Source organism: Epinephelus fuscoguttatus, linkage group LG4 (assembly GCF_011397635.1).
Source record: "Epinephelus fuscoguttatus linkage group LG4, E.fuscoguttatus.final_Chr_v1".
Classification (NCBI taxonomy): domain Eukaryota; kingdom Metazoa; phylum Chordata; class Actinopteri; order Perciformes; family Serranidae; genus Epinephelus; species Epinephelus fuscoguttatus.
Genome location: NC_064755.1, coordinates 36,349,124 through 36,421,212, shown reverse-complemented (window position 1 = coordinate 36,421,212; position 72,089 = coordinate 36,349,124). Strand labels below are relative to the sequence as shown.

General features: G+C 40.4%; 4 protein-coding genes and 1 long non-coding RNA gene across 5 annotated transcripts; all 5 read right to left on the bottom strand.

The window, feature by feature from the left end:
• Window positions 1-7,410: 7,410 nt before the first annotated feature.
• On the bottom strand, window positions 7,411-11,717 carry LOC125887285 (interferon-induced transmembrane protein 5-like). The gene is made up of 2 exons (XM_049573983.1): window positions 11,413-11,717; window positions 7,411-9,261 (listed from the first exon to the last, which is right to left on the bottom strand). Exons 1-2 carry the CDS (start codon window positions 11,617-11,619, stop codon window positions 9,040-9,042), a joined length of 429 nt encoding a protein of 142 aa, XP_049429940.1. The 5' UTR covers window positions 11,620-11,717; the 3' UTR covers window positions 7,411-9,039.
• A 6,926-nt stretch (window positions 11,718-18,643) lies between these two features.
• LOC125887844 (pulmonary surfactant-associated protein D-like) lies at window positions 18,644-25,794 on the bottom strand. The gene is made up of 4 exons (XM_049574931.1): window positions 25,620-25,794; window positions 20,949-20,999; window positions 19,898-19,963; window positions 18,644-19,026 (listed from the first exon to the last, which is right to left on the bottom strand). Exons 1-4 carry the CDS (start codon window positions 25,792-25,794, stop codon window positions 18,644-18,646), a joined length of 675 nt encoding a protein of 224 aa, XP_049430888.1.
• A 2,453-nt stretch (window positions 25,795-28,247) lies between these two features.
• Window positions 28,248-35,969, bottom strand: LOC125887277 (pulmonary surfactant-associated protein D-like). Its single transcript, XM_049573973.1, is given in 6 exon segments — window positions 28,248-28,482; window positions 28,484-28,653; window positions 31,868-31,933; window positions 32,033-32,143; window positions 35,526-35,697; window positions 35,931-35,969. Coding segments are annotated over 5 exon segments (717 nt in total). The 5' UTR covers window positions 35,683-35,697; window positions 35,931-35,969; the 3' UTR covers window positions 28,248-28,269.
• Window positions 35,970-37,982: 2,013 nt separating this feature from the next.
• On the bottom strand, window positions 37,983-69,908 carry LOC125887280 (pulmonary surfactant-associated protein D-like). Its single transcript, XM_049573979.1, has 6 exons — window positions 69,857-69,908; window positions 46,035-46,050; window positions 44,850-44,916; window positions 42,014-42,190; window positions 39,110-39,175; window positions 37,983-38,551 (listed from the first exon to the last, which is right to left on the bottom strand). Exons 3-6 carry the CDS (start codon window positions 44,914-44,916, stop codon window positions 38,235-38,237), a joined length of 627 nt encoding a protein of 208 aa, XP_049429936.1. The 5' UTR covers window positions 46,035-46,050; window positions 69,857-69,908; the 3' UTR covers window positions 37,983-38,234.
• On the bottom strand, window positions 54,378-59,407 carry LOC125887284 (uncharacterized). The gene is made up of 4 exons (XR_007449158.1): window positions 59,302-59,407; window positions 58,380-58,395; window positions 57,688-57,754; window positions 54,378-54,395 (listed from the first exon to the last, which is right to left on the bottom strand). It is a non-coding gene; the product is annotated as an uncharacterized LOC125887284 (long non-coding RNA).
• Window positions 69,909-72,089: the final 2,181 nt, after the last annotated feature.

Genomic DNA, 72,089 nt, shown 5'->3' with positions numbered 1-72,089 from the left:
GAGAGCACGTTGTACTGACGGCTATTGACCCCTGACAAAAATACCACCGTCATATTCAGGCAAGGACACGTCTACTGCACATCATCAATAAGTTACTGCTTGTTTAATTATCCCAGCAAAACCTACAGGAATCCCCCTTTTTTTATTTATCTTTGGAAAGTAGTGCATTTGACCTGTCTAAAATACTCTGAGCTCTACTTTATGCCAAATATTAAAAAAAAAAAACAATATAGATTAGCCAAAATAATAATGGCTTTCTGTGACTGCCAAAAGAGCCAACTCCCTCTCACACATTACAAACACAATACCTGCATCATGGGACTCCTCCCAATGGAATACACTCCTCAGTGTCTCTCCATACTCCTAAGGGACTTTTTTCTAAACAAGTACATGAAACCGCCTAACAAGAGATGCTGGATGCAGAATATGTGAGAAAAAAAACACAGTAAAACTTTGTCTCAGTGGATGAAGCTCTGTTTGTTGAGATGACTCCTTCAAGTAAGTGTTACAGTACTGAGGCTTGTCACGAATGGGAGGCTATGGCTTCAGGCTAAGGTGGGGTCAGTTATGCAAGAGGCAGAGACAGGAGATGAGTGAGAGAAAAAATACACGTTGATCCCTCTAGTGGTTCAAATCTGTTTTTGACTAAATGCTGTGTAGTAGTGTGAGTACTGGTGAGAGTTGCCTTGTAAAAATGGCAGCAGAAGGTGCAGAGGAATCATAAAACAGAGGGTTGAATCAAGCCAGAAGCTGAATGCAAACACAGCAACATAGTCACAAAAAACATTTAGGTTGATTACGCCTCGCTTCCTTTACCTCACCTCCTTTCCTCCCCTTTCTTTAGCACTGATTGGTTCCTTTCACTCTTTGTTAACCCCTAATTGACCTGACTGAGTTCACCTGCAATTTAAACCCTGAACACCATTTCACTCATCCCTTAGTCATCGTCACACAGGGCGGCAGTGGTGGTGAACTGTGAAACATATGTACTTTTGATTTTGGGGTGAACTGTCCCTTTAAGTACAGTCTTGAATAAATGTACTTTGACATGTTCTACCTCTGCAGACTGCACAATTCATGTCTGTCCTCGAATCAATTTCCTGTTCATGCACAGGACTGTATAGGCTACAGTAACACTATGGGATGGTTATGTAACCTAACATATGCTCAACAAAGACGCCACTCTGGCACTAGATTGTGCTTTTAATATCTGATAAGAACATTTTTGCTATTTTCACTGTTTTTGAGAGGCTGCCATTGTGACACATAACTGATATTTAAATCTATGTTTTCATGTGTATGTAAACATGGCCCTTACAGGCATGACATTCTTTAAATTATTATGCTGATACAAAATGATTTCTGCAAGCACATCAGTCAACACGTATCTTCCGGCTATAAATATGCTCACACAGTGTGTTTGATCCACTTCCTCTTTCTGCCAGCTTTACAGCTGAAGGTCAAATTTGGCCCACCTTTCTTTAAAATCTTGTAAGCCACAAGGGTGTCAGGCACTCACAGGACCTGGAAGTGTGGTACTCCAACTAAAAAACAGTTAGATGCACGCAGCGTATAACCTATGTCTGCTATGCATACATTCTGCCCACATGACAGGAACGCGATAAGACAAGCATGATGAACCTGAGACTCTTGGAGTCATGCGCAGGCTCACATTTGGACAAAAGGCTGCTGTGATTTGGTAGTGAATGAACTGACTTTATGTTTGGCCTCCACGTGTTTGTCACCCTGCAATTTCTGAGAGAGAGAAGGGAGATAATAAGACACTTATGCCTCATTTTCTCTGCAGTTTACACAATAGTTGGACTGGTTATAGGACAGTTTGTACTTTAACCAGCTTCACCCAAAAAAAACAAAGCTCTGAAGATACTCTGAGGGGATAGCAGCAGCTGTGGAGCATACTGTGTGCTATGAGCTAGGCCTGTTTATGACAATGTGTTAACTTGGACTTAAGTTACCTTTGGAACAGTGTCAGGCCGTGGAAACCAGTTTAACAACTATACCACTGACCTATTTACAGAATAAATCAAATTCCACAAGAGCTTCTGCTTCCCTATTCTACAGAGCCTTGTGTATGTAATTATCTATCAATCAATCAATCAATCAATCAATCAATCAATTTTATTTATAAAGCCCAATATCACAAATCACAATTTGCCTCGCAGGGCTTTACAGCATACGACATCCTTCTGTCCTTATGACCCTCATAATGATATATTTTAATCTCTACACTGATGATGTTAAAATATAAATTCAGTGCCTGATTGTAAATGCATCACCACCAACGGTTTGAATTATTGTGTGTTAGTCACCTCCTGTGTGTTACGACTGATTAAATCTTGCACAACATGCATCTGATGAAATGACAGATGCTCTAGAAAATGAGCTCTTTTGTATAACAGCCGAGTGATTTAACCTGTTTCCAATTTAACATGCAGAGCTTGGGAAAATACCAGTTGCCCAGAGGCAACTTGTGCTGGGAAATAATAGTCCCTAAGACCCGTTACCGGACTAGTTCAGACATGAAAATGCGTCTTCAAGTTAATATTATCTGCTGAGAGGGGTTCTGTATAACCTGGCTATTGAGCCAGAAGACTATTAGTCTCCACCTATGAGGCACTGAACCAACCAGCACCTATAAATTATATAAATATACCCACTAGATTTCATGAATAATCTAATGTTGTAATTATCAGCATGTGGAGACAGCGCCTGTTCAAACAAAGGCTTAGAACAAAGTGTGCTACAGTTATGAGGAAGGATTAAACTCTCTGTGTTCCTTTGTGTGTGTATCCCTCTGTGTGCACTAGCATGTATAAGTGTGTGTGTGCACAGTACATTTAAGTGTGTGTGAGTGCATGCTTGCCTATGCATGTCACATACCATATTACGTCCACATTACGACAGTTACTTCATAGGAAATGTCAAAATCTAACATCCCAGTGATGGCAGTATCTGCAGCCAGAATCAGGCCTGGTTATTTGGCCTGATTCTGGGGTGTTGTTCATCCTGAGTCTCAGCTGACTCAGGCAACTAGACTTGTCCCGACTTATTTCCTCCAGTGAGCCAAGTGTGGGCTGATGCCAGGTCATTTTTGGTAACAGCCTTGTGATGACAGTTTCAGCAGTCAGAGTTGGGTGATTTTAGTTGGCCTGATTCTGGAGTGTCATTCATCCCAAATCTAAGCTCAGTGGGGCAACTGGATGCAGCCCGACTCATTTTCTCCTGGTGTGCTGAGTTTGGGCCGGTGCTGGGCCAGGTCATTTTTGATAATGGCCCAATGATAACAGTGTTGGCAGCCAAAATCTGGCCACTTTATTTGCCCCAATTCTGAGGCATCATTCATCCCAAGTCTCAGCCGAGTCTGCCCAACTTATTTCTTCCATTGTGCCGTGTTTGGGCCAACGCTGGGCCAGGTAATCTTTGGTAACAGCCACGTGAAGAGAGTTTCAGCAGCCAGAACTGGGTGAGTTTATTTGGCCTGATTCTGGGGCATCATTCATCCTGAGTCTAAGTCGAGTTGGCAAACAACATATGCAGCCAAACTTATTTCTTGCATTGTGCCGAGTTTGGGTCAGTGCTGGACCAGATCATTTTTGATAACAGCCTTGTGATGACAGTGTTGGCAGACAGAATTGGGTGAGTTTATTTGTCATGATTCTGGGGCGTCATTCATCCAAAGTCTAAGCCAAGTCGGGCAACTGGATGCAGCCCGACTCATTTCCTCCGGTGTGCTGCATTTGGGCCAGCGCTGGGCCAGGTCGTTTTTGAAAATGGCCCAGTGAAGTCAGTGTTGGCAGCAAGAATCGGGCCAATTTATCTGCATTTAAACATTTATTTGCCTAATTTATTTGGCCTGATTCTGGGGCGCCATTCATCCCGAGTCTCATCCGAGTCGGGCAACTGACTTATGCAGCCCAATTTATTTCTTCTAGTGTGCCAAGTTTGAGCCGGTGCTGGGTCAGGTTATTTTGGCTACCTGGGATGTAGATGGCCATGAAATTTACTAGCCACTTTACAGTTGTGTTCTCAGTGCTTAGACACTAAAAGTGATTCACAGAGCACTATCTCTAAAACTCATCTACACTTGTAGCCAAAGCAATAATTGAGTGTGTTAAACTGAGTGCATGCTTTATTGCTTACTCTCAGTTTTCCCACAGTAATGTGCCACTTATTGCAAAACTGTAAAGACAACTCACTGCTTTACACTTCGGATGCAATTTTAATAACACACTTTTAGCAACACTGTAAACACTGGTGTCTGCATTGCTACACTATTTTGCTATTTGCCTTTACACACTGACACATGCTGCTGAACTCAAGACAACATCATGTGGATGAGGTCTTCTGACCAGACCCACAAACAGAGAAAGATTTAGCCAAATTTTATGGAGCTATTTCCTTTTTTATCCCAAACACAATTGTTTTACTTTTCTTATGCTGCACTTTTGTTGTTTGAAGAGTGTCAAAACAATTTGAGGAAAAGAAAAAGTCCCCTAACTGGTATTAATAGTGTGTTATGTTCAGAATACACATTCACACTTACACATTTGGATACCTGTGTGTGTTAACTACGTGTACGACAGCTTTATTGCAGACTGCTACACCCTGCACACAGAAAAAGCAAAAGCCACAAGTGTTTTTCATTTATACTATAATAGCTGGTGCTTTGAGTGCTTATTGAATTGACAGTTTGCTTGTACTGCATTTATGCAAAACACTTTTTAAAGTAGTTTGAAGAGTTTTGCGAGAATTGTTTGCTATTGCAAGAGATGTATGTTGTTTTGCTGGTTTGGTGTAAGATTGTGCCAAAGTAATCAGGAAAAAAAACTGTAATAAACTCCCAGAAATGAACTCTCTCCACATTTGATACTCCACGAGCTTTCCTCTTGCACCATCTTGTGTGCAGTGTCAGCCTTGCACATAAGACACAGTTTCTTACAGCGGTCTGTTCTGTCTAACACTGTACTGTGGGGTGCAATAAGATGCACAGCCTTCAGGGGGTTCTACACTTCTTCTTGAGCTGTAGACGAGGTAGGTAACAGCTACAAATACAAGAACAAGCACCCATCGAAAAATCTGAGTAATTTGTACAGGAGCACCTACCTCCATAGGTGAGGCAAGAAATTAAGTATAATATACAAATACAGGGTGTCTATAGAGTTTTAACAAGTCTTCAAATGTTTTAAATTCAATTCAAATTAATACATATTACGCAATAAATTCATTAAATGGTCTTAAATTTGAATTTGAATGAGACCTTAATTGCCACAAACTTGTTATTTAATTTCATTTATTTATCTTTTAATTTATTTTTGTCAAAATAAGTCAAGCTCCTCTGTATGACAGCCCACACTTCTGATGTTACAAATCTTTAAACCCACCACTGAACATAGCATTGTCTTTTTAATTTATACTTGCACTTACCTGTTTGCCAGATTTAACCTAACATATTCCTACATAAAAACTACCACTGCATGGGACTACATATATACTACTTAATATTATACTGACTTGCAATGCCTGAATAAGAAAAAAAGATGTTTTGCCCATAAATGTGGTTTAAAATGGTGAGGAAAAGGTCTTAAAAAGCATTAAATATAAGTATTTCATACCTGTAGAGACCCTGTTGTAACAAAGTGTGATATGTGTGTTTCAGAAAGATGGAGAACATTATACTAAGACGGGTTGTTTTAGGATGTGAGGTGAAATTAATTAGGGTTTAGACACAAGTGTGGGTTAAGGTTAGAATTAAAGACCTTAGGGAGGAATTTATATTTCATTAAATAATACATTAATACCCAAATTGCTGAAAATCGGGATTGTTTATGTCTCGATATAGCCTACACCATAGACATTGTGCTTGGTTTGACCAAAAGTGAACTCACTGCCTTAGGAGAGGATACAAGTTAAGCATGACTGCTACAGTAAAGGTTAGAGTGTAGAAAGACTCCTGCCATGTCAAGTGTGTCCTTTCTGCATGTCTTCCCCTTCTCCTCCAGACCTCAGCTGCACAGCGAGCAGCAGAGAAGTTAGCGCCCCCTCCCTCTGCAGTGCCAGCTCCTAGCCTGTAATTCTCCACGGCTCAGACATCTGTAAGCATTTCTGTCCGACCACAGGAGCAAAATAGAAAGTTGGAAGCTACAGGCTGTGATTTGGGTGTGTATAAATAAAGTTGCGAGCAAAGGAGAGGCTGCTAATATGATGGGAGTCCAGAGGGTGGGAGGTCTGGAGGAGCGGGACACCCAAGTCATCAAAGGCGAGGGACGAGTGGAGCCTCTGAGGGTTTTTCTGTAGGACATTCAGATTTAGTGTGTGTGTCGCTTAAGGGCATCTCAGTGGGTGTATGGTATGTCACATACCATATGCAGGTACAAACTTGATTTGCGTGCCTGTCCACCACCTGTCTTTATCAATGCATACTGTATGAAATACAGCTAATGACGGCTGTGTCAGGCAAAACTATTTTTGCTTAATAAAAGTCCCAGAAATACAATAATGTAGGCACACCACTTGAGAGCACCATCGCCATTTTGATTTTCTGAATCTCACTTGTTTCACTCGATTTAATAAAAAATACAAGCAATTCTGCATGACACAAAATGAAAATTTCTTGTGTCATCTGGTGCATTAGTTTAAACATGTTTTTATAGGATTTAGCATGCTGTATCTGGTGACTTTGGAAGCTTGAATTTTGGGGTTTTAAGTATATTCTGATGTATGGTTCTCTGGTTTTGCAGCATAACATACATCTGTAATAATGACCCTAAAGGTGGGACCAAGAAGTAATATAGGCTCATAGGCTCAGGCCCATAACCAGGCAGCAAAGGTCTAATGCAAAATGGCATGTCTCTCCCAAAACGTGCGCCATTTCATCTGCAATAATCCCTCAGACTGAGAGCAGATTGAGTGGAAATGAGCCATCTCGTCCCGCTGCTGCCTTCACATTGCTGCTGACTCCTCTGTAGTGGTCTGCCTGGGCGGCCCTGCCTTACAACCGAGGGCACACTTACACAGTTTCCTAAAACGGGATGTTCTGTATATAGCTGGTACAGCAGCAGGCTCACAGCTGGGATGAAAACAACCCGTTCCCTCAGACCCGCCCCAGAATCAAACTCATGAAGCCCAAAATGATCGCTTTAAATATGGGTGTAGGTGCAGCAGCGGAACCACAGCCACCATTTGAACGAACATCTCTCCATCCCCGTGTTCGTTAGCAAAGCGGGGATCTAAAGAGCACCTGGGGATTGTTAGTAGATTTGTAAGAAGTACAAGTCAGTAAAAGCATCACGTGAAAGAGAAAATAAAGGCTGATTTGTATTTCGATGCAATACTGAGAAAACAGTATCTGGTTTATTTAGCTTGCTCACAAGAGGTCAGCAATACGGTGATTTAAAGTCAGAATACGTAACACAACAAAGTACCATCTAAATACACAAATGACTAAAAACAGATGTATGTTGTAACAAAAAATGCTAGAAGAAGAAAAATAATGGGAGGTGAATGTTGATTGTCCTTTGGTCAGGTGGCCTCTCCTCATCGTAACATTTAGATGTTGCCTCCACTGTCCTCTTTCTACCCTGACGAGAGATAATTTCAGCTGTCATCAAAATTTCCATGTAACATAAATACAATAAATAACAACGAAAAAGACCCAGAGTAGCAGAGTAGCTGCTCGCTCACTCTCTCAGCCTCTCTTAAAGGTCCAGTGTGTAGGATTTAGTAGCATCTAGCGGTGAGGACAAATGCAAAAACACACATGGCCTTATTTAGAGCCAGTGTTTGGTTTGTCCATTCTGGGCTCCTGTAGAAACATGGTGGACTCTATGGAAGAGGATTCCATATGTAGATATAAACGGCTCATTCAAAGGTAACAAAAACACAATGATTCTTAGTTTAGGTGATTATACACTAAAGAAACATAGTTAGGAATATTATAAACCATTCCTGCCAATAGATGCCTTTAAAGCCTACACACTGAACCTTTGACTGTTTGTTCAGGCTTTTCAGTCTTTGATCAACTTCACATTTTAACCGACTGTGTCTGGGAGACTGGCAGGTTTACACTAAACTCCCTCTGATACTGTTATTGCAATCTGGGATATACCAATACTAATATCCTGCAGCACTCACAATATTTATTATTAGTTTTAGGGTTGCTGGTCCAAAAGTATTACGTGCTATCTACTGTTTTTAACTCTCAGTTAAACTAGTTGAATGACCTGTTTTAGTTTTTTTATTGGTCTAATTTCCGATACCAGTGTTAGTACCAGTGCATCCCAAATAGGCCATTTTTATAATGCACAAACTGATGTTTTCTCACTCAGCCCAGGTGCCAGAAGAAAATGTTGGCATTGTAGGTTTCTGTAAACCATCGATATGTTACATTTGCACATATAAACGTTTGTTAAGTGATGTATATAGCTGACTTTGTCATCTAGAGGTGAAAGGGATGGTGGCAGGGTGTCACTTAGGCGAGAAAGAGCAGACCACTGTTCAAGACCAACAGCAAAACCGTCTTTTTCCAGTGGCTTTTTAGTCCCCTAGCTTGGGTGTTTTGTAGCAGTCCATCACAGTGTTTCCACCAGGGATTGTGCCACGCAAAACATTTGTTTTTTACCTAGACATTGCTGCGTTTCCAGTTGGGATAGTGCCACTAGTACCAAGTTTTTTAAGCAAAAACATGATCTTTTCTTAACAATAATCAAGTGGTTTTTGTGCCTAAACCTAACTAGTTTCAATGTATCCACTATACGGTAATGTACAAAAGTAACGTGGCCATGGTTTGCAGAAATTTACAATGCCAACATTTATTCTGGCGATTGAGCGGTCTCACCAATACAGGTCTTAATTTCCATATAGATGTCCTTTCTCACTTGGCTTAGACTGGCTAAAAGCTATGATGTTAGCCCTCATCTGCTGAATCCAATCAAATACCCTCTCCCGGCTCGTGTGAATGGTTGACTTTAAGACTGATCTGTTTATTGTTTTGTTTTTTAATATCTCTCCCTTCGCCTCCATCTACCAGCTGAACAGTTTCATGAAGTTTTGGAATCCGTCCTCTCCGAAGAAGTCGAAGGAGCCCTGGGACGTGCCCAGGTGGACCAGCAGGAGGACCAGCAGGACGACGGCCAGCAGTGGAATCAGCAGGTTCCAGCCAGCAGCCAGGATGTTGTACCACTTGGCCTTGTCTGAACACTCCTGGGCCAGCTGCAGGTTGCCCTGAGTCTTCTGGTCCCTGGCCTACACAGACGCAAGCACACACACACACACACACACACACACACACACACACACACACACACACACACATTATTACATGCAGCCACTGAAGTCAGTGTGAACTAATACAAAAATTAAGAATCACTAAGTTTCATAATTTGAGACAGTTAAAGACACAAAAGCTTTGTTTTTACTGCACGGCCCAGCGAAATCTTTCTAAAGATAATTTACATGAAGAGCAAAAATGCTTAGTGTCTACACCCATGTGTACTGTAAATAGTCAGAGGAGGAGGGCAAACAGAGGCATATTACAATGTTCAGTCATGTCTTTGTTTACAACCAGTCCATCACAGCTTGTCTCATAACAGTTTTTCCACACGGAGCACAGACTCAAGGTTGAGCAGGGGTGGAGTGATATGAAATCCTTGAGCTGCTTCTAAGAGTATCCGTATATATTTTGGAACGGACCAGGCCGAGTCTTTCCCGAGCACTCTCTAATTTCCCATGAGTACTTGCCCATTAGGAAGATGCCAATTACGCCGTTTTTAACTCCCCAGACAAGCAGCCAGTCACTGTCTTTAATTTGAGCGCTCAGCCAATACTGGGCCTGTGATTCAGAGCTGCGCCCCATGCAGACATGAAAGATATAAAAAAAGATTTAAATAAAGGCTACACACACACACCCTTTTGTGGTGAGTTTTTCAGAAACCTTTTTGTTCAGGTGGTCACACAGTCTGTCCAGTCCTGCTTTACATGTGGACGTTTCGAGGATTATTTAGTGAGAAAAGCTTTTGTTTTGGTTTACGTTCCTGTTTCTCCACAGCTCCATTCCTGTGGTGAAGGGCACACTAACTTTCTGCTGTGTACGTGCCCTCTGACCAGGGACAATAACAGGTCTCTACAATGTGCATATTGCTTTTTTACACTTTACAAAAAAAGATTTTTGCAACAGAGCGTTTATGGTGAAACATTGCGCTTGTTTTCATGGCATCACTCAACCTGTTGCACAAGTCTGGCATTGCAAATCTAGCAAATGCTCCTTTACTTTGGCAAAGATGTAATGCCTAGGTAACATGCTCGCTCAGAAATTATACCGTACTGCTGGCACTCCCCTGTGCTTCATTTCCCAATATGACATTTGCCACAACATGCCCAGTGTTTCAAAGCTTTTGTCAATTTCTGCCAAACTTGCAACACGGAAGGCTTTGACTCATCATAGATCATTTCCCTCTGCAGATGAGGTTTCACCAGACTGGCACTATTGTACTCACATGTAAAACTGCATATCGTACACTAATTTCAAAATCGTTCTCCTTTCTTGCTAAGTGTACTCCAGTGTTTATACCCTACCAATAACGCCAGCTTGAAATGACAATAACTGCTGGAAGCTTATAAACATATTTAAAAAGACTGTGTCATATACAAATATTTTTACATGATAGTGAACAATGATTTAATAAAGACGGTGCAGGCAGGGTAGTTACGCTGGTGCCCATGAGGTGAGGGGGCCCTCCAATTACGTATTGGGCAGAAAACAAGCCTGTTCAAAGAAAAACTCACATTGAATTAAAAATGGTGCCATTGCTATATATGCCTTTGAAATGGCAAACCCATCTCCATAATAGTTTTCAGGTTTTTTGTAAATAGTCAGTAGCAGTCTGTAACAAAATATGTTATTTATTCCACATAAACTATAAATAAACTGTAATAAACAATCAATTAAATAAATAATTCCTTGTTTTGTTGGTATTTTTGTTTTTACATATATGCAATGATGATTTCTGGGTAATATGTTATTGGTGTTATCCAGTGTCAAGTCTCTATTGGATCATGTGATGATAAGATCATACTGTAGCTAGTTTGGGCGTATAACAAGTAAGCAGCGCGCCTTAGGGCCTGTTATAATAGCGTGCACTAAGGCCTGTTGTAACTACCTCACGCCTCTGCTTAGCCTTTGTGTTGTTGGATTCTGCTGTAAAACACATAAGTAGTGAGAATCCTTCAGTCATTGTTTGGACATCTTATCTCAGACATAAAACAATGCAGCCACATGCTATCGCCTTCCTTTTCACACCTTAGTTACTTCCTTGAATGTTGCATGACTCATGAAAATTGTCAAAACTGGAACATACAAGTACAGAGTGGCACAAAAAAAAGAGCACAAGATCACACCTTGATGGAGTAGATGAGAGCCATGAAACCCAGGCAGCAGAAGTTAACGTACAAGGTGTTGCACAGCGACCAGATTAGATAGTCCCGGGGAGGATTCTTGCCAGCGTTGCCCATGTTCACCACGGTGGATCCAGCCGGCTTACGGGCAGACTTGCAGTTGGTGAGCGGGGTGCAGTCTGAGGGGAAGTTGTACGAATGGTTGTCCATGGTTAGCGTTTAGACAGACGATCCCCTGCTGTGGGTGAATAGGTGGAGGTGGGTTCGCAAACTGGTGAGCCTTCCAGAAGCTTGTGCACGGTCCCTCTTTGGAAAGTAGTGCCCCCCCCTCGCCGAGTGCGAGAGGCTTATAAAGGCCCATGAGGAGGGAGGTGACCGGGAGAGGACGCATGGGCAGGGTCCTTTAATATACAGCAGGTCTGTCATTATGTGGTCAGGCCTGAGAGAGACTGAAATAGAGATACAGAAAGCTGTATGAGAGAGAAGACAGAAAAAGAGGCAGCAAATACATGCATGGGAGCAGCGCAAAGTCTCTTCCACCAAAGCACCCATCACCTCAGCTTTCTTAGAGGTCAGGTGGGTGAGTTGGGCGGAGGTAGCAGAGGACAGTGGAGTGGCAGGGTTGTGCGGTTCAAAAGCCTTGAAGGTGTTAGGGAGGAGTTCATCTGAAGTGCTGTCTGCCAGAGGCCTCGAGGGAAAAGTATAGTTAGTATCTTAGGGAACTGAGTAGGTGCAAAAAAGTCCAGTTCCATGGATTTTCATGTCCACAAGACCTAAATTAAAAGTTCTGGCCAGATGTTCTCCAGCTTGAATACAAGCTAAAGCTCAAACAACCGGTTGATCAACAGAGAATGTACTTATCTGATAGTTTTAGTCATTTTTGAAGCAAAACTGTCAAACATTCACTGGTTCTGATGTGTTAAATGTGACAGTTTGCCACTTGTGATTGTAAAATATGTTATTAAACAGACTGCATTTGATTTTTGGATTGCTGATCTGACAAAAAATAGCTATTTTTGCTCAAGTTTTTCTTTTTACTGGGCAAGACTGGCTCAGTATTATATTTTCAAGCCCTTCAAATTCATTCAGTTACTCACACTGGAGTTTCCACCTACAACCACTGTCTACTATCGATGGCCACTGACTGCGGAAAATAGGTGTTTAGTGCCTTGTGAAATTGAACAGCAAGCATTACTCATATTCATAAATAGAATAGAATATCTTTATTGTCATTGTACACGTACAACGAAATTGAATGTAACCTTCTCAGTGCCAATATCAGCAAACAAACTATATCGTAAAAAGTAAAACAGTAATAAATATTACACTTAAAAAAACACTGCAAAACACACACGGAGCATTCAGCCTTTGGCACAAATCCCTTTGTATTGCACTCAAGTATATTTCCACAGTCAAATTTTAATGCATTAATTGGATTCATTGGAAAAAGCTGTTTTTTTTTAACCTGTTTATCATTGTTTTAACTGTCCTGGGCAGCAGTTCCAACCAGTGTTTTTTGAGGCAGTTCTTACATAGTTCTTACATGGAAAGCAGAGGACAGCCGATAATTTTCTGTGTGGTGTTGACGACCCGCTGGAGCACTCTTTTAAAGATTTACCCAATCAAGTCAGTGGGCTGCTGGCAAGACATGGACACTTATCTGCTTCTCTGGCTTGATAGTCACAGAGAGAGACGTATAGTTGTAGTAAGGTATACTGCAGAGGTTCAAATGTTGAAACGTGTAACAACAGTGCCATCTGCTGGCCGTTTACTGAAATCTATCCTTTGCATAGTGCTCCTAATGGCCTTTATTCTTATTTTGAACCAACATAAATACATAACATGGGCGGACAAAGTGCAGACACTAACAGCTGCAGACAGTAGAAACAACTAATTTCAGAGAATGTGCAAAGTGCTGTAGCGCTGAGTGTTCAGTGTTTTAAGACATTTAAAACGTATATGTGCGTGTGACGCATTCCCAGCTAGATGTTTGAGGTATTTCTTGGACTTTTAACTTCAAGGGAACACATTTTTCCGTCAATGGTGGCAGTGGGGATCTCGTTAAGTAAAATATCATCTTAGCAGAGGATGGTTTCGATCCATCGACCTCTGGGTTATGGGCCCAGCACGCTTCCGCTGCGCCACTCTGCTCCGTATGTTCTATTAACAAATACATGGAATTTAATAGTCGCATTTCTAATTGTTAGTACGTTGACTAGATGTAAACAAATTCCCCTAAGTATCGTTCTTGCACTGACTATGAGTAGAAAATGTCTTTGTAGTAACATAAACAATCCAATAGCGATCATGGGTAACGATCGACACTTCCTTTCAAAATAAAAGCATCGACTTTAAAATGAACGGGAAATATAATGACTAAAGTCAGTGGCGTAAGGTAGTTACAATGGGCCCCAGTTCACGCTATTATGAGGGGCCCTATTACGCCCTAGTTACAAGTTATGAAGCGCACACACACACACGCTGTCTGTTTTCCACACATTTGTGGAAATATTCATGGAGTAACTTTATATAAATGTAATTGTATTTATCTAAATTACATTGTACTATATATTTTATCGACTGTTGTAAAAAGTACAAGCCATTTGTAAAATGTGTTCTCATGTTTAAACACAGAAATGTAAACAAAACTAGCTAGCACACCTAATGGCTGACGGACCCCCAGACTAACGTCCAAGACCACAAAATTGAAACCACAAAATATCTCCAACATGCTCAGCCGTAGTGATCCAAGTGTCCTGAAGCCCCGACATAAAAAGTTGTTTTGAAAAACGTCATATGAACTCTGTTTTTAGCCTCACTGTAGCCTGTAGCTCTGACTGCTTCTCTATGCTCTGCGTTCACGTGTGCGTGCTTGCGTGAGACCAGCGAAAGCATGAGCTTTGCTCACCCGTGTTTACATCACGTGACACACGCACCGCAGGAGGAGACAACAGTAACCACAGAGCTAAAAGATCATTTGCACTACGGTCTTTTGGTAAAGGACAGCCCAACATGTCTGAAGACTTTGAAACTGAGGAGGAACAGCATTGCTTTGTTGAGCCGTATTTGTTTGAGCCCGAGTATATGGACAGAACTCAGACGACTGGACGAAGCAGCTACCGCAGCTCATGAGCCTAACCCTCAGCCAGCCGCAGAATACCAGAGTCCAGCACTGGAAACCTGGTGGTGTAGCTGTTTCAAATGCAAAGCAATGCCAACGGATGAGTAAAGTCTTTGCTACTCAGACTGGGAATTGGCGATGCCTGCACTTGAGAATCTGGACATCAGTACTAACAAGACTGCTGCTCTTCAGAGACCGTGCATCACTGATCACCCTGAGTGCGCACACGTGAGCGTGGAGCACAGAGAAGCAGTCAGAACTACAGGCTACAGTGAGGCTAAAAGCAGAGTTCAAATGATGTTTTTCGAAACAACTTCTTATGTCGGGGCTTCAGCACACTTGGATCACTACGGATGAGCATGTTGGAGATAATTTGTGGTTTCAATTTTGTGTTCTTGGACATAAGTCTGGGGCGCTGTCAGCCATTAGGTGTGCTAGCCGCTCCCCCCACCAATCTCCACAAGGGATGTGAGGACTCTAAAACTTCACCACAGCCTTCCTCGGCATATGGGTGAGCAGATAATGACTGAATTTTCATTTTTTAGGTGCACTATCCCTTTAAGCAGCAAGTTGCCCATAGCTGACTGACAGTGCCTGAAAGGGTCAAAGGAACGGTTGTGTCCCAAATATGATATTGCCTTACCCTTCTTGATTTCTATTCAAGGGCTCTGGCCTGGCTCATCTCGAGCGAACCTAATGTTAACTTCCGTTTCGGCCTACAGAAAAACGTCATCCCTGGAGCACCCAATTAAGATCTTACTTATTAAAACTAACCAATCATCACGTTTCAACTGGGAGGCATTTTTGTAGGTTACATCTAGGGTCCTAGTGTCGCCCTGGTTCCCTCGTCAATACCACTTTACTAGCTAACGTTACGAAAAGTGTTGCTTAGCACGTACAGTCATATAATTTACTGCCAGCGTTAATAAATCAGGATCCAAGGCGACACTAACGTCCGTGTCGGCCTACAGAAAAACGTAATCCCTGGAGCACCCAATAAGAATCCTGCTCTAGCCAGTTGCTAGGTGAAAAATGTATTCGGCCGCCCTGTGATTGGTTATCCCGCTATAATTTTTCCCCACTAGTGATTTTTTTAACTAATTAATCTCATATCACCTGGAGGGATTTTGTAGGCTGTGGGCACACCTGAGAGAAATTAACACCGGCAAACTTTCGTCGTTGGTTCACCTCTACTTACAGGAAACAATGCGACTAACTCTGCTTAGCGACAATTTTCGTAACGTTAGCTAGTAAAAGTGGTATCGGAAGCTACCAACGGCTGTGCTACACTCACCCGAGAAAAGGACGGAATACGTTAGCTTGTTCATGAGAGTTTGAACTAGTGAAGAATTGGCGCTAACTGTTTTGAGGCAAACAAAACAGGTTAAAGATGTTTCCACCGAGTAATTACGAAAGTCATGTGTGAATTACCCGGGTTACCCCAACACGGGAGTGCCTGATAACGTTGGTTAGCGCGGAAAGGACCCTGGAGATGGAGTTAACGGTTACTTGTGGACTGAACATTAGGCGGCTGTTGACGTTCTGAAGAGGCTAACTGGTGAGTCAACTTTAATTTTTACGCATCTATACTATGCTTATGAATTCACAGTTTTGTTTTTAACCGTGTGTCTTTAGCAGTGAGCAGAGGTTTTATGAATGTGTCTGTATCTTTGTGTGTGATGTTGGACTTCAGATGCGAACTGCGATTTTTGTTATGGACACAAAAACACTTCTGATCATTCATTGTTGTAAAGGAAACATTTAATGTTATTCGATATCTATCTATCTATCTATCTATCTATCTATCATATAAATAACAAATAATATAGAACATTTGCAATATGTATGCAAGTATGTTTTGTTGTTTTTTTTAACCGTCTAAAGCCATACTCAACCAAATATTGAATAGTCCTTAGGTAGTGATGTTGAGATAATACATTTACAATTTTTATTAAATAAAAAGGCGTAAATTTAATGTTATTGTATTGTATTATATATTTGATTTAAAAAAAAAACTGCCAGTCGGATAATTCACTATTTCTGATGTTTACAAAGAACTGTAATGGTATTTTGGCAATTTTTTTCTTTCTCTTTTACAGTTACCATGAACAGACTTCACCAACCGTTTGGTAGAGGCCTATATCTAAAAATCTATAGGATTTGTTTAAAAAAAAAAAAAAAAAAAAAAGGTATTTTTATTATTGATGCCCAAAGGAAATACAAAAATTCAATTGCTTTATGTTAGTGTGGCCTTAAAGGCACTTGACATAAAAACCAACTCTTACCACTATTGCAGTATTATTTAAAAATACAACTTATTGGGCTTCAAAAAATTTGTTTACGGCGAATGTTTGTTTACTTTATTTACTAAGATACTGCATAGTTTAGCCCCTGCACCCCAAAAACAGTTTATTCTAACAGTATATGGAGAAATAAGATGAAAAAAAAAACCTATTGTTAAAAAATGTGTGAAGACAGACAGCCGTGTTGTCATTAAGGTCTGATAATGCCTCTTTTGTCATTTATGCACTGGTCTGTCCTACAGTTGTATATAGTTACTAATGTTATGTGGAAATAGAATTTTTTTATATTGCTGTATGTATTTATTAATGTTACATGAAAGTGACATTTTTATATTCCTATATGTGTGGCATATTCACACCCGGGCACAACACATGAAAATAAGCATTGTGCTGTATCTGGTGTAGTAGACCCCCATGAAATTGAGACATTTAAAAATGGCTGAGGTTTCAGACTGTTTTCGACTATTTTGTTTATATAACAACCAACCTAGTGCTATATGCTGCTTGCTTTAATCGAAGATTGGGTCACCAAACAATGTTTGGTTTTGGCCATGGATGCATGTTGGCATGGCATCAGTTTTCATAGTTAAGTTTGAGGTTGTTGTGATGAGCCCTGCCCAGTTTGCTGCCCTGTGTGAGTGTGAGTGTGTGTGCGCTCCATGTGATTTGTTATCAATTGTGAGACATGGATGATAAATTGTTTAAAGATAAATTTGTAAAAGATCGATCCTAGTGTAAATAAACAACACATATGAAATGTCTCTAAGAGATATAACACACAAAAAAGGAAAAAAAAAGAGCCTCTGTTCTTTTTAAACCACAACAGCTCATCAGACAGATTAGCTCTGGCAAACCACTTAAAATGTAAATCAAGGGACTTGAAATTCACCCTCAACCTGAAATATAGGAATTTATGAAATGAGACCGCACCATTGCTGTTTGCTTTATTGTGTCATATGCTTCTAACATACATCATTTGAAAAGTTATTACACTCTTAACATAGTCATGACATGTACGGCATTCTTATATTTCTTTGCTTAAATTCTTTCTTATAGGGGAATATGTTTGCAGAAGAGTAATAATACCATGCTGCTGATTCTTTTAGGAGAGATTAAAAAACATAAAGAAACCACAGCATTCAAGAGGAAATATATTTAATGGCCCTGACACACCAGGCCGGTGGGTGGCCATTGGTCAAAGTTGGGCTGTTGGTAAATGTCTGCCAGCCTAGTTTTCGCAGTGTGTCCCACATGGTTGGCACTAGGGGGCCCTTATTGGCAGATTCAGCATTTTGAACTGGGAGCAGAGCTGGCAGAGAGTTGGTAAATTAAATGACTCTGATTGGCAGCTCAGCTCAGTCCGTAAGAAGAGAAATGGAAGTGAGGAAAGCAAACAAACAGCTAAAGTCAATGTTGGTAACTAGTGTTTCGAATCTGCCTTGTTGGTCTTTGGGTTTCCCTTTTTAGAATAATGATTACAGACTACTGCCACCTGCTGGTATGGAGAGTTATTTCCTTTCATGCAGGTGCGGAGCGTACATACCAGCTGGCTTTTGGCTGAAGTCTTTGCATTGTGTTCAGGTGCAGCTTCTTGGCTGAGACACAGGCAGCGTGAGGCCCTCGTTGCCATTATTCTTGTTATGTTGGTTTGGTGTGTCTGGGCCTCAAGAATAATTGTTCCTGTCCATGATATCTTCATCAAAATGAGGATAAAGTTAAGGTCTATATTTTTTAATGCACTGGATATTAGCACATGATCATTTTAAACAACATTACAAAAAAACAAAAGACTCTGGGATACAAGAACTTTCTACATCTGACAAATGATGTAAGCACTAAGAGAGCATTCAGGTGTCACTCTCCACACACCATCTTCTGACAGCATGGTGCAGCCTGTATCTTGGATGGATTTGTCTGGCTGCCCCTCTCCCCATTTTGTAAAGGTCAGAGGTTGGTTCTTCATATCAGAGTCAAAATTCCCCACTGCTTTGTTATTGTTGATGTTGATCCAGGCTATTTTGTAAACGTCCCCAAAGAACTGAGTCAGTCTGTTGTTCTCCTCCTCGCTCTGGGGCGAAGCCAGCTCTAAGCCTTGTTGGGAGCAGAACTCGACAGCCCTGGAGAATGAGCCTCGCTCCTTGTATGACACAAAGTATTTCTGACCAACTCTTCGGACAAAGTCATAGTTTATTGCTGGAGAAAGAAAACGACATGCAGCAAATCAGGAATAAATCGGCAAGTTAACACATTTGTCTTCCATAAACCCAAAACTGTATTACCATCTTGGCATAGATATGTAATATAACACACTCACTGAGGTGGAATACAGGCTCACTACTGTAGCTACATTTTACTCAGTTACAGTTCCAAATCCATTGATAAAGTTTTTTTTCTCATCTAAATGAGATTAATGGAGCCCAGTACAGCATGATTTTATTGAAAATATTTTTCTTGTTGCTCCTTTCTTAAACATCCTACGGGCATAGAACAAGAAGGGACACATACTTGAAAACTACTGAGGTACAGGTACAAGTTAGTACACTCAAAAAGTGAACTCTAACAAAGCAATGTCTCCTGTAGGGATGGGTGCCGAAATTTGGGATTAAACGGGCCCTGAGGCCGAATTTATTTAGGTTACATAAACATTATTGTGCACAGTTTTTATCTCACCAGCTCCATTTATAATTTCCAATAAGATTAAGACACTCGTCACTGATGCATGTTTGCTAATGTTGTATGCTGTAAAGCCCTCAGAGTGTGATTTGTGATATTGGGCTTGAAAATAAATTGAAATTAAATTCTAAACAAAGCTGGAGCAGAATGTTAATTTATATACTGTATGTGCATACATGGAATATAAAGCAGTGATAATTAAAACCCCAGAAGAACCGATAAAAGTACCATTAAAGTACTGGATCGATGAGCAGTATCGATAAGAGTAGTAGTATTGTTAAAATCTGAAAGATGCCTATCCCTAGTCTCCCGAAAAGTTGTAATTAAAATACCATCCGTGCACTCACATCCTTTTTATTGCTCCATTGTAGTTTTTCAATAGGATACTTACCCAGCTCTAACTTGGCAATGCTCCTCTTCAAAGTTTCAACGTCCTGGCTAACAGAATCAACAGGATCTGGATTAAGCAGAATAAGGTCAGTTACCAAAGTTGCTATACTTTGGTGCTCACAGATATGCAGTGCATGAAAGGCTTATCTTTTCCTCTCCTTCACAATAATATGCACCTCACAATTTCATGCAAACCAATATAAAAGGCCCTGCAATGAATACTGCCATTATGAATTATTTACTTTTTGTTCAGGATGTTTCACAGAGGTATCGATTCACTTCTTTGCCCATTTGAGGTCTGTGTGTTATGCTTAAGTGATTATTTAATTAACATATTTATTATAATGACTGACTTTTGATACTTTGTTATTACTTACTGATGTCTAATTACTTTAGCCCCAGCCCTTCATTTTAAATTCAGATAGAGATACCAAATATGTCAGATAGGGATACATCAATTAATTGGCTGCACAGCGTTATTGGCAGATATACGCCTACTGCTACTGGCCTCTTGACAAATAAGATGACATTCACCGATGGCAGTGGTTGATGTTCTTTCAATGTGTTGCATCATTTTTATGCAAGCTAAAAAGCAGGGCTCGCAACTATCTGCATCCTGGGGACAATAGAAAATGTGTTTTGGATGAACATAGATCTTTCCTGGGACACTGTCAGGACAAAGGGACGCAGTGACACAGTGAACTCCCTACCGATGCATCAGGGGATGCAACCCATTGTTACCCTGATAATGCTACATTGTGACCAACAAATTCATGTTGACATTGGCAGGAGGAGAGCTAGTTAAAATTAGCTATTTGCAGCTGGTGGCCAGAACAAACAGCTGACAGAGGTTGCATTGAGTTACATGATGATGCGTTCAAGCTCTCTTCTGTAAATAGTGTCAAATTTCCTTGTGCAGGAAGGAACAATTTCTTTGAATAAAAACATTGAAAAGTTACAGCCTGCTACTTTTTACATGCTGAATTGTAAATCAATGACGTATAGCAATTACTCAAATAATGAAAAGTTTATGTTCTCTAAGATATGATCACCTCGTCCACATATCAGAACTGGCCCAGGTGCTCCTCTAAGTCCCCGGTACCCTGAAGAGCACGTAAAAAGAAATTTAAACAAGACAAAAAAACCAAAACCACATCAGAAAATTAGAAAAAAAGTGTTTGATAGATGATACATCAATGACAACTTAATTTTAAGCCTCTCTAGTGGGACATACATTTTCAAAGTTTGGCCAGAGGATGGCATCAGTGGAAAAGTCATGTTGTTACAAGTCAGCATGCTCTGGAGAGCATGAAAGCATTGGACCCATCCTTATTAAGCATTGAAGCACTCGCTCAGTTACATAGAATTTCACATATTACATTTCAAAATGACTTAAAAGCAGGTATATTATCTGATATCTTGTGTGCAAAGTGGACAGTGTGATGCTAAGGTGGTCTTGTGAGCCACCTCAGCTGACACAATAGCCCCTTTTACACAACCTTGTTAAAGCTGTAGTTTGGTTTCTGTTAGGGCTGGGCGATAAAACGATAACGATATCTATCGCGATAGACACGTGATCGACATCAATAGAAAATACGTTCGATAAAATGTCTACTAATAAAACAGGAAGAAAATCACCGTCCTGAATTGCAAGGCATTCTGGGGGATGCAGTTCCATCGAGGGCTTCAGCCTCTCCCGGCGCTCCAGGCCCAGCTAAGCAAGTTTGGTTGCATGAACAAACTCACTCACTCACTGCTTGTAACATACGTAACGTTCCAATAACCTGTTGAGTGAAACGCACACTAGCAGTTTCATGTTTGGTTGCGCCTTCGTGCCTCGTGTCTGCAACTCATAACAAAACAGTGAAAGGAGAAAATAGGCTCGTTCGAGATGAACTGCACCTCGCCTGGAAAGTAGACGAGAGCAGGCGGCCGCAGTGGGGGGCGGTGACAAAAAGCCGCGGTGAAGTCGGACAGTTTCCCGACAGTTTCCAGCAGCCTTCAGTCCGTAGGCTACAGGGAGTCACAGACACACTTAAGTCCTGTCTGGAATGATGTCAATTCATTAAAAAAGTGATCAGACCCGTATGTCAGTTTGTTTTCAGTCTCCAGTTGTTTTAATTATGATAGATTAATTTATTAAAATGCTTTACAGGTGATCTGTAGTTTATGTTCATGGTTTAACCTCCATTTGACATGAATTCTCCTGTAAATCAGCATTATATCAGTTTGACCTGTCCCCTCAACTACACAGGCTGAATAAACAGTGTTTGACTATAAGGTTCATATTTTCAGAGGAAAAAAAATACAAGACAACAGCTTTCATTAAGGCTCAGTCAGATACAGCCAGGGCTTCACATCTGTACACATGTTATTTTAAGTGTTAATATACAGTAGACTCTGTCTAGGAAAGGTCAGTTCGCCAGTTTGGCAGTACTTCGGATTTTATAATTAACCAGTATATTTACTTATTTGACTGTTTTTCATGGTTATGATGACCTCTTTTTCCCCTTTGTTTGTTTGTTCATTACTGAGGAAAGGTTACATTTAAAATAAAAGTGTTTAAATTTAACATTTTTTTTCTTCTGGTCCTTATTTCAAATAGGTTTTAAAAAATTCAATAATTATTGATATCGACTGATATGAAACACTTATATCGTGATACATTTTTCAGCCATATCACCCAGCCCTAGTTTCTGTCATATTTGCTGAAACAGTCACTATGTCCATACAGCAGCAGGCTACATCAAACAGATAATCTATGAAAAAGATCATATTCTTCTGCCTTCTTGAATCGCTTCCATGACATTACAGGGTTTTCCCTGGATCAGAAAGGGGCTTTGGTGGTGATGTCTGCGACGCACGCTTCGCATTTGCATTTACAGATCATGCAAATGTATTAAGCGATGCCATATTTTCTCTATTAGATGAAAGAGGTCCAAATAATACAGTACATTAGGGCTGGGCGATATGACCAAAATCTCATATCCCGATATAGGTCATTTCATATCCTGATAACGATGCCTATCCCGATATAGCGCATTTTAATCCAATGAATAAAAAGTTGCCCTCAGATTGTGTAGCACAGTAGAGACAGACAGCGGTGGAGTTATATAAACTTGTTATGTTACTGTAAGTAGCACCTCAGGACCGAAACATGATCTCGCTTGTCACCAGGCTGGCAGTGAATGCACCAGAATCTGCATTCTGAGCTGACGCGAAGTGTGGAGCTCAACACGTTACTTTGATCTTTGATGAATCAAAGAACTCGATTATTATTGGTCTAACGTCGCATCACCAGGATCTCATTGGTCCGAGCCATGGTGATTGAACTATGAGGTTGCACTGAGATTTGAGTTTTGTTTGTTTTGCTCCCTTCCCCGCTCCCACATCCCTCTTTGGGGATTTTCCATTGGCGGAGGGCTAAAACGGCTTTGGCGGCCACCAAACTATTTTCTATGCAGGGAAAACCCTGCATTACATCACATCAACTAAAACAACAAGTTAGAGCTGTGGAGTCTCTAACATATCTGTCAGTGATGGCTTGTGAACTGTGGTCAAAAAAGTCAGCGCTGATCAAATATGAATCAAGATACTGTTACTGAATTGTCCATTTCTTAACTGAAATGCTTTCAGCATTAGTAGGGATGCACTGAAATGAAAATTTGTGACCAAAGCCGAATAAAATTAAATGCTTGGCCGAATACCGAGTACCGAATACCGTTGTTTAGATTTTCATTAGTTTTTGCAGATGAACCCCCTCCAGATTAGTGTTGTCACGGTACCAAAATTGGGACCCACAGTACGATACCAGTGAAAATATCATGGTTCTGAGTAGTATCACGATACCACAGTGAAAATGAGGCAGATGTGCCTTTTGTCATTTATAAAAAGATAAATCACTTTTCTATAATACATCAATGATATTTCAATGGAATAAATTACTCATTGACTTATTCATACTTCAGAAACAGCATCAATAAGGTATTTAACATAGAGGGGGATCAAAATAAAATAAATAAATAAAATAAAAATCAGCCAGCCACCCTCCTCCCCTGACAGTCCCTTCATAAGTAATGAACAGTCCCTAAAGTGCGGTGAGGTTTGTGGACCGTTACCTGTCACAAAGAGAGAAATGTGAGTGGCTCGTTTCTCCTCTGATACATCACATACCTGTGTGCTGCCATGGCTCGGCTGTCCAGGTATTTTTGGGCAGTCATGACACCAAGAAGAGGATATTATTGGATATTATCGCGCTATAGGGCTGCTCCATGGCCCTTTCTTCATGCTGCCTTGGATTTTTACACAGAACCAAACAACGGTGGAATCGTGCTGCTCCCGTGTATAATTTTAGATAGCATGTAGGCATCACAGAATCAAGAGGCACGGCGGGCGTGAATTGTAAGACAACAGCTTCGACCTTTAGAATGATAACATATGCATTGGAAGCGCTTTATAAATAACTAGAAAATTTCCGAAGAAATTTTGACGGGTGCCCACTACTGCCGTCAAGTTCTAAGGAATAACAATGGCATAACTTGGCAATAACAATCATTTACTGTCCCTGTTATATGGCGGCTGGTATCATCCTCTGCTTGGAGGCTAAGGAGCTCCCGGATATCATTATTTTCCCTATTTGCAGATATTTTTGACTGCTACTACTTCTTTGTTTTAGCCACATAATGGCACACCTGTGTCACTTATGATCCCCAAAGGTGAGAAAACTCTGTCCCCCATTTTGCGATTGTACCTTTTTATAGAGAACAATGAGGCAGCATAAGGGCATAAAATTCCCCGCCTTAGAGAGGCATTGTAGAAGGAGCTACTGTCTTTCCCCTCAGGCTTAAAACCACCCTTTCAGACTACACCTCAGCATTAGGACCTTTTTCTGACTCATTTCTTTAAAAAAGGCATTTGTAACACAGATCTCTAATATGCTTTTAACATTCATGTGCGAGAGTTGCACTTCCATATCTTTATGACTTCCAGACAGTGTCCAAAATTAATGTTTTGACTTCCTGGCTAAAAGGACTGGTAGATGAGAAAATTCACTGGTCGAAAAAATAATATTGCCTTTTTGTGCCACATATACATTTGTTTATATATATAAATAATATAAGGTATTATGTAGGGATGAGTCACGATTTTCGAATTTTTGAATAGTCGTTTTATTTTGAAAAATCGATTTTTTTTTTATTTATTTATTTTTTTTTAAAGCGACTATTACTATTCACCGTCTTATTTCCCCCCTTATTTATATGTATGATTATTCGAAAAATCGTTGAATAGTTGCCATGATTTTCGAATAGTGTTTTTGCTTGTGCTGCCCATCCCTAGTATTATGTTGAATACAAGTGTAAAGATGCGGTCGGAGCAATATTCTTCTTGATATATTGAACAACTCCCACTACAGTCTCAGCATGTGAATAAGCCGTTGTTTTATTATTTTATTATCTTCCTAAGCAGGGTCTGAAATTAATACCAGCCAAGCGACAAATGCAGGTAGTTTTTTTTTGTTGGTCGAATAAATCTTGCAAGGCTATGCACCACACTGGAGAGTAAATGTTTGTACCAAAATAGTCACGTAATAATGACCTATGCTGAGAGTCTCTGCTGTGTCTGTGACATTCAGGGGCACACTGTTGAGCTACTCCAAAGTAGCTGACTGTAATCTGGTCGATTATTGTTGTAACAACGATTGTGGTGAAGTCAATGACACTAACCTTTCTGACCTCTCTGACCTTTCTGACCTGGAATTCCCATAAAACCCTGTATCCCAGCTGGTCCTGGTGGTCCAGGATCTCCTCTGTCACCTTTGGGACCAGGCGGACCTGGAACCTGACTGTTGCCAGTACAAGCCATCAGGTAGATGATGCAGAATAGGAGACACAGCCCCATCCTCTGAATGCAGAACTGAAATCTGTTTAACATGTAGTTTAATAATTTCATCTTATTTACAAGCCCAAGTCATTATTTACAACAAGTTAATACAGGTACAAGTATAGGAAACAAAATCAGAGTTATTCATTTCACAATTTAGCAATAGCAGGTGCCACTTACAGGAAATGATGTATCTCCAGTGTTTTTCCACCTCATTGTAACACTTAAAAAAATGGAATTTTTCTTTGAATAAGTATGTCAGTGATGTTAATCTAGTAGTTAGAGACAAACAGAAAGGAACTCACAGTACAAATGAAGAGTGATCTGACTGTGCTGCTTCTTTGCTGCTTCCAAACAAAGAGTGGCAAAAAAATAGTTAAGCCAAAAATATGAGACATCCAGTCCAGAGGAAATGAAAAGCATATGAAAAATCTTTTTTTACAGGATATCACACAGAAAGGAGAACCAGAGCCTCACTGTGGGCTGAGAATTCAGAGTTTAGTGACAAAAGATTTATTTAAAAAAAACACACATAAATTAGATTTTTGTTGGTTTGTGTCCTTTCCTGATCCAAGCCAATTTTAAGATGCAAAATGACCTAGTGATTTAGCCTCTTTTAAAGAAACAGGCCAGACATGCACAGAGACAGGATAACTGTGGCTCTCGTAGAGGGCGACTGATTTATTGATTTAGTAGATAAACAGTGCCAATAGGACATTTAACAAATATTGCTGTCAGTAGAACTTGACTCTGAGAGTGGCCGATGGCTACGCAGCCTTGACCAGTTACGTGGGGACGTAGCCTACGTCACTGACCGCAGCTGAAGAGGGGAGGGTGTTGTTAAATGTTCAGTGGGTACAGCTTCAAAGAAATTAGGTCCAGTCTGCTGTGTGACTGCATCTAAGTGTAGTGTTCTTCATTTTAACATGTATTTACATGAAGGTTTTGCCTGCACTGCAACAGCTGGTCCAGCACTGTAGCACTATAGCAAAGGTGTATGAGTCAGTGTCACTGCTTCCTATTTCAGATTAAAAGCACTTGTGTAAAACAAAAAAAGAAAGCCCTCCAGAATCACACACAAGCCCTTTTTAAATAGGAATTGTGCAAATTTGCAGGAAAGCCCAATCAGTCTTCGTTCAGCATTGGCAGTATAAAAACAAAATCAGGGAGTGCGGCAAAATGTCGCCTACCTTTTACCTACTTGGAAGGCGGTAATGCATTTACAAGCTGGTTGCCAACTGCCAGAAAACGTAGAAGAAGAAGAATGCGAAACTTGTTTTGTTTCTGGTTCTGCGGAAAACTCGCGTGAGTTCGTAGTTTTCACCAAAGTCTGTACATTTAATGGAAACGCAGAGGATTTGTATTTCTTTTAATGCGCATTTCCCAATGATTCAAATCACTTTTGGATGGAAACATAGCTATTGAGAGAGTATATTTAGTGTTTTCAAAAATACAAAGATAGTACTCTAAAGTAAAAAAATTAAAAGTAATTGAACTATATATTTCATATACAAGAAACAGGAATACTGCTAATCTTTGATCACTGTTTTGCATGGAGGTTCCATATGCGAAGTTAAGGTAATGTCATTGTGCATCTGAAAATCGTAGGTTGACTTTGAGGAAAAACATTTGCTCAAAAAATTCATATCAGGTTTTTTTTTTACCGATAGTTTGATGTTCAGTTAATTAATTGATCTCAATCATCATCTCTAATGCACAAAGTCAGTTTAATAAACAATATGAAACACAGTGAAAGAGCTAATTTTAACATAAGAGTCCTCTTAGATCAGGTTAGTATTTAAAAACATTTTTCTGGCATTGCAGCCAAACTAAAGAGGTTAGAATAGTTCTCACACAGCAAACATAATATTCTGACCAACACTCTGTCCCTATATTTCCAATGTGTATGCTAACTGCGTGGATGAATAAATGAATATCCAGCAAAACCCTTCACACACAGCAAGTAAGCAAACAGGTGTCAAATGTCCACATTAACATAGGGCTGCACGATTATGGCCAAAATGATAATGAAGATTATTTCTCACAATTATTTATTGTTTTTAGGGACAAAATATTTTTATTGTACTTTAATATTTAAATAATACAGCACTGCTGTCACTTAATGATGTGCTGTATTCCTGCTAATGTAGTAATTTGCATCAGAATAAGACTTTAAAATTAGATTCTTCTTCACCTGAATTCAGTCCATCTCCAATGGATGCATATCTGCAGCGTCACTGTGATGGATGTCTGAGATGATGCTAGATAAGGACCGCTGCACCAGTGTCTAAATGACAAAAAGTCATTCACTCTATCAGATACATGAAATCAGCAACGCTATATATTTTTCTACATTTCCTCCGCCCTACACACCTAGAATAAAACAGATATATAATTAATCAGCTAATCAAAACCCAAAACAAACACTTTATTAGATAAAGTTATCTTGAAAAAAACCATTAAAACAAGACTTGCAAGGAGCATGAGATCTTTTTATATCTGACAAATGATGTAAGCATTCAGAGAACATTCAGGTGTCACTCTCCAGACACCGTTTTCTAACAGCATGGTGCAGCCTGTATCTTGGATGGATTTGTCTGGCTGCCCTTCTTCCCATTTGGTAAACGTCAGAGATTGGTTTTTCATATCAGAGTCAAAATTCCCCACTGCCTTTTTATTGTTGATGTTGATCCAGGCTGTTTTGTTAAATGTCCCCAAAGAACTGAGTCAGTACTCTGTTCTCCTCCTCATTCTGGGGCAAAGCCAGCTCTAAGCCTTGTTGGAAGCAGAACTCAACAGCCCTGGAAAAGGTGCCCCTCTCCTTGTTGGACACAAAGTTCTTCTGATGAACTTTCCGGAAAAAGTCATAGTTTATAACTGAAAACAGAAAACAGCATGCAGAAAATTAGGAATGAAATAGCAAGTGAACACAAGTTTTAACAAACCAGGAAGTGTCAGCTTTGACCCTCTGACTCTCAATCTCCGCTCAAAAATTTGACGCAAAATATGAAATGTTTTATGTGACAAACTAATCTTAACTCAGTTTTCACTTACTAGGTTCTCGAAGCTGTCAACATTAGTTATATGTTGACAAGTGGCCCTATATTGGGGCTTCTGAGTAGGTTTTTGACATTGAATGTGACTTGCTTTATTTTTGTAAAGTGGGATAAAGTGGTACATGTCCTCCATCTCATCTTCTATGTTTCAAACCATCACCGTCTAGGGTGCAGTCCTACAGCACACTGATGTTAAGAGATGCTCAGTAGAGTTCTCAATTTCAGCCCGAGCCCGAGCCCAAGCCCGACCCGAATAAGCCCGACGGGTCGCCAACTAATTAAGTTAACTGGGGCGGGCTGAGTTGGGCTCGGACAGCAGAGAGAGAGAGAGAGAGGGGGAAAAAAAAAGTGTCTGTCAGAGAAGCGCACTGTGTGAGGGTGCGACAGCAGCACTAACACACAATGCTGCTGTCCATGGTTCTCACTTCTGAGCAGCCTGTGAGGAAGAAAATATGCATGTCTGTTAAGATTATTCCAAATCCATTCATTATTCAATGTTATGTTGTTGATGTTTGAAGGTTATAGTTACCGTTTTTAATAAAGTGTTCGAGTTGAAGTTGGAAGGTATCGTCTGCTGTGTGTGTGTGTAAGGGGGATGATAATAGGACTATAATAATTAAGCAAGAAGAATATGCGAATTATAAAAATAAAGAATGCTGAATTCCATTCTGATGAAAAAAATAATACTAAAACAAGATATGCTGCTGTGAAGTGTGAGCAAAGTTCAGTCGGTCAGTCAGCGTTCAGGTGCAGGAAAAGTGTTGAGAGCGGCTCATTAAATGCAGTGGCACAGCACTACATGATGCGCAATGGTTGCTCTTCCCCACGCTGACGTTGAAGCCTGTCTGTCTGGTAATATTATTTTGGGACATGTATGATTGGTTGACTTTAAGTAATTAAAGATACTGTATTTGAGCCAGGGAAGCCAGACTACTGAGGCGCACAGGGGGAGCATCATTTTTCCCCCCCTTCCATTTAAAAAAAAAAACAAAAAACTTGGGTTCAGTCGGGCTCGGACCCAGTGATGTACGTGATGATGTTGGCCCGGTTTCGGGCTTCAAGTCCCTCGGGTCATTTCGGTTTCGGTTTGAATTTTTGGACCCGTTGAGAACTCTAATGCTCAGCACTTAGCTAACATGATGACACCTGAGCCAGTTGAATTCACCAGCAATGAGATGCTATTGAAAACGCAGAAAAGGCTATTTAGATGACCATGTGTTTCTATTATTTTGTCACATGTGCTCTTTAGGCAGTTATTTAATATGTTTTGTCTTCCTCTGACACACCAAACTAACATCAAAGAACTATTGGCGTTGAAGGCCGACTGATGCGTTACCGTAGCTTGCCTTTGTTTTGGCCAAAAATTTGCACTTGAACACACCACAAAGACTACAGCCAATGGCCAACTGGCACATAGAGGAAATAACTCTATATTGACAGGACAGATTCAACATGCTGAATTAGCTGAAAAAGGGCCAACAAGGGCCCACTATTGCCAACTATGTGGGACACACCAAAACAAGGGCAACAGACACTCACTGACGATCCAACATTGATCGACAGCTGACCGCGTTGTGTGTCAAGGTGCTTAAAATCACACTCTTTATTTGCTCAAAACAAAGCGGGGAAAAAATACAATGAATGTGCAAAATTATGCACTCCATTAAAACATAAATGCCTGTCTATCCTCATCCAAATGAGATTAATGAAGTGCAGTATGGCAGAATTTCACTGAAAATATTTTGCTTATTGTTCCTTTTTAAGAGCAATGCCAGTCCAAGAAAACTGTCTCTTGAACATAGGGCTGGGCGATAAATCAATTTTATTGATTAAATCGAATTTGTAGTTTAGGCCGATTTGTTTTAATGAAAATTGAGTTACTCTTTAAAATCTGCCACCGCCGCTCCACGCTAGGCTCCCGTAGTTCAGAGTGGGCTCACCCGCTCGCCCGGCATTTGACACACAAACAACGTGGCAGTGAGTGGGGAAGAACTCGTTCTCAAGAAAGGGAACGAGTTCTTCAGCACTTGTGTGCTCGTCTGTGTGTGTGCGCATCAGGGCCGAACTCCGCTGTACGCAACACAGAGAGCAGAGGAGGATTTTAGACGCGCACCGTGTAGGGACAGAAATGACATGCCGTTGTGTAAATAAGATAAATAAGTGTTGACAACGCCAAGCTGGCAGACCCCCGAACTGTAGTAGACCTCCGAAGACCATTAGCTCCTTTAGCTTGTGTTAGCTCGTTGTGGCAACAACACATAAACAAAGGGACTTCGTCTGCGTTAAAGAACGGCACTTTATTTTCAGCACTGCATGGATGATGCACAGCCTCTGTCATCAGTGTCTGACTTTTACATAGAGGGAAATAACTCAAAAACAGTATGCAGAACTGCGTAGTCTTCTTCACTGTGGCTGCTCGATGTAAACAACATAACACATGCCTCACTTTTTTCCTGGGGCGCATCCGTCTGACGTCACACACACCACACCCGGCACACTAACGTCTCATACCTCCTACATTAACTACACACATACACAGCTCCACACACACACACACAAGCCACACACATCAGGCTCAGCCTGTAACATAAGGCTATTTAGTTTGTTTAATAAAAGGATAAGGTATAGACCTGTTCTATAGGAAAGGTAACCTTAAATGACTTCTGTTGTGATCCAATATGATGGTAGGGGAAACACTGCCGTATGATAAGAAAGGGGTCCGGTGGAAAGCGATCACAGGTGCAGTTGCCATGTATATTGCAAGAGATGTGGTGCCCATATATAGGCTACCGTGGAAAAGCCAGGGTTTATTCACATGCTGAAAGTTTTGGACTCCAGGTATGTGCTACCAGGCCGCAATTTTTTTTTTTTAAAACTAGGAGGGGAAAAAATCGATTTAAATAGTGAATCGGATTTTTTTTTTTTTTTTTTTAGGCCATATCACCCAGCCCTAATTGAACAGTTGCAAATAATCACCATCCACATGCATTCATTTCCTGTAACTATCCCTTGTATTCATTAAAAAGGATACTTACCCAGCTCTAACTTAGAAGTGCTCTTCTTTAAGGCTTCAAGGTCTGGGCTAATTGAGCCAAAGAGAGCTGGATGAAACGGATTAAGTTACCAATATTACTATTAGTACTAAAATGATTTAAACAATCTCTAAACAGTATGTTTATATTCTCTAATAACTAAATCACCTTGTTTACACAGAGTATCCCCAGTTGGTCCAGTTGATCTACCTGCTCCAGGATATCCAGTTCCACCCCTTGGTCCAATTGCACCAGGTGCTCCAACATTTCCAACGTCCCCTAGACATCAAACATCACTAAAAGTTGATAGCCTCACTCGCAGCTTAGCGTGGACACACTAGAGAGAACTTGTAAATCATCTTCACAAAAGGCAGCATGTTTTAGTATAACATTTATGTACTTGCATTTGAGAGACAAGCTATATTGTGAGTACTTTCTAAGTTGACGGTGCAGCAGAGAAGCTGCTCGAAACATACAATGGTGGAGCATTAATTATTGCAGTTAAATGATCTGAAACCTTTTCATTTTAAAAATGTATCATTAAACAGTATATGAATTGCATACTGAACACTAGGCCAGCATAATTATCCCATTATGAGCATAAGCAACTGCAGATAGTTACAGCCTGACGGGCAACCCCAGGTTTAAATCTAGGGTATGGAAGCATTTCGGGTTCAATGGAGCTGAAGGGAAAGGGGATCTGGACAAAACAGTGTGCAAGTCAATCCATCTTTGTATTTAATTATGGATCATTACAAATGCATTATGCTATGTTTTAAAAGTAGCAAATAGTCACACAGCGAGAAATGAGTCATGTATAGAAATCAAAAGCTTGGATGCAGCAAGATTTATCATTAATTGTTTAATAATCGAATCGTAGCCCTCTGAATCATAACCGAATCTTGAGGTGCCTGGAGATTCCCACCCCTGCTATGGGTGGAGCTTCTCTGCCTTGCCTAAAGGGAGGTTTAATTTTAGACAGAAATAACTGGAGTCCGGTCACTATTCAGATGGAGTATTGGTAAAACAAAAGGTGCTACTGATATGTTCTGGATTTTAAAGAGAGAACATTTTCTGCTGTGTGTGTATGGGCGTCTGAGAGTGATTTAGTGGTGCACGTGTGCAATCAATGAGTGAGTCAGTGGTGCAGGAGTGTTCTTGTGTGTGTGCGAGCCTAACATAATAATGTGAATGAAGCTTAGACTTAAACAAACTGACTGCAGCATTTTATTTTCTGTGGGTCACTAGTATTTTCTTTAGCAAAACTTGGCTGATACACATTTTCACACTATACACTGCCAGGTAATGTTACCCACTACATTGATTGCTCTTAATCAGCCATTATAAAAGCCATAATACACGTATGCTCTTTACATGCCTTATGAGTCTCAGCTAACAATCACTGATTAAGGTTAAATGCACTTGAATGTGGCATTTAACTAGACTTGCACCGATTACAATTTTTTGGGCCGATACCGATTTCATTTTTTTTCAAACCACTTTACAGCACACAATATATTGCAATATTTTCTGTCTTTCCTTTATTAGAACATTTTAACCAAGATACAACCAACTTTTCAATAATCATCTCTAACAAACAAACAAAAACAGTGACACAGGTTAAGAAACATTTTCCTTTTTGCTCAAATATAACTTTAGGTACGGTATTAAAATAAATAAGTAAAAAAGGCATTCATAAATAAAAACAGATAAATAAAATAATAATTCTTGGTGTATAGCATTTGTGGGTAATTTCTTGAATACACAAAAAAGTAAAAATATCTCCTGTGGAAAATTCACACAGGTCTTCAGGACGCGCCCGCAAGTAAGTGTGCGGACATGCGCATCTTTGGCACGCGGACACGCGCCTCATCAGTTTCAAGCGGCACCGTGCAGCAATGAGAGCTCCACAGTTCAGTTTAACACAGACAATTAACAACTTTCTTCTCTCTTTTGATGTGTGTGCGTGAATGATTAAGGTGAGCAGCCGCCCATGTTTCACTTCCTCACATCGCCCAAACCGTGAGTTGCACATGTGCGTGTGCTGCTAATGTTACACAATGTCAATCACGCGATGCACCAGGAATTTAAATCGGCATATTTTAGACTGACCGGCTGGTCGCAGGTCACGACCGATCACGTGAAAACCGGCCCGATTCCGAGCACTGCCGATAAGTCTGGCAATTAACGCTATCTTTGTTGTGTTGGGTCTGCTCGGCATACACTGGATGTCTTCTCCTTAGATCTTGTAGTATTGAGGATGTGCAGTTGTGGTAAGCTAACTCCGTTTTGCAGTGTACACACTAGGGATGTCCCGATCCAGCTTTTTCCACTTCCGATCCGATACTGATATTACAGCCTTGAGTTTTGGCTGATACCGATCCGATCCAAGCGAGTATTATACATATTCACTTATTTTGTTGTCAGTTATGTTAGAAAAGGTTTGATCAAGCAATATTACTCTAACAAGAACAACTACTTAATCGGATTAGTTAGAATGATCCACAATAGTTGGTATGAGAAACTGACCTGTTTATTGTTAACAGGGTTCAATAAACAAATTTTAAACTTGAACATTAACATTAAATAAAAATATAGCTGGTTTGCTTTGGCTGCTTTGGCCCCTTAATAAACAGAAAATAAATCAACACAAGAAATCTTTAAAATGTCTAATATTGAAATTAAAACAGCAGCAAGAGTCCACACACTTGTGCTTTGGCCCCCTAATAAATAAATAAAAAGATAAACACCACAAGACATTGTTGACATTTAACAAACAATGCAGGCTTTCCTTTTCAGTTATTCTAGTAGTGTCAGTGCAAGCCTGGTGCTGCTGTTTCCTGGGACCAACAGAGGGGACAAAAAACCACACACAATATTGTACAACTGTTTAAACAAGCAATAGTCCATCCATGGCTCCAGTTTCACTAATTGTGCCCAAAACAATGCCATCAGTGCTCTTTACTTAAACAGTAAGAGTGTAAACCAAATAAAAATATCACTCTCAAAAAACCAGAGCAGAAAACAAATAGTCAGTTAACTAAGTTGACCACTACTCTTCCTACCCTCTGTGTGTGTCTGCGGTCTGCATGCTGGCCTGGTGGATTGATAGTAAGAGCTGGAGCGGATCACTAGAATAGACTGCTTGAATTGCGGCGCGCTGGGCTGGTCAGAAAACCTGGATCGGACCCCATGAAAAACTGGATCAGAGTTCTTGGATCGGCATTTTTCCATGCAGTCTGATCTGATGCCGATGCACGTTTTTTGCTAATATCAGTGGCCGATACCGAGCCGAATATCGGATCGGGACATCCCTTGTACACACTGAACTATGTTGTGTTTTTGTTTTAAATTGTCATGATCCCACGTTCTTTACGCTTTCTGTCGTTTCCTTTTGGCATGTCTGCTCTTTATTTCTCTCGCTTTTTTCTTGTCCCTCTTCCTCCATTGTTTTGCAGTCCACGCTTCACAACTATGCTACAGCTGCATAGGCTATCAAAAGTGCAAGTAACATAAGGGCGTTGTGTCCACAAAAATAACCTTCCATGTGAAACGCAGTGCACTGTATAGTTGTACTGGATTTAATGAAGCCTCGAGGCTTTTTAGTAATGGAATTACTTAAATTACGCACTGACTTGTTTTAGCCCTATTACCTACCCACCTTTTTGACCAGGAGATCCAGGAAAACCATATTTCCCTGGTGGCCCAGGTCGCCCAGGAGGTCCTTCATCTCCTTTGGGACCAGGAGGACCTGGAAGCTGACTGTAACCAATAGGAACCATCAGGCAGAGGATCCAGAATAGGAGACACATCCTCATTGTCTATATGCAGAGCTAAAATTTAGATTAAATATGGTTAAGGAGTTTTCCATTCATAGGCTGCATCAGGAATATTATCTTGTCATAATTTTCAACAATCATGTCAAAGTGAGCAAAGTCAGAAGAGTTTCCAGCTTGATGTAACAGGAATGGAATTTTCTGTGCAATTATATAGAAAAGTTATTCAGAAAATGAGGTATCAATGATGTTAATCAAGCTCCAAACAACACCAACAGAAAGAAACTCACTTATGAACGAGGAGAACTGCTGGATGTGCTGCCTCTGTGCTGCTTCCAAACAAAAATAGCTGAGAAGAAGTTCAGTCAAAAATATGTGAGAATCATACCAGAGGAAATGAAAAGCAGGTGAAGAATCTTTTTATGGGATATGACACAGAAAAGAGAAGTCCCAAAACCTCCCTCTTTTTAACCAATAGTCTGAATGGTTGCCAAGGTCAGTGTTGACATATGTATTTAAAACACATATCTAGGCAAACATGATTAAGTTCTTGATTGAAAAACATTTTAGATAGGTTTTACATAATTTTTCCTTTCAATGTCAGTTCAAAGTTGCATGACAAGTCTGTGAAATGCCTTTTTTTAGAGGCCATAGGGATGACAGTTGTGAGCATGAGGAATACTCGACTATAGCAGCATGCTATCATTGGCATGTACCTATAGCTTTCATTTCAGTATTGCTGTTACAGTATGGAATAATATATACAGAGTTGATTAACTTGACACAGTTTTGACTTGTAATCATATCACTGAACTCTACTGTGTGTGTGTGTGTGTGTGTGTGTGTGTGTGTGTGTGTGAGAAAGAGTGATAAAAAGCACAATGCAGTGAATCATCATCATCATCATTCCCATGATGATGATGATGTTTTCAAAGGAATCTACTCAATATAACCATCTTTGTGCTGGTACTGGTCACAGATGTATCATATTAAAGGGGAACACCACCTGAATTAAGAATTTTAATATATTATTTCTATGGCCAAGAAAAGTTCAATCAATATTTGTGAATATGAGCTGCTGTCTCTAAAAGCCAGAAACCAGAGAAGTAAGTCTTAAAACTTGTGATGTCATAGGGTATAAAGTCTGGAGCTGCTCTATAGACAATGAATGGGAGCCTGATTTTGTTGTCCCAGAGAATGTTTGTTTTCTGTTTTTAATTCCTGAATGAGCTTTGTTCTATTGTAGTGTTCTCAGCTCTGAGTAAAAACACTGTGCCCCGCTGGGCACTTTGAGAGTGTCCAGGGGTTTCGTTTATAAAACAGTACGTAGGATTTATACTAAAAATGTTCATACAGACAAAAGCCAAAAATGGCATGCACCAAAAACTATTTAACAATTTCTACAATTAGGCTTCCACCTCACCATCTATGTCGCCAATTTCCTGTCTCCAAAATGTTTGTAAGCATGGGTCAGAGTCTCTCCCATCAAGTCTGTTTTTATAGATCAGAAAGTTTGCGTGGGAAGTTGTGTTCACCTCTTTCAAACCTTGTTTTGTGTGTATGCAATGTTTTAAAAAATGAGACCCTAGATGATTTCATAGTCTGTCGTCGATCTGAAAGATTTGTCATTTAGTACTTCTTAGATGCCATCTGCTTTAGTTATACTAAAGGCGTTGTATGTAAGAATGTGGCCAAAACGGTTACTGCACTCAAATTCAAAATACTGCCGCGAGTCATGTCCGTCCCCCCTCCCCTACAGATTTGAGGTTGCTGGACAGCGGCACGCTGGAGACTGATTTGTTTGCCCACGGGCGGCTGCCGTGGCAGGGCTGCGTCGCCGCATCCTTGATCTTTGGTTTTCGTGGACCGTTCAAGCAAGTCCGGCTTCTCTGCTGCTAACGCTGCTGCCGGGATACAGCTCATGAGGAGCCGGCTGCTAATGCTATGTACCGGGACACTGCGAATGCTGTTTGCCGTGCTGCTGTAGCTCAGTCGTAACTGTAACTGATGCTGAGACTCTACTGACTGCGTGACTGGTAGATGGCGGTGGGTGGCGCAACAGGCCAAAACACAAATTCAAAACGTAAACATGATTTGGGGACCGTAAATTTTTTTTTTTAAATGCGAATATTCTGGCTGTACTATTGTTGTCGGTGAGATCAGTATGTTATATGAACATTATTCCTTAGTCTCTGTGGCATATTAGGAGGATTTTATGACTATTTACTTTATATTTCTTACATATAGCTCCTTTAATGTCCGGATTGTTATTTTGCCAATCTTGTTAAAATCAAATAATTTGCCAGGAGTCTTGAATAAATGAAATGAGACTATTTCATTGCCATACACTTTATTGTGACACACTGAATGCCTTCAGAATTCACCATTGTTTCTATACATATATCATATTGTTGCTTTAACTCCTTTATATATAGGAATACATCTTTGCAGCAGAAATAATGCAGTGCCAATGATGCAATTATACATGTCTGTAGTAGTGACAAGGATCTGAGATAATCGTTTTGGGGAAATTCAACATGTGAAAGTTATTATTTCTAGGAGCAATTGTTTCTCATCTTGGATACAAGAACTTTCTATATCTGACAAATGATGTAAGCATTCAGAGAGCATTCAGGTGTCACTTTCCAGACACCGTTTTCTGACAGCATAATGCAGCCTGTATCCTGGATGGACTTGTCTGGCTGCCCTTCTCCCCATTTGGTAAAGGCCAGATGTTGGTTTTTCATATCAGCCTCAAACTTCCCCACTGCTTTATTGCTGACGTTGATCCAGGTGTTCTCGTTACTTTCCACAAACACTTGAGTCAGTATGTTGTTCTCTTCCTCGTTCTGGGGCAAAGCCAGCTCAAAGTATTTCTGACCAACGCTGCGGACAAAGTCGTAGTTTATAGCTGAAAATAAAGAGAACAACATGCAACACATCAGGAATAAATGAAGCAGTGATAACACACTTTCTACACTCAAAACTGTGTTGTCATGTTGGCCCTTGAGCTCTGCTCAGATGTCTTTTGCATAACACATTCATTTCACGTGTGTTCCACTGACATTAAAATATCAGACTCTCTTTTAGCCTCATACACAGGTGAAAAACAGTCTTTTTTCTGGCTTTGATGTTCAAAAGAAAAACATGTTGAAATATCTGCAGTTCCCCCCCTCCACAATAATGATGCAGTTTGTATGTAAATGCATTAAGATTGAGGAAATATTGCAGCATTTCACGAAAAATATTTCTCATTGCTCCTTTCTCAGACAACATCCTCCCTGAATAAAAGATGCATTTGAAACAAATATACTGAGGCAATATTAAAAGCACAACATTAGCATGAACACAACTTATTTCAACAAGAAATCAAACACAGCAGTGTCTCATTAACAACTATAACTAATCTCTTTCCACATGTTCTCATTCCTTGTAACACTCCCTTGTAATGATTGAATAGGATACTTACTCAGCTTGGACTTCGCAAGGCTCTTCTTTAAGGTTTCAAGTTCCTCCATAATAGGGCCAAAGATATCTGGATGAAACAGATTAAGTTTAGTTACCAAACGGGTAGTAAGTTGGATCTGAGTCCACACTGTCACATGTGCACCTTCTACAAATGAAAAGTTTCATCTTCACTTCTTGCACAAGTTAATTTGTCTTTTTTTTCCTTCTCTGAATACGCTGAATGTTGAGTAAACCAGAACTGACTCAATTTTCACTCTTTTCTCACATGTATGCACTGAGACCAAAGTGTCTCAGACTAAATGTAGTTTGAATAATTAATTGATTAAACTAACAAAACTACAAAAAAACCATGGACAAAGTATTCATCAGTAAAAGTAAGCATTAGTTAAAACCAAGTGGCAACCTCCAAGGCTGAAGAATAAAGCCAATGCAGATGTGCCAAAATCTGCAGTTCCTTGACTGGCCACTTGAGGCTGATTCCAAAACAGGGGAAATCCCCACAGACTCGCGTGTTAAAATGCTCAACTGTACAGCAGTAATAAACATGTTAACAGCCTAGTACAAAAAACGGTTTGGAAGTTATGCATATTTTAGGGCAGGACCACTCGACTAACAGGCTGTCTGCAAGGTGTTGCTACAGTCTGTGAGACCACAAGTTTTAGTCCCAGTACAGGTTAAACTCCAAAAATACTGGACAAGTCAGTGGCATCTTTCATTAGACTCTCTGTGCATGGACATCACCCACATCTTTCCAATTTTATGCCCAGTTTGTAACACAAGCTTTCTGGTAAACATCTGAAATCTCAAGCCTAGATTATCCTGATTACATTGCCAGTTAATTTCTCAGACATGAAACCGTTGTCACAGGTGATGTTGTTCTTACCTTGATGAGTACACTGATCCTGCTGAGTGAAATCGACCCTTTTAAATTGCATTGTGTGTAAGACTTAGAAATTATGGGCTCAGAGCTTAAAAGAGTTGAAAAAATATCACTCAGACATAGCCTCAACAAAAATAAATACCTAAAAAAAAAAAAGAGTATTATAGTGAACTTGGACGCGGTGTATGTGTCCACTCCTAGTGTATCTATTGACATCTCCTAAACAATGAGTGAGTCTGTGTGTATTGAGATTTCTTTGTGTATCAGTGAAGACTGAACCTTGCTCAGGTTGTACAATTGCTGCATCCTACATTTTATTAAATGACAAACAGCAGTTACTCAGTTGGTGAAAATAATTTGATACAATAAACAGTGTCTATGCTTTAAAATACACTGAACAAAAATATAAACGCACCACTTTTGTTTTTGCTTCCATTTTTCATGAGCTGAACTCAAAGATCTAAAACATTTTCTATCCACACTAAAGACCATTTCCTCACAAATATTGTTCACAAATCTGTCTAAATCTGTGTTAGTGAGCACTTCTCCTTTGCCGAGATAATCCATCCCACCTCACAGGTGTGGCATATCAAGATGCTGATTAGACAGCATGAATATTGCACAGGTGTGCCTTAGGCTGGCCACAATAAAAGGTCACTCTGAAATGTGCAGTTTTGCTTTATTGGGGGGGGGTCGTCAGAAAACCAGTCAGTATCTGGTGTGACCACCATTTGCCTCACGCAGTGCAACGCATCTCCTTCGCATAGAGTTGATCAGGTTGTTGATTGCGGCCTGTGGAATGTTGGTCCACTCCTCTTCAATGGCTGCGCGAAGTTGCTGGATATTGGCAGGAACTGGAACATGCTGTCGTATACGCCGATCCAGAGCATCCCAAACATGCTCAATGGGTGACATGTCCAGCGAGTATGCTGGCCATGCAAGAACTGGGATGTTTTCAGCTTCCAGGAATTGTGTACAGATCCTTGCAACATGGGGCCGTGCATTATCATGCTGCAACATGAGGTGATGGTCGAATGGCACAACAATGGGCCTCAGGATCTCCACGATATCTCTGTGCATTCAAAATGCCATCAATAAAATGCACCTGTGTTCGTTGTCCATAACATCGCCTGCCCATACCATAACCCCACCGCCACCATGGGCCACTCGATCCACAGCGTTGACATCAGCAAACCGCCCCACACGACGCCTCACATGCTATCTGCCATCTGCCTGAACAGTGAAAACTGGGATTCATCCATGAAGAGAACACCTCTCCAACGTGCCAGACGCCATCGAATGTGGGCATTTGCCCACTCAAGTTGGTTACGACAACGAACTGCAGTCAGGTCGAGGCGCCCGATGAGGACGGCGAGCATGCAGATGAGCTTCCTGAGAGGGTTTCTGACAGTTTGTGCAGAAATTCTTTGGTTATGCAAACCGATTGTTGCAGCAGCTGTCCGGGTGGCTGGTCTCACCTCGATCTTGGAGGTGAACATGCTGGATGTGGAGGTCCTGGGCTGGTGTGGTTACACGTGGTCTGTGGTTGTGAGGCCGGTTGGATGTACTGCCAAACTGTCTGAAACGCCTTTGGAGATGGCTTATGGTAGAGAAATGAACATTCAATTCACAGGCAACAGCTCTGGTGGACATTCCTGCAATCAGCATGCCAATTGCACGCTCCCTCAAAACTTGCGACATCTGTGGCATTGTGCGGTGTGATAAAACTGCACATTTCAGAGTGGTCTTTTATTGTGGCCAGCCTAAGGCACACCTGTGAAATATTCATGCTGTCTAATCAGCATCTTGATATGCCACACCTGTGAGGTGGGATGGATTATTGCGGCAAAGGAGAAGTGCTCACTAACACAGATTTAGACAGATTTGTGAACAATATTTGTGAGGAAATGGTCTTTTGTGTGTATAGAAAATGTTTAAGATCTTTGAGTTCAGCTCATGAAAAATGAGAGCAAAAACAAAAGTGGTGCGTTTATATTTTTGTTCAGTGTATATAAAATATTAAACCTCGTCCACAGAATGCAGCAGGTCCAGCAGGTCCAGTCATTCCAGGAAGTCCAGCAGGTCCACGAAATCCAGTCATTCCACGAGGTCCAACAGGTCCAACAGGTCCAACAGGTCCAGCAGGTCCACGTGGTCCAGCAGGTCCAGATGGTCCAGGTGGTCCAGGTGATCCAGGAACTCCTGTTGGGAAGAGCAGGGAAGGTATGGAGCTAGAACAGTGATATTAAGTTTTGGCATTGAAAACAAAACTTGAACTGAAAAAAAAGGAAACACTCTGCACCGGTGATAGCCGTGGCCAGAGGCATTATGTTTTCGGGTTGTCCGTCTGTCCCACCCATGTTAAGCAATTTCTTAAGAACACCTCAAGGGAGTTTCTTCAAATTTGGCACAAATGTCCAGTTGGACTGAATGATTTACTGATTCGTTTTTGGTGGCCGTTGGTCAAACGTCAAGGTCACTGTAACCATATCTGTCTCATTCTTGTGAACATAGAGTCTCAAGGACGCCTAAGGGGAATTTCTTCATATTTGGTACAGAGGTCCACTGAGACTCAACAATCATCTGATTAGATTTTGGGTGTCAGGGGTCAAAGGTTGATGTCAAATCAAATCAACTTTATTGATCCTTTCCAGGAAATTGATTTGTTGCTGCAGCAACGACACCTTAGCCACAACTACATGCAACCAAAAAGGACAACACAATACTTGTTCAATGCACCACAGAAAAAATCACTAAGAAAATACTAAAATACCAGGCATGATAGTTAAAAGTAATTAATGATCAAATATCTTAAAACCACAGACATACTAGGTGATAAATAAATAAATAACTAAAGTGCAGTACATTACAGTGCATTAAAATTTCTGATGGCAGCCGGAATGAAGGACCTCCTGTAGCGCTCGGTCCTGCACCTCAGCGCCATCAGCCTGTGGGAGAAGGTGCTCAGATTAATAACCCCCAGGGCATGAAGGGGGTGTGAGGGGTTGGAGATGATCATTCTCAATTTTTTGAGAGAGCGGTTTCTCTCCAACCCACTGCACTGTATCCAGCTCAGCTCCAGTAATGGAGCTGGCTTTCCTGATCATTTTTTAAAGCTGGGATGAGGAAACAGTTAGAGCTCGGGACAGAACAGGGTAGCACACCGGCTGGGGCAGGCTGGCCTGGTGCGGGTCCGTCAAATCTATTAAAGAACCTATTCAGTTCATCCGGTAGGTCCTGGTCACCCTCCGGTAGGGAACCACCCTTCCCCTTCATGCCCGTGATGTTCCTCATCCCAGCCCAGACCTCCTTCACCCACCCCCGCTGCAGCTGGCTCTCTAGTTTTAGTCTGTATGCCTCCTTGTCCCCCCTAATCTTCACCCTCAGTTCCCTTTGTATTTCTTTAGCTTTTCCCCTGTCCCCCTCCCTGAATGCTCTTTTTTGTTATTTAAAAGGACCTTTAGGCTGGTGGTCACCCAGGGTTTATTCTTGGGGAAGCATCGAATGTTCCTGGCGGGCACGATTACATTCATGCAGAAATTGATGTAATCAGTAACACATCCAGTTAGTCCATCAATATCCTCCCCATACTCATTATAAAAAAACCTCCCCGTCAGTTGACTCCAGACAGTCCTGAAGTGCTTCCTCTGTCTCCACAGACCAGCATTTAGACTGTCCGATGGTGATGGGCAATCTCTTCACTGCTGGGACGTATGTGGGGGAGAGATGAACCATGTCATGGTCCGAACGACCAAGAGGGGGCAGCGCTGCACATTTGTATGTATTCACATACAGGAGGTCCAATGTTCTGTCGCTCCGTGTGCTGCAGTTCACAAACTGTTTAAAAGTGGGCAAAGTCTTGGAGAGAGAGACATGGTTAAAATCGCCAGATAGTACGAAGAATGCATCTGGATGTAAGGGCATGTCTTCATGACCTTACAGTATCTCACACAAGTGAGTACACCCCTCCCATTTTTTGAAATATTTTATTATATCTTTTCATGGGACAACACTATAGAAATGACACTTTGATATAACTTAAAGCAGTCAGTGTACAGCTGTATAGTAGTATAGATTTACTGATTAGAATTTTGTCGTTAAAGGTCAAGGTCACTGTGACCTCACAAAATATGTTTTTAGCCATAAGTCAAGGATTTATATGCTAATTATGACAAAACTTAACACAAATGTCAAATAGGATAAAATAATAGTAATGAAACATTTGGTCAGATACTGAAGTGGTGACTCTAATTTTGCGTGCCCACCTTGAAACTGTGCTGATTGTATAGTTCTTCTGTGTGTGAAGCATCTATGTTTTCTCAGACATGGATGTAAACTGTAAGAGAAACTTAACTGGTGCACAGAGGCATTAAACCGTGGGGTAGTAATTCTAGTTTTTTCACTTTTTCTGTCACAGTTTAACAGATCCAGTCTTAAACCTCCCAAGCTGCTCACAGACCGATAATTATAAATCTGTATAATAACTTTTATGATTACATCAATATGGAGCAGCTGACGATGTTGCCAAGCAAGGGTAAACACTCTAGCTCTTGAGGCTAACTTTACTACTGTTGACAGATATTTAAACTGATGGTTAAAGTTTTACCTCCAGTTTTTTCTGAAGAGTAGACTTTTTATAGATGTTTTTCTCATGCAGACTGTTTTGGTCTTCTGCGTTTGTTTTTCTCACCTCAAAGCATTGTTAACATTACAGTGTGTTGTTGCACCATGCCAGTCTCCATTTTGTTTACATCTGCTTCCCCATGAGATCACCCAAGGTGGCGCATTCATGCTCTTTCTGGCATGGTAATCATCAAAACATCCTGTAGTGTGTCATGCGGGATTTGGGGACCATATTTACCTACAGCCTGATTGTGGGCAGTAGAAGTCATCAGGCAGAGGATGCAGAGTAGAAGAATCATCCTCATCTTCAGAATGAAGAACATAATAATTATTGGAACCACAATTTCTTTATTGTTACAAAAATTAGATCAGCAGAGAAGGTGAGATTTTGTGGTAGGTAGATTAGGTAAATATTAAACATAACTGTGATAATACTGACATGATACTTTTCTAACAAGTTCATCTACTAACTTGGATAATGACAGTAAATCTTTGGAGAGGAGGATGAATCGGGTGTCTGTGTTTTCATTACCACAACTCAACTTGAAGTTTCATCTACAGTAAAAACGCCTCCATGTGTCATTCTGTAGCGGCCTGTGTCTGTGGTTGTCGCACTGCTCGGGGCTATGATTGCGTTATGAAATCAATGTGGAACTAAAACCATAATTACCACAGTCTGAAGTGTAATCGCAGTGAATTTTAACTACATTTGGGGGCTATTGAAACATTTAAAATCAGTATAAAATTACAATCTGATTCAAGGGCTCACTTACCTCCCTTTATCTCTTTGTCTCCTTTTAACCCTTCTCTCACTTAACTCCTTTTACCACCTTCCCTCAGAGGTACAGTTCACCCCAAAAATCTAGATTGTTTTGTTTTGAGTTGCCAAGTGTTGAATATATCAGCTGTAGGGATTTCTGCCTCTCCTGGAATATAATGGAACTCGGTGGCTGCTTATGTTGCTCAAAACATCAAAAACTAGAGTGAAGGCAGACATCTCTTCAGACAAAACACGGCAACTCACACCAAAACAATCCAGACTGACAAGATGGAGGGGAAAAAATGTACTTTTGATTTTGGGGTGAACTTTTCCTTCATCTCATATCTCTCTTTATCCATCTCCAAGCATCCTCTCCTATCCTCAGTCACACCAGTTTCTTATCATCTACTCTTTTTAAGTTTTTTTCCTCTTTCTATTCTCGTCCTGCCTGTGAGTACTTTTGAAAGAAAGTCTTCTTGTGCTTGTTTTTCTTTAGTATCATTAGAAATCAACTAGTTAACAGTAAACATGTCATAAATTTGATAAAAGTTTTGGCTCTCACAGCCTTAATCACAAGGAAAGGACTTTTAAGTGCAACTAATTTGTCTTGTAGAAGCCGGTGGGGGGAAGTCTGGGGTAAAACTGAAATAAAAATTACAATACCTTCAGCGATTCAGCTCTGAAATAAAAAGAAAAAAAGAGGCAGAGTTAAAGCTTGGGAGAGCAGACTGTCGTTATAGCCGGGTTCCTATGGATCCTTCAAAAGTCTAAAAAGTCAATGGAATCATTAGTCTAAGAATAAGACCTTAATTAGTATTAAAATGTCTTAAATTCATCTTTCCAAAGTCTTTAAAATCCTAAGACATGAAAAGTAGGATATTGCAAATTATTTTCAATAACATTGCATTTTAAAATATAAAATAATTTGGCAAGATCAGTCTTTTTTTTTTATTTTTATTTTTTTTAGATAATTTACCAGTTGCCCTCTGGCATTAATATCAGGCAGATCCGGATAGAGGAAGAAATATGCAAATACATTTACCACATCCATTCAAAGGACAAATGAACAAGATTTTTTTGTTTAATACTATTCTACAATACTATCTTTTTGATATGTTCTTAGTTTTCCATGTGTTGCACTGAAAATAATGATTTTGTTTTTCAGTGTGTGAAGTTGATTATCTACCATTTCAACTTGACCAAAAAGTAATGTTATATATAACAATAAATATTTGGGCAAATTAGTTTTTTGATCATATTTTTTGTTTTGTTTTTTTCCTTCAATTTTGGTTATTGTAAAATTGGCCTGAAATTTCATACCGAGTGGCATTAAAAAAGTCATAAAGTTTTAAACCTAACTTGTCTTGAGCTGCTGGAGATGGAAATCTGAACATGTTTTGCTGTCACTTGTCCACTACCATTGTTGCACAAAACAGCATTCTAAGAATTTAAAAATGACCCAGGACCCACGGAAATATTAATTATGATATAACATTATTGTCTTTTGACCTTCTTACTGTAGATTAGAGCATAGATTTTCTGCCCGAGCCCGGCAGGCATATAGACTGTGTATTATAAAAAGTAAAATTAATATGGCACATAAAGTTACAACAAAATTAATTACAATGTTGCAACATTGTGCGCGCACAGCCTGACCGAGGCTGTACGAAGTTAGTTTTTGTTCATCTTGTATGTTATAGATGACTGTTCATTTTTTTTGTTTGACCTTGGGATCCTAAAATAAACACCTGTTTTATTACATAATCATGCTTCTGTGTTGCACCATTCATCAAGATACTATATTTCTGTCATTAAAATAACAAGAATTGTGGTTTAATACTCTTAATTGTAACAGCCAACTTATTGAAAAATGTCGGGTTTAAATCGGGCTCGGGCCCATAATTACAGTTAATTGGACGGGCTGGGCTGGTCCCGGAAATAACGTGCACGTGCTCGGGCCGGGTCGGGCTGGATTTTTTGGGCCCGATCTAAGCTCTACTGTAGATACACAGATGGACCCAGGGAAATATTAATTATGATATAACATTATTTGGCTGTCTTTTGACCTTCTTACTGTAGATACAGAGATGTGTTCATATCTAACCCGCTTATAGCTTTTAATAAGACTTAACTGAACAAGCTTTCATCGTTGAGACCACGTGTTGTGGTTTCTAACTCGTACAGAGAAATGACTTACAGGCTGTGAATTGTCATGAATTTAATAGCAAAGGAACTCACTGTGTGAACGAGGAGTGATGTGCAGGATGAGCTACTTCTTCACTACTTTTAAAGAAAAGTGATAAAGAAAGTCGTGAATAGTGTATGTAGAAATTCAGTCCAGAGTTTATAACAGATGTTGAGAGAGAGAGAGATGATTAACTTTGATAATCAGGTCAGGGTGTCATGTCTTTCAACCGCCTCCAAGTGCACTCTCGTATCTTCTTCCTCTCCATGCAGTTCTCATACTCATAGAATTGAAGTTACATCAAGTGGAAACTGTTTTTTTTTGCTTGTCCTTTTTTTTAGTGTGGTTTTTCTTTCTTTTTTTTTTGTCCTGTTGCAGCAGAGCGTTGCCAGTGGAAACACTTCAGTGTAGAGGGCTGTGATGTTTATTAACTTCAGCAATATCTGCTGCCTCACGTTTGAAACACAGATCTGGAGTTAGCACAGCAGTAGTCTGACTCACTGGATGTGGACTATGACTATGGCCTTTACCTGCCATTTGCAGGATATTTAGGCTGACTTTCTCCCTTCCTTCTGCTATCTGTTACTGTTTTGACAAATGTTCTTAGCTACAGGAAATAACAATTACAACCTCTGAACTAACAACGTAGACACTGCAAATGGCCAGTTGTGATGTTGATTTGGAACGTGCTATAAGGCATGTCTGCTTTGTTATCAAATTATGTGTCTTTCTTTATCAGTAGAAGTTGAATGTCACAGTCCACATTCATCTGATACTGTTTTTGTTCTGTTGCATTTTCTTTTGCGTCAAATTAGCCTTTTTAATGATAGTGCTCACCTCCTCACGTGCAAATGTTCCACCAAAACAAGTTCCCCTCTGACAGTTCATAAAAATCATCAGTTATACCTTGAATAATTAAGATGCATTGAAAAATAAAGTAACAGAGACTTAGACATCAGTTTTACAAATGCAGCAGACATAATGTTCTCTGAAGACACGTGATTCATGGAGCTGGGTCAGTAAAACAGCTCTCACTCTCACACCTAACAGCTTGAAGCATACACATAATGACACCATTTAAGAAATTCCCTCCTAAACCACTGACTGAAAAAATGAGCTCAAGACTTTTTTCCAACCACCTTTTTGAATCAGAACCATCGCAAACTTTCTCCACCCTGCTACTGAGTCATTGGGCCCTATTTAAGTGATTTAGAGCGCATGTTCTGAAGTGCAGGGTGCAAGTGCATGTAGGGCAGGTCCAACTCCACTTTTCTAGTGAAATGGCACAAATCTGGGGGCAAAGTAAACATGCTTTTAGACCTCGAGTTGTCTTGCTTGAGAGCTGGAGGTCTGAATCAGGGACTACTTTTGTTACAAAGTTTTATAATTGCCTAGAGTTGGTTTGTGTTCTCAAGGCAGCATTTACAAGCGGACCAGAACAAATGCCTTGCGAAAGAAAGCTGCTCTTGATTGGTCAGAATTTCCATGTGGGAAAAATCCAGGAAGTAATCAAAACATTGAAGAAGAGTACACTTGCAAGATAAATGTGACACTTTCTAATGTCACAATGGAGGGACAACTACACAGGTTGATTTTAGCGCTGCTCATCGTGGACTATTTTGCTGTCATTGTTCATTTTAGTCAAACCATACAGTTTGAAAACGAGGCGCGGCTCCAACTAGAAAACAATGTTTTGATGCATTGGATGTGCTGAATGTGCACATTAAGACAGTACAGGCGGAGGTGCACATTAATAATCCTCCAGGACTGTAACATGCTCATGTTTAACCCAAACAATGTGTCATGTGACTGCAGTCGGTTGAGATCGAGGTTGGAGGACTTTCGTCTCGTCTCGTCTCGTCGTCCTCTGCTTATCCGGGTCCGGGTCGCGGGGGCAGTAGCCTCAGCAAAGAAGCCCAGACAGTCCTTTCCCCAGCCACCTCTGTCAGCTCTTCCGAGGGAACCCCGAGGCGTTCCCAGGCCAGCCGGGCGATGTAATCCCTCCAGTGTGTTCTGGGGCGGCCCCGAGGTCTCCTCCTGGTTGGACATGCCCGAAATACCTCCCAAGGGAGGCGTCCGGGAGGCATCCTTACCAGATGCCCGAACCACCTCAACTGGCTCCTCTCGATGTGGAGGAGCAGCAGCTCTACTCCGAGTCCCTCCCGGATGTCTGAGCTCCTCACCCTATCTCTAAGGCTGAGCCCAGCCACCCTGCGGAGGAAACTCATTTCGGCAGCTTGTACTCGCGATCTCGTTCTTTCGGTCACTACCCAGAGCTCGTGACCATAGGTGAGGGTTGGAACGTAGATCGACCGGTAAATCGAGAGCTTCGCTTTCTGGCTAAGCTCCCTTTTCACCACAACGGACCGGTTAAGCATCCGCATCACTGCTGACGCCGCCCCAATCCGCCTGTCAATCTCCCACTCCATCCTACCCTCACTCGTGAACAAGATCCCGAGATACTTAAACTCCGCCACCTGAGGCAGGACCTCCCCCCCGACCTGGAGTGGGCAATCCACCCTTTTCTGGCTGAGGACCATGGCCTCAGACTTGGAGGTGCTGATTCTCATCCCAGCCGCTTCACACTCAGCTGCGAACCATCCCAGCGAGAGCTGGAGGTCACTGTTCGATGGAGCTAGGAGGACCACGTCATCCGTAAATAGCAGGGACGAGATCCTCCCGTCACTGAACCTGACACCCTCCACCCCTCGGCTGCGCCTAGAAATTCTGTCCATAAAAGTTATGAACCGAACCGGTGACAAAGGGCAGCCCTGGCGGAGTCCAACCCTCACCAGGAACAGGTCCGACTTGCTGCCAACCACGCGAACCAGACTCGTGCTCCTTTGGTACAGGGACTGGATGGCCCTTAGCAGAGGGCCACCAACCCCATACTCCTGGAGCACCCCCCAGAGGATGCCCCTGGGGACACGGTCGTAAGCCTTCTCCAAATCCACAAAACACATGTGGACTGGTTGGGCGAACTCCCATGCCCCCTCCAGCACCCTGGCGAGGGCAAAGAGCTGGTCCACGGTTCCGCGTCCGGGACGAAAACCACATTGCTCCTCCTCAATCCGAGGTTCAGCTATCGACCGGACCCTCTTCTCCAGCACCCTGGCGTAGACCTTACCGGGTAGGCTGAGGAGTGTGAGTGTGATTTTGGTTGGAGTACTTTCTCACCAAAAATGAACCGCGCCGGAGTTCGTTTGTAACCAGACTGAAACCACCTCTTCAAGAAGTGAGTGTTATTGCTGTGTTCACACCTGCCCAAATGAACTGCACTTAGGGGGCAAACGAAGTTGAGTTCGATTGAACCGAACCAGGCAGGGCAGGTGTAAAAGCACCCTAAGACGTAAGGGACAAAGGGGTCGTATTTAGTCCCTCAGTTAATCATAGGTGTATTTTTGGACATGCATGAACTCAACTGACCAGTGTCATCTCCTATTCCTTTTAAAAGCCAGGGGAAAGCGATTATGTAGTAATGAAAAAGAAGCTGTCATGGAGGAAGCCACTAACACTCATAATTGTACGTGTGTGTGTGTGTGTGTGTGTGTGTGTGTGTGTGTGTGTGTGTGTGTGTGTGCCTGCCTTTTTAGGAGTATTTTGTCTTTAGTTACACAGATGTGGTAATGTCTTGTAGATGATTGTCTTGCAGTGTATCAAGTATTGCAGAATTGCTGTCTCGTTATACTTTCACTATTATGGGAAGTGTATTGTTAAATAATTGTATTGTGAGTGACTCTGTGATTCCCACCTTTACTTATGATTGTTAAATCATCAGTGCTGGAAATATCTCACTTAATTCTGTGATTGTAGATTGAAAGAATTCATTATTTCAGCCCACTGCAGATGATGATGTTTTCAGAGTTTAGTTTTAGTAGAAACCAGAGAAGTGAGACTCAAACTTGTGATGTCATAGGGTATAAAGTCTGGAGCTGCTCTGTAGACAGTGAATGGGAGCCTTTGTTGTCCCAGAGAATGCTTGTTTCCTTTTTTTCGTGAATGAGCTTTGTTCTATTGTAGTGTTCTCAGCTCTGAAACAAAATGTACCCTTATACTCAGAATCCAACAAGAGTTCTATGTGTCATCTATAAGATCTTTCCCAATTCATCTGTCATTGACTCTACTTTTAGTACTTCTTAGATGCCAGCTGCTTTAGTTATACTTAATGTCCAGATTGTTATTTTGCCAATCTTGTTAAAATGCAAATAATTTGCCAGGAGTCTTGAAATGAATGAAATGAGACTATTTCATTGCCGTACACTTTATTGTGACACACTGAATGCCTTCAGAATTCACCATTGTTTCTATACATATATCATATTGTTGCTTTAACTCCTTTATATATAGGAATACATCTTTGCAGCAGAAATAATGCAGTGCTAATGATGCAATTATACATGTCTGTAGTAGTGACAAGGATCTGAGATAATCGTTTTGGGGAAATTCAACATGTGAAAGTTATTATTTCTAGGAGCAATTGTTTCTCATCTTGGATACAAGAACTTTCTATATCTGACAAATGATGTAAGCATTCAGAGAGCATTCAGGTGTCACTTTCCAGACACCGTTTTCTGACAGCATAGTGCAGCCTGTATCCTGGATGGACTTGTCTGGCTGCCCTTCTCCCCATTTGGTAAAGGCCAGATGTTGGTTTTTCATATCAGCCTCAGAATTCCCCACTGCTTTATTGCTGACGTTGATCCAGGCGTTCTCGTTACTTTCCACAAACACTTGAGTCAGTATGTTGTTCTCTTCCTCGTTCTGGGGCAAAGCCAGCTCTAAGCCTTGTTGGGAGCAGAACTCAACGGCCCTGGAGAACGAGCCCATCTCCTTGTTGGACACAAAGTATTTCTGACCAACGCTGCGGACAAAGTCGTAGTTTATAGCTGAAAATAAAGAGAACAACATGCAACACATCAGGAATAAATGAAGCAGTGATAAGACACTTTCTACACTCAAAACTGTGTTGTCATGTTGGCCCTTGAGCTCTGCTCAGATGTCTTTGCATAACACATTTATTTTACATGTTTGTTCCTCTGACATTAAAATATCAGACTCTCTTTTAGCCTCATACACAGGTGAAAAACAGTCTTTTTTTCTGGCTTTGATGTTCAAAAGAAAAACATGTTGAAATATCTGCAGTTCCCCCCTCCACAATAATGATGCAGTTTGTATGTAAATACATTAAGATTGAGGAAATATTGCAGCATTTCACTAAAAATATTTCTCATTGCTCCTTTCTCAGACAACATCCTCCCTGAATAAAAGATACATTTAAAACAAAATACTGATGCAATATTAAAAGCACAACATTAGCATGAACACAACTTATTTCAACAAGAAATCACACACAGCAGTGTCTCATTAACAACTATAACTAATCTCTTTCCACATGTTCTCATTCCTTGTAACACTCCTTTGTAATGATTGAATAGGATACTTACTCAGCTTGACCTTCGCAAGGCTCTTCTTTAAGGTTTCAAGTTCCTCCATAATAGGGCCAAAGATATCTGGATGAAACAGATTAAGTTCAGTTACCAAACGGGTAGTAAGTTGGATCTGAGTCCACACTGTCACATGTGCACCTTCTACAAATGAAAAGTTTCATCTTCACTTCTTGCACAAGTTAATTTGTCTTTTTTTTCCTTCTCTGAATACGCTGAATGTTGAGTAAACCAGAACTGGCTCAATTTTCACTCTTTTCTCTCATGTATGCACTGAGACCAAAGTGTCTCAGACTAAATGTAGTTTGAATGATTAATTGATTGAAACTAACAAAATTACAAAAAAACATGGACAAATTATTCATCAATAAAAGTAAGCATTAGTTAAAACCAAGTGGCAACCTCCAAGGCTGAAGAATAAAGCCAATGTAGATGTGCCAAAATCTGCAGTTCCTTGACTGGCCACTTGAGGCTGATTCCAAAACAGGGGAAATCCCCACAGACCCGCGTGTTAAAATGCTCAACTGTACAGCAGTAATAAACATGTTAACAGCCTGGTTCAACAAATGGTTTTGGAAGTTATGCATATTTTAGGGCAGGGCCACTCGACTAACAGGCTGTCGGCAAGGTGTTGCTACAGTCTATGAGACCACAAGTTTTAGTCCCAGTACAGGTTAAACTCCAAAAATACTGGACAAGTCAGTGGCATCTTTCATTAGACTCTCTGTGCATGGACATCACCCACATCTTTCCAATTTCATGCCCAGTTTGTAACACAAGCTTTCTGGTAAACATCTGAAATCTCAAGCCTAGATTATCCTGATTACATTGCCAGTTAATTTCTCAGACATGAAACCGTTGTCACAGGATGTTGTTCTTACCTTGATGAGTACACTGATCCTGCTGAGTGAGATCGACCCTTTTAAATTGCATTGTGTGTAAGACATAGAAATTATGGGCTCAGAGCTTAAAGAGTTGAAAAATATCACTCAGACATAGCCTCAACAAAAATAAATACCTTAAAAAAGTTAGTATTATAGTGAACTTGGTGTATGTGTCCACTCCTAGTGTATCTATTGACATCTCCTAAACAATGAGTGAGTCTGTGTGTATTGAGATTTCTTTGTGTATCAGTGAAGACTGAACCTTGCTCAGGTTGTACAACTGCTGCATCCTACAGTTTATTAAATGACAAACAGCAGTTACTCAGTTGGTGAAAATGATTTGATACAATTAACAGTGTCTATGCTCTTTGAACATAGAAAATTTTAAACCTCGTCCACAGAATGCAGGTGGTCCAGGTGGTCCAGGTCCAGTATATCCAGTCATTCCAGGACCATTGTCCAGCTTCTGACAAATCATTAGGTGGTCCAAATCCATATGTTCCAGGTGCTCCTGTTGGGAAGAGCAGGGAAGGTATGGAGCTAGAACAGTGACAGTAAGTTTTGGCATTGAAAACAAAACTTGAACTGAAAAAGGAAACACTCTGCACCGGTGATAGCCGTGGCCAGAGGCATTATGTGTTCGGGTTGTCCGTCTGTCCCACCCATGTTAAGCGATTTCTTAAGAACACCTCAAGGGAGTTTCTTCAAATTTGGCACAAATGTCCACTTGGACTGAGTGATTTACTGATTAGTTTTTGGTGTTTGTGGATCAAACGTCAAGGTCACTGTCATATCTGTCTCATTCTTGTGAACATAGTATCTCAAGACTGAATTTCTTCATATTTGGTACAGAGGTCCACTGAGACTCAACAATCATCTGATTAGATTTTGGGTGTCAGGGGTCAAAGGTTGATGTCAAATCAAATCAGCTTTATTGATCCTTTCCAGGAAATTGATTTGTTGCTGCACATGCATGCCACAACTACATGCAACCAAAAAGGACAACAATACTTGTTCAATGCACCACAGAAAAATCACTGAAAATACTAAAATACCAGGCATGATAGTTAAAAGTAATTAATGATCAAATATGTTAAAACCACAGACATACCAGGTAATAAATAAATAAATACCTAAAGTGCAGTACATTACAGTGCATTAAAATTTCTGATGGCAGCCGGAATGAAGGACCTCCTGTAGCGCTCGGTCCTGCACCTCAGCGCCATCAGCCTGTGGGAGAAGGTGCTCAGATTAATAACAGGGCATGAAGGGGTGTGAGGTTGGAGATGATCTCTCAATTTGAGAAAGCGGTTTCTCTCCAACCGACTGTATGCAGCTCAGCTCCAGTAATGGGCTGGCTTTCTGATCATTTTTAAAGCTGGGATGAAACAGTTAGGCTGGGACAGAACAGGGTACACCGGCTGGGGGCAGGCTGGCCTGGTTGTGTCAAATCTATTAAAGAACCTATTCAGTTCATGGGTAGTCCTGGTCATGGTAGAGAACCATTTTCATGCCCGTGATGTTCCTCATCAGCAGACCTCCTTCACCACCCGCTGCAGCTGGCTCTCTAGTTTTAGTCTGTATGCCTCCTTGTCTAATCTTCACTCAGTTCCCTTTGTATTTCTTTGCTTTTTCCCTGTCCCCTCTGAATGCTCTTTTTGTTATTTAAGGACCTTTAGGCTGGTGGTCTGGTTTATTCTTGGGAAGCATCAGATGTTTGGAGACACGATTACATTCATGCAGAAATTGATGTAATCAGTAACACATCCAGTTAGTCCATCAATATCCTCCCCATACTCATTATAAAAAACCTCCCAGTCAGTTGACTCCAGACAGTCCTGAAGTGCTTCCTCTGTCTCCACAGACCAGCATTTAGACTGTCCGACGTTGATGGGCAGTCTCTTCATTGGGACGTATGGGGAGAGATGAACCATGTGTGGCGACCAGAGGACAGCGCTGCACATTTGTATGTATTCACATACAGGAGGTCCAATGTTCTGGTGGATGCTGCAGTTCATTTAAAAAGTGGGCAAAGTCTTAAAGAGACATGGTTAAAATCGCCAGATGTCAAGAATGCATCTGGATGTAAGGGCATGTCTTCATGACCTTACAGTATCTCACCTGAAGTGAGTACATCATTTTGAAATATTTTATTATATCTTTCATGGGACCACTATAGAAATGACACTTTGTATAACTTAAAACAGTCAAATGTACAGCTGTATAGTAGTATAGATTTACCTTCCTCTGAATTATAACACAGCCATCAACATCTAAACAGCTGGCAACATAAGTGAGTACAGTGAACATGTCCAAATTGTGCCTAAAGTGTGAATATTTTATGTGCAACCATTATTATCTCTGCCTTAACTTTTTGGGCATGGTCAAGAGCTCTGAGTTGCTTCAGGAATGCTCCCACTGAGGAGATGGATGTGAAGACACTTTGGCTCTTCACAGCTTGAGGATGTGGGTGCACAGGTGAGTTAAGGGCTGGATAAATCTTGGTTGTCCATCACCTTTCAGCTTCCTCAGCAAGGCAGTTGTCATCTAGGTGTGTTTCACCAGGTGCCACACATGCTGGCACCAAGACAACTGTCCCTTTACAGTCAAGTATAGTGGTGGCAGCATCATGGTTTCTGCATGAGTGCTGCAGCTCTGGGAGCTCAGTTCATTTAAACATGAATTCAAGTGAGCATATCGCCCCTCTTGAAACTGAGCCATGGCAACATGATGTGATAAACACACCTAGTAGATGACAACTGCCTGAGGAAAATGAATGTGAAGTTGATGATTAAGTAATTTTCAGAGGAAGCTATCTATACTACTATACCAGCTGTACACTGACTACTTTGTTATACCAAAGTGTCATTTCTATAGTGTTGTCCCATGAAAAGATATAATAAAATATTTCCAAAATGGAGGTGTACTCACTTATGTGAGATACTGTATCCACCTCATTCTGGAACAGATATTTCAAGAACTGCTTGAGAATTTCAAATCTGGCGCAAATGTTCACTTGGAATGAAGAATAAACTGATTAGAATTTTGTCGTTAAAGGTCAAGGTCACTGTGACCTCACAAAATATATTTTTAGCCATAAGTCAAGGATTTACATGCTAATTATGACACAACTTAACACAAATGTCAAATAGGATAAAATAATAATAATGAAACATTTGGTCAGATACTGAAGTGGTGACTCTAATTTTGCGTGCCCACCTTGAAACTGTGCTGATTGTATAGTTCTTCTGTGTGTGAAGCATCTATGTTTTCTCAGACATGGATGTAAACTGTAAGAGAAACTTAACTGGTGCACAGAGGCATAAAACCGTGGGGTAGTAATTCTAGTTTTTTCACTTTTTCTGTCACAGTTTAACAGATCCAGTCTTAAACCTCCCAAGCTGCTCACAGACCGATAATTATAAATCTGTATAATAACTTTTATGATTACATCAGTATGGAGCAGCTGACAATGTTGCCAAGCAAGGGTAAACACTCTAGCTCTTGAGGCTAACTTTACTACTGTTGACGGATATTTAAACTGACGGTTAAAGTTTTACCTCCAGTTTTCGCTGAAGAGTAGACTTTTTAGATGTTTTCTCATGCAGACTATTTTGGTCTTCTGCTTTTGTTTTCTCACCTCAAAGCATTGTTAACATTACAGTGTGTTGTTGCACACCAGTTTCCATTTTGTTTACATCTGCTTCCCCATGAGATCACCCAGGTGGTGCATTCATGCTCTTTCTGGCATGGTAATCATAAAACATCCTGTAGTGTGTCATCAGGACTGGGACCATATTTACCTGCAGCCTGATTGTGGCCAGTAGAAGTCATCAGGCAGAGGATGCAGAGTAGAAGAATCATCCTCATCTTCAGAATGAAGAACATAATAATTATTGGAACCACAATTTCTTTATTGTTACAAAAATTAGATCAGCAGAGAAGGTGAGATTTTGTGGTAGGTAGATTAGGTAAATATTAAACATAACTGTGATAATACTGACATGCTCACTTACCTTGTATCTTGTCTCCTTTGTTCTCTCAGTTTTACCACCTTTCAGAGGTACAGTTCACCCAAAAATCTAAATTGTTTTGTTTTGAGTTGCCAAGCGTTGAATATATCAGCTGTAATTTCTGCCTCTCCTGGAATATAATGGAACTAGGTGGCTGCTTATGTTGCTCAAAGCATCAAACTAGAGTGAAGGCAGACATGGCTTCAGACAAAATAGCAACTCACACCAAAACAATCCAGACTGACAAAATGGAGGAAAAATGTACTTTGATTTTGGGGTGAACTTTCCCTTCATCTCATATCTCTTTATCCATCTCCAAGCATCCTCTCTTATCCTCAGTCACACCAGTTTCTCATCATCTACTCCTCTTTTAGTTTTTTCCTCTTTATTGAAAGAAAGTCTTCCTTTGTTTTTTTTTGTTTCTTTTTTTTGAGTATAATTAGAAATCAACTAGGTAACAGTGACAGTAACAGTTACAATACCTTCTGCGATTCCGTGCTGAAATAAAAAGAAAAAAAGAGGCAGAGTTAAAGCTTGGGAGGCCAGACTGTCATTAAAGCCGCATTCCTATGGATCCTTCAAAAGTCTTGAAAGTCAATGGAATCATTAGTCTAAGAATAAGACCTTAATTGGTACATGAAAAGTAGGATATCACCATTAAAACTTTGCATTTTAAGATATCAAATAACTTGGCAAGATATTTTTGTTTTTATATAATTAACCAGATGCCCTTTCACATTAATATCAGGCAGATCAGGATGGAGGAACAAATACGCAAATACATTTACCACATCCATTCAAAGGACAAACGAACAACATTTTTTTTTAAGGCAAATCAAATACTGTCTTTTTGATGATCTGTTTATAGTTTTCATGTGTTCTACTTTAGAAAATTATTTTTCGGTATTTAAAGTTGATCATCTACCATTTTAGCTTGACCAAAAACTGATGATATACCTAACAATAAATATTTGTGAAAATTTGTTTTTGTTTTGTTTTTCCTTCAGTTTTGGTTATTGCAAAATTGGCCTAAAATTTCATATTGAGTGGCATTAAAAAAGCCATAAAGTTTTAAATCTAACTTGTCTTGAGCTGCAGGAACCCTGGGCTAAAAGATGGAAACCTGAACATGTTTTGCTGTCACTTGTCTACTACCATTTTTGCACAAACCAACATTCTAAGAATTTAAAAAATGACCCAGGACCCAGGGAAATATTAATTATGATATAACATTATTTGGCTGCCCTTTGGCCTTCTTACTGTAGATACAGAGATTATAGCTTTTAATAAGACTTAACTGAACAAGCTTTCATTGTTGAGCCCACATGTTGTGGTTTCTAACTCGTACAGAGAAATGACTTTCAGGCTGTGAATTGTCATGAATTTAATAGCAAAGGAACTCACTGTGTGAACGAGGAGTTGATGTGCAGGATGAGCTACTTCTTCACTACTTTTAAAGAAAAGTGATAAAGAAAGTAGTGAAGTGTGTATGTAGAAATTCAGTCCAGAGTTTATAACGGATGTTGAGAGAGAGATGATTAACTATGATAATCAGGTCAGGGTGTCATGTCTCTCAACTGCCTCCATGTGCACTCTTGTATCTTCTTCCTCTCCATGCAGTCCTCATACTCACAGAATTGAAGTTACATCTAGTGGCCACTGTTTGTTTGTTTGTCCTTTTTTGTTTGTTTGTTTTTTGTCCTGTTGCAGCAGAGCATTGCCAGTGGACACACTTCAGTGTAGAGGGCTGTGATGTTTATTACAACTTCAGCAATATCTGCTGCCTCACGTTTGAAACACAGATCTGGAGTTAGCACAGCAGTAGTCTGACTCACTGGATGTGGACTATGACTATGGCCTTTACCTGCCATTTGCAGGATATTTAGGCTGACTTTCTCCCTTCCTTCTGCTATCTGTTACTGTTTTGACAAATGTTCTTAGCTACAGGAAACAGCAATTACAACCTCTGAGCTACCAACGTAGACACTGAAAATGGCCAGTTGTGACGTTGATTTGGAATGTATAAGGCATGTCTGCTTTGTTATCAAATTATGTCTTTCTTTATCAGTAGAAGTTGAATGTCACAGTCACATTCATCTGATACTGTTTTTTTCTGTTGCATTTTCTTTTGATAGTGCTCACCTCCTCACGTGCAAATGTTCCACCAAAACAATTTCCCCTCTGGCAGTATTTTGCAGAGGCACCATTCTGGACTTTGTGCCTCACTAGACAATTGTGGTTGGTTTACAGAAATCTAAACAAGCCAGAGCATTTATGTGTGCTGTGGACATGGGGCTGACTGCACAAGGCTAGCACATTTGTGTGGCTCAGGAAAAGTGTCCCAAATAACTGGAATATTTATTGTGAGATCACAGAATTTCATAAAACATCAGTTATACCTTGAATAATTAAGATGCATTGCAAAATAAAGTAACACTATTTAAGTGATTTAGAGTGCATGTTCTGAAGTGCAGGATGCAAGTGCATTTCGGGCAAGTCCAACTCCACTTTTCTAGTGAAATGGCCCAAATCTGGGTGCAACGTAAGCATGCTTTTAGACCTCGAGTTGTCTTGCTTTGGTCTGAATCAGGGACTCATTTTGTTACAAAGTTGTATTATTGCCTAGAGTTTGTTTGTGTTCTCACAGCAGCATTTAGAAGCAGACCAGATCAAATGCCTTGTGAGAGAAAGCTGCTCTTGATTGGTCAGAATTTCCATGCAGGAAAAATCCAGGAAGTAATCAAAACGTTGAAGAAGAGTACACTTGCAAGATAAATGTGACACTTTCTAATGTCACAATGGAGGGACAACTACACATGTTGATTTTAGCGCTGCTCATCGTGGACTATTTTGCTGTCATTGTTCATTTTAGTCAAACCATACAGTTTGAAAACGAGGCGCGGCTCCAACTAGAAAACAATGTTTTGATGCATTGGATGTGCTGAATGTGCATATTAAGGCAGTACAGGAGGAGGTGCACATTAATAATCCTCCAGGACTGTAACATGCTCATGTTTAACCCAAACAATGTGTCATGTGACTGCAGTTGGTTCAGATCCAGGTCGGAGCACTTTCTCACCACAAATTTCGTTTGTAACCAGACTGAGACTGCCTCTTCAAGAAGTGAGTGTTATTGCTGTGTTCACACCTGCCCAAATGAACTGCACTTAGGGGGCAAACGAACTTGAGTTTGATCGAACCGAACCAGACAGGGCAGGTGTAAAAGCACCCTAAGACGTAAGGGACAAAGGGGTCGTATTTAGTCCCTCAGTTAATCATAGGTGTATTTTGGACATAGCATGAACTCAACTGACCAGTGTCATCTCCTATTCCTTTTAAAAGCCAGGGGAAAGCGATTATGTAGTAATGAAAAAGAAGCTGTCATGGAGGAAGGCACTGACACTCATAATTGTACGTGTGTGTTTGTGTGTGTGTTTGTGTGTGTGTGTGTGTGTGTGTGTGTGTGTGTGTGCCTTTTTAGGAGTATTTTGTCTTTAGTTACACAGATGTGGTAATGTCTTGTAGATGATTGTCTTGCAATGTATCAAGTATTGCAGAATTGCTGTGTCGTTATACCTTCGCTGTTGTGGGAAGTGTATTGTTAAATAATTGTAAACATTGTATTGTGAGTGACTGTGACTCCCACCTTTACTTATGATTGTTGAATCATCAGTGCTGGAAATATCTCACTTAATTCTGTGATTGTAGATTGAAAGAATTCATTATTTCAGCCCACTGCAGATGATGATGTTTTCAGAGTTTAGTTTTAGTTTTGTAATCCATCTGAGTTCTGATATACAGAGGGCCCACTGAGATTTTAAGATGGGAAGAGCTAAAACCAACAAAAATAAAGCAGTGAATGATAATGAGGCATTTTTAGTTCAAATTAAAAAAAGGATCTCCTGAATATAACCATCTTTGTGCTGGTACTGGTCACAGATGTATCATATTAAAGGGGAACACCACCTGAATTAAGAATTTTAATATATTATTTCTATGGCCAAGGAAAGTTCAATCAATATTTGTGAATATGAGTTGCTGTCTCTTAAAGCCAGAAACCAGAGAAGTGAGACTCAAACTTGTGATGTCATAGGGTATAAAGTCTGGAGCTGCTCTGTAGACAGTGAATGGGAGCCTTTGTTGTCCCAGAGAATGCTTGTTTCCTTTTTTTTTTTTATTCGTGAATGAGCTTTGTTCTATTGTAGTGTTCTCAGCTCTGAAACAAAATGTACCCTTATACTCAGAATCCAACAAGAGTTCTATGTGTCATCTATAAGATCTTTCCCAATTCATCTGTCATTGACTCTACTTTTAGTACTTCTTAGATGCCAGCTGCTTTAGTTATACTTAATGTCCAGATTATCATGTTACCAATCTTGTTAAAATGCAAATAATTTGCCAGGAGTCTTGAAATGAATGAAATGAGACTATTTCATTGCCGTACACTTTATTGTGACACACTGAATGCCTTCAGAATTCACCATTGTTTCTATACTTATATCATATTGTTGCTTTAACTCCTTTATATATAGGAATACATCTTTGCAGCAGAAATAATGCAGTGCTAATGATGCAATTATACATGTCTGTAGTAGTGACAAGGATATGAGATAATCGTTTTTGGGAAATTCAACACGTGAAAGTTATTATTTCTAGGAGCAATTGTTTCTCATCTTGGATACAAGAACTTTCTATATCTGACAAATGATGTAAGCATTCAGAGAGCATTCAGGTGTCACTTTCCAGACACCGTTTTCTGACAGCATAGTGCAGCCTGTATCCTGGATGGATTTATCTGGCTGCCCTTCTCCCCATTTGGTAAAGGCCAGATGTTGGTTTTTCATATCAGCCTTAAAATTCCCCACTGCTTTATTGCTGACGTTGATCCAGGCGTTCTCGTTACTTTCCACAAACACATGAGTCAGTATGTTGTTCTCTTCCTCGTTCTGGGGCAAAGCCAGCTCTAAGCCTTGTTGGGAGCAGAACTCAACGGCCCTGGAGAACGAGCCCATCTCATTGTTGGACACAAACTATTTCTGACCAACTCTGCTGACAAAGTCGTAGTTTATAGCTGAAAATAAAGAGAACAACATGCAACACATCAGGAATAAATGAAGCAGTGATAACACACTTTCTACACTCAAAACTGTGTTGTCATGTTGGCCCTTGAGCTCTGCTCAGATGTCTTTGCATAACACATTTATTTTACATGTTTGTCGCTCTGACATTTAAATATCGGACTCTCTTTTAGCCTCATACACAGGTGAAAAACATGTTGAAATATCTGCAGTTTTCCCCCCTCCACAATAATGATGCAGTTTGTATGTAAATACATTAAGATTGAGGAAATATTGCAGCATTTCACTAAAAATATTTCTCATTGCTCTTTTCTCAGACAACATCCTCCCTGAATAAAAGATACATTTAAAACAAAATACTGATGCAATATTAAAAGCACAACATTAGCATGAACACAACTTATTTCAACAAGAATAAAGCCAGTGCAGATGTGCCAAAATCTGCAGTTCCTTGACTGGCCACTTGAGGCTTGATTCCAAAACAGGTAAATCCCCACAGACTCGCGTGTTAAAATGCTCAACTGTACAGCAGTAATAAACATGTTAACAGCCTAGTACAAAAAACGGTTTGGAAGTTATGCATATTTTAGGGCAGGGCCATTTGACTAACAGGCTGTCGGCAAGGTGTTGCTACAGTTTATGAGACCACAAGTTTTAGTCCCAGTACAGGTTAAACTCCAAAAATACTGGACAGCTCAGTGGCATCTTTCATTAGACTCTCTGTGCATGGACATCACCCACATCTTTCCAATTTCATGCCCAGTTTGTAATACAAGCTTTCTGGTAAACATCTGAAATCTCAAGCCTAGATTATCCTGATTACATTGCCAGTTAATTTCTCAGACATGAAACCGTTGTCACAGGTTATGTTGTTCTTATCTTGATGAGTACACTGATCCTGCTGAGTGAGATCGACCCTTTTAAATTGCATTGTGTGTAAGACATAGAAATTATGGGCTCAGAGCTTAAAAGAGTTGAAAAAATATCACTCAGACATAGCCTCAACAAAAATAAATACCTTAAAAAAAAGTTAGTATTATAGTGAACTTGGACACGGTGTATGTGTCCACTCCTAGTGTATCTATTGACATCTCCTAAACTATGAGTGAGTCTGTGTGTATTGAGATTTCTTTGTGTATCAATGAAGACTGAACCTTGCTCAGGTTGTACAACTGCTGCATCCTACATTTTATTAAATGACAAACAGCAGTTACTCAGTTGATGAAAATGATTTGATACAATAAACAGTATATATGCTCTTTAAAATCTAGAAAATATTAAACCTCGTCCACAGAATGCAGCAGGTCCAGGTGGTCCAGGACGTCCAGTCATTCCAGGAGGTCCGTATGGTCCAGCAGGTCCAGGTGGTCCAGGTGGTCCAGGTGGTCCAGGAGGTCCATATGTTCCAGGTGCTCCTGTTGGGAAGAGCAGGGAAGGTATGGAGCTAGAACAGTGACAGTAAGTTTTGGCATTGAAAACAAAACTTGAACTGAAAAAGGAAACACTCTGCACCGGTGATAGCCGTACAGAGGCAGCATTATGTTTCCGGGTTGTCCGTCTGTCCCACCCATGTTAAGCGATTTCTTAAGAACACCTCAAGGGAGTTTCTTCAAATTTGGCACAAATGTCCACTTGGACTGAGTGATTTACTGATTAGTTTTTGGTGTTTGTGGATCGAACGTCAAGGTCACTGTAACCATATCTGTCTCATTCTTGTGAACATAGTATCTCAAGGACGGCTACGGGGAATTTCTTCATATTTGGTACAGAGGTCCACTGAGACTCAACAATCATCTGATTAGATTTTGGGTGTCAGGGGTCAAAGGTTGATGTCAAATCAAATCAGCTTTATTGATCCTTTCCAGGAAATTGATTTGTTGCTGCAGCAACGACACCTTAGCCACAACTACATGCAACCAAAAAGGACAACACAATACTTGTTCAATGCACCACAGAAAAAATCACTAAGAAAATACTAAAATACCAGGCATGATAGTTAAAAGTAATTAATGATCAAATATGTTAAAACCACAGACATACCAGGTAATAAATAAATAAATAACTAAAGTGCAGTACATTACAGTGCATTAAAATTTCTGATGGCAGCCGGAATGAAGGACCTCCTGTAGCGCTCGGTCCTGCACCTCAGCGCCATCAGCCTGTGGGAGAAGGTGCTCAGATTAATAACCCCCAGGGCATGAAGGGGGTGTGAGGGGTTGGAGATGATCACTCTCAATTTTTTGAGAGAGCGGTTTCCAACCCACTGCATTTGTATCAGCTCAGCTCCAGTAATGGAGCTGGCTTTCCTGATCATTTTTAAAGCTGGGATGAGGAAACAGTTAGAGCTCGACAGAACAGGGTAGCACACCGGCTGGGGCAGGCTGGCCTGGTGCGGTCAGTCAAATCTATTAAAGAACCTATTCAGTTCATCCGGGTCCTAGGTCCCCTCCTCCGTAGGGAACCACCCTTCCCCTTCATGCCCGTGATGTTCCTCATCCCAGCCCAGCCCTCCTTCACCCACCCCCGCTTCAGCTGGCTCGCTAGTTTTCGTCTGTATGCCTCCTTGTCCCGCCTACTCTTCACCCTCAGTTCCGTTTGAATTTCTTAGCTTTTCCCTGTCCTCCCTGAATGCTCTTTTTGTTATTTAAAAGGACCTTTAGGCTGGTGGTCACCCAGGGTTTATTCTTGGGGAAGCATCGAATGTTCCTGGCGAAGGCAGTGCATTCATGCAGAAATTGATGTAATCAGTAACACATCCAGTTAGTCCATCAATATCCTCCCCATACTCATTATAAAAAACCTCCCAGTCAGTTGACTCCAGACAGTCCTGAAGTGCTTCCTCTGTCTCCACAGACCAGCATTTAGACTGTCCGACGTTGATGGGCAGTCTCTTCACTGCTGGGACGTATGTGGGGGAGAGATGAACCATGTCATGGTCCGAACGACCAAGAGGGGGCAGCGCTGCACATTTGTATGTATTCACATACAGGAGGTCCAATGTTCTGTCGCCCCGTGTGCTGCAGTTCACAAACTGTTTAAAAGTGGGCAAAGTCTTGGAGAGAGAGACATGGTTAAAATCGCCAGATAGTACGAAGAATGCATCTGGATGTAAGGGCATGTCTTCATGACCTTACAGTATCTCACACAAGTGAGTACACCCCTCCCATTTTTTGAAATATTTTATTATATCTTTTCATGGGACAACACTATAGAAATGACACTTTGATATAACTTAAAGCAGTCAGTGTACAGCTGGTATAGTAGTATAGATTTACCTTCCTCTGAAAATTACTCAAAACACAGCCATCAACATCTAAACAGCTGGCAACATAAGTGAGTACACCCCACAGTGAACATGTCCAAATTGTGCCTAAAGTGTGAATATTTTATGTGCCAACCATTATTATCTAGCACTGCCTTAACTTTTTTGGGCATGGAATTCACCAGAGCTCACAGGTTGCTTCAGGAATGCTCTCCCACTCGAGGAGATGGATGTGAAGACACTTTGTGCTCCTTCACCTTCAGCTTGAGGATGCCCCACAGGTGCACAGGTGAGTTAAGGGCTGGATAAATACTTGGCCAGTCCATCACCTTCACCTTCAGCTTCCTCAGCAAGGCAGTTGTCATCTACTAGGTGTGTTTTCACCAAGGTGCCACACATGCTGAAAGAGCACCAAGACAACTGTCCCTTGCTTACAGTCAAGTATAGTGGTGGCAGCATCATGGTTTGGGGCTGCATGAGTGCTGCCGGCTCTGGGGAGCTCGGTTCATTTAGAGAAACATGAATTCCAAGTAGAGCATGATCGCCCCTCTTCGGAAACTGAGCCGCAATGCAGTTTTCCAACATGATAATGACCCAAAACACACCTAGTAGATGACAACTGCCTTGCTGAGGAAAATGAATGTGAAGTTGATGATTAAGTAATTTTCAGAGGAAGCTAAATCTATACTACTATACCAGCTGTACACTGACTACTTTAAGTTATACCAAAGTGTCATTTCTATAGTGTTGTCCCATGAAAAGATATAATAAAATATTTCCAAAAATGGGAGGGGTGTACTCACTTATGTGAGATACTGTACATCCACCTCATTCTGGAACACGATATTTCAAGAACTGCTTGTAGGAATTTCTTCAAATCTGGCACAAATGTTCACTTGGAATGAAGAATAAACTGATTAGAATTTTGTCGTTAAAGGTCAAGGTCACTGTGACCTCACAAAATATGTTTTTAGCCATAAGTCAAGGATTTATATGCTAATTATGACAAAACTTAACACAAATGTCAAATAGGATAAAATAATAGTAATGAAACATTTGGTCAGATACTGAAGTGGTGACTCTAATTTTGCGTGCCCACCTTGAAACTGTGCTGATTGTATAGTTCTGTGTGTGAAGCATCTATGTTTTCTCAGACATGGATGTAAACTGTAAGAGAAACTTAACTGGTGCACAGAGGCATAAAACCGTGGGGTAGTAATTCTAGTTTTTTCACTTTTTCTGTCACAGTTTAACAGATCCAGTCTTAAACCTCCCAAGCTGCTCACAGACCGATAATTATAAATCTGTATAATAACTTTTATGATTACATCAGTATGGAGGCTAACTTTACTACTGTTGACAGATATTTAAACTGACGGTTAAAGTTTTACCTCCAGTTTTCGCTGAAGAGTAGACTTTGTATAGATGTTTTTCTCATGCAGACTGTTTTGGTCTTCTGCTTTTGTTTTTCTCACCTCAAAGCATTGTTAACATTGCAGCGTGTTGTTGCACCACACCAGTCTCCATTTTGTTTACATCTGCTTCCCCATGAGATCACCCAAGGTGGTGCATTCATGCTCTTTCTGGCATGGTAATCATAAAAACATCCTGTAGTGTGTCATGCGGGATTCAGGGACCATATTTACCTGCAGCCTGATTGTGGGCAGTAGAAGTCATCAGGCAGAGGATGCAGAGTAGAAGAATCATCCTCATCTTCAGAATGAAGAACATAATAATTATTGTAACCACAATTTCTTTATTGTCACAAAAATTAGATCAGCAGAGAAGGTGAGATTTTGTGGTAGTAGATTAGGTAAATATTAAACATAACTGTGATAATACTGACATGATACTTTTCTAACAAGTTCATCTACTAACTTGGATAATGACAGTAAATCTTTGGAGAGGAGGATGAATCGGGTGTCTGTGTTTTCATTACCACAACTCAACTTGAAGTTTCATCTACAGTAAAAACGGCTCCATGTGTCATTCTATAGTGGTCTGTGTCTGTGGTTGTCGCACTGCTCGGGGCTATGATTGCGTTATGAAATCAATGTGGAACTATTTACACAGTCTGAAGTGTAATCAGCAGTGAATGAATTTTGTGGCTAACACATTTAAAATCAGTAAACATAATTACAATCTGATTCAAGGGCTCACTTACCTCCCTTTATCTCTTTGTCTCCTTTTAACTCTTCTCTCACTTAACTCCTTTTACCACCTTCCCTCAGAGGTACAGTTCACCCCAAAAATCTAAATTGTTTTGTTTTGAGTTGCCAAGTGTTGAATATATCAGCTGTAGGGATTTCTGCCTCTCCTGGAATATAATGGAACTCGGTGGCTGCTTATGTTGCTCAAAGCATCAAAAACTAGAGTGAAGGCAGACATGGCTTCAGACAAAACACGGCAACTCACACCAAAACAATCCAGACTGACAAAATGGAGGGAAAAAATGTACTTTTGATTTTGGGGTGAACTTTCCCTTCATCTCATATCTCTTTATCCATCTCCAAGCATCCTCTCTTATCCTCAGTCACACCAGTTTCTCATCATCTACTCCTCTTTTAGTTTTTTCCTCTTTATTGAAAGAAAGTCTTCCTTTGTCTTTTTTTGTTTTGTTTTTTTTGAGTATAATTAGAAATCAACTAGGTAACAGTGACAGTAACAGTTACAATACCTGCAGTGATTCAGCTCTGAAATAAAAAGAAAAAAAGAAGCAGAGTTAAAACTTGGGAGACCAGACTGTTGTTAAAGTCGGGTTCCTATGGATCCTTCAAAAGTCTTAAAAGTCAATGGAATCATCAGTCTAAGAATAAGACCTTAATTGGTACATGAAAAGTAGGATATCACAAATTATTTTTAATAACTTTGCATTTTAAGATATCAAATAACTTGGCAAGATCTTTTTGTTTTTATATAATTAACCAGATGCCCTTTCACATTAATATCAGGCAGATCAGGATGGAGGAACAAATACGCAAATACATTTACCACATCCATTCAAAGGACAAATGAACAAGATTTTTTTTTTTTTTAAGGCAAACCAAATACTATCTTTTTGATGATCTGTTTATAGTTTTCCATGTGTTCTACTTTAGAAAATTATGATTATTTTTCAGTATTTGAAGTTGATCATCTACAATTTTAGCTTGACCACAAACTGATGATATACCGAACAATAAATATTTGGGCAAGTTGTTTTTGTTTTGTTTTTTCCTTCAGTTTTGGTTATTGTAAAATTGGTCTTAAATTTCATACCGAGCGGCATTTAAAAAAAAGTCAAAGTTTTAAATCTAACTTGTCTTGAGCTGCAGGAACCCTGGGCTAAAAGATGGAAATCTGAACATGTTTTGCTGTCACTTGTCCACTACCATTTTTGCACAAACCAACATTCTAAGACTTTAAAAATGACCCAGGACCCAGGGAAATATTAATTATGATTTAACATTATTTAGCTGCCCTTTGGCCTTCTTACTGTAGATACAGAGATTATAGCGTTTAATAAGACTTAACTGAACAAGCTTTCATTGTTGAGACCACGTGTTGTGGTTTCCAACTCGTACAGAGAAATGACTTTCAGGCTGTGAATTGTCATGAATTTAATAGAAAAGGAACTCACTGTGTGAACGAGGAGTGATGTGCAGGATGAGCTACTTCTTCACTACTTTTAAAGAAAAGTGATAAAGAAAGTAGTGAAGTGTGTATGTAGAAATTCAGTCCAGAGTTTATAACGGATGTTGAGAGAGAGAGAGATGATTAACTATGATAATCAGGTCAGGGTGTCATGTCTCTCAGCTGCCTCCAAGTGCACTCTCGTATCTTCTTCCTCTCCATGCAGTCCTCATGCTCACAGAATTGAAGTAACATCTAGTGGCCACTGTGTTTTTGTTCGTCTTTTTTTATTGTTTTGTTTTGTTTGTTTGTTTTTTGTCCTGTTGCAGCAGAGCGTTGCCAGTGGACACACTTCAGTGTAGAGGGCTGTGATGTTTATTACAACTTCAGCAATATCTGCTGTCTCATGTTTGAAACACAGATCTGGAGTTAGCACAGCAGTAGTCTGACTCACTGGATGTGGACTATGACTATGGCCTTTACCTGCCATTTGCAGGATATTTAGGCTGACTTTCTCCCTTCCTTCTGCTATCTGTTACTGTTTTGACAAATGTTCTTAGCTACAGGAAACAACAATTACAACCTCTGAGCTACCAACGTAGACACTGAAAATGGCCAGTTGTGACGTTGATTTGGAACGTGCTATAAGGCATGTCTGCTTTGTTATCAAATTATGTGTCTTTCTTTATCAGTAGAAGTTGAATGTCACAGTCCACATTCATCTGATACTGTTTTTTTTTCTGTTGCATTTTCTTTTTAACGATAGTGCTCACCTCCTCACGTGCAAATGTTCCACCAAAACAATTTCCCCTCTGGCAGTATTTTGCAGAGGCACCATTCTGGACTTTGTGCCTCACTAGACAATTGTGGTTGGTTTACAAAATCTAAACAAGCCAAGACAATTGTGGTCAGAAATCTAAACAAGCCAGAGCATTTATGTGCTGTGACATGGGGCTGACTGCACAAGGCTAGCACATTTGTGTGGCTCAGGAAAAGTGTCCCAAATAACTGGAATATTTATTGTGAGATCACAGAATTTCATAAAACATCAGTTATACCTTGAATAATTAAGATGCATTGCAAAATAAAGTAACACTATTTAAGTGATTTAGAGTGCATGTTCTGAAGTGCAGGGTGCAAATGCATTTAGGGCAAGTCCAACTCCACTTTTCTAGTTAAATGGCGCAAATCTGGGTGCAAAGTAAACATGCTTTTAGACCTCGAGTTGTCTTGCTTTGGTCTGAATCAGGGTCTAATTTTGTTACAAAGCTGAATAATTGCTTAGAGTTGGTTTGTGTTCTCACGGCAGCATTTAGAAACAGACCAGATCAAATGCCTTGCGAGAGAAAGCTGCTCTTGATTGGTCAGAATTTCCATGCAGGAAAAATCCAGGAAGTAATCAAAACATTGAAGAAGAGTACACTTGCAAGATAAATGTGACACTTTCTAATGTCACAATGGAGGGACAACTACGCAGGTTGATTTTAGCGCTGCTCATCGTGGACTATATTGCTGTCATTGTTCATTTTAGTCAAACCATACAGTTTGAAAACGAGGCGCGGCTCCAACTAGAAAACAATGTTTTGATGCATTGGATGTGCTGAATGTGCATATTAAGGCAGTACAGGAGGAGGTGCACATTAATAATCCTCCAGGACTGTAACATGCTCATGTTTAACCCAAACAATGTGTCATGTGACTGCAGTTGGTTCAGATCCAGGTTGGAGCACTTTCTCACCACAAATTTTGTTTGTAACCAGACTGAGACCGCCTCTTCAAGAAGTGAGTGTTATTGCTGTGTTCACACCTGCCCAAATGAACTGCACTTAGGGGGCAAACGAACTTGAGTTTGATCGAACCGAACCAGACAGTGCAGGTGTAAAAGCACCCTAAGACGTAAGGGACAAAGGGGTCGTATTTAGTCCCTCAGTCAATCATTGGTGTATTTTGGACATAGCATGAACTCAACTGACCAGTGTCATCTCCTATTCCTTTTAAAAGCCAGGGGAAAGCGATTATGTAGTAATGAAAAAGAAGCTGTCATGGAGGAAGGCACTGACCCTCATAATTGTACGTGTGTGTGTGTGTGTGTGTGTGTGTGTGTGTGTGTGTGTGTGTGTGCCTTTTTAGGAGTATTTTGTCTTTAGTTACACAGATGTGGTAATGTCTTGTAGATGATTGTCTTGCAATGTATCAAGTATTGCAGAATTGCTGTCTCGTTATACTTTCACTATTGTGGG

Excerpts from the sequence above, each read along its gene's own strand:
- LOC125887285 (XM_049573983.1), bottom strand. The coding sequence starts at position 11,619 with ATGGACAACCATTCGTACAACTTCCCCTCAGACTGCACCCCGCTCACC. Across the intron at positions 9,262-11,412 it reads CTCTCATCTACTCCATCAAG|GCCAGGGACCAGAAGACTCA; the intron begins GTGTGATCTTGT and ends GCGTCTGTGTAG.
- LOC125887844 (XM_049574931.1), bottom strand. The coding sequence starts at position 25,794 with ATGGGGCTGTGTCTCCTATTCTGCATCATCTACCTGATGGCTTGTACT. Across the intron at positions 21,000-25,619 it reads AGGTCAGAGAGGTCAGAAAG|GGTACCGGGGACTTAGAGGA; the intron begins GTTAGTGTCATT and ends CGTGCTCTTCAG. Across the intron at positions 19,027-19,897 it reads CATTGCCAAGTTAGAGCTGG|CAATAAACTATGACTTTGTC; the intron begins GTAAGTATCCTA and ends TTCTTTCTCCAG.
- LOC125887280 (XM_049573979.1), bottom strand. The coding sequence starts at position 44,916 with ATGAGGATGATTCTTCTACTCTGCATCCTCTGCCTGATGACTTCTACT. Across the intron at positions 39,176-42,013 it reads TGCTGCATTCTGTGGACGAG|ATATCTTTGGCCCTATTATG; the intron begins GTTTAATATTTT and ends TGTTTCATCCAG. Across the intron at positions 38,552-39,109 it reads CCTTGCGAAGTCCAAGCTGA|CTATAAACTACGACTTTGTC; the intron begins GTAAGTATCCTA and ends CTTTATTTTCAG.